This window comes from Strix uralensis, chromosome 20, assembly GCF_047716275.1.
Source record: "Strix uralensis isolate ZFMK-TIS-50842 chromosome 20, bStrUra1, whole genome shotgun sequence".
In the NCBI taxonomy this organism is placed as follows: Eukaryota; Metazoa; Chordata; class Aves; order Strigiformes; family Strigidae; genus Strix; species Strix uralensis.
The window spans coordinates 10,786,966-10,858,051 of record NC_133991.1 but is presented as its reverse complement, the minus strand read 5'-3'; the positions used below and the strand labels follow the sequence as shown (position 1 = coordinate 10,858,051).

At 48.4% G+C, this 71,086-nt stretch overlaps 1 protein-coding gene across 1 annotated transcript; it reads left to right on the top strand.

The window, feature by feature from the left end:
• The first annotated feature begins 12,875 nt into the window (after positions 1 to 12,875).
• TBX4 (T-box transcription factor 4) lies at positions 12,876 to 53,484 on the top strand. The gene is made up of 9 exons (XM_074890109.1): positions 12,876 to 12,887; positions 18,024 to 18,182; positions 19,130 to 19,224; positions 31,318 to 31,437; positions 33,239 to 33,386; positions 46,456 to 46,608; positions 50,375 to 50,463; positions 51,001 to 51,242; positions 52,627 to 53,484. Exons 1-9 carry the CDS (start codon positions 12,876 to 12,878, stop codon positions 53,247 to 53,249), a joined length of 1,641 nt encoding a protein of 546 aa, XP_074746210.1. The 3' UTR covers positions 53,250 to 53,484.
• The last annotated feature ends 17,602 nt before the right edge of the window (positions 53,485 to 71,086 follow it).

Sequence of the window (71,086 nt, the reverse complement as noted above, 5' to 3'; positions counted from 1 at the left end):
AGCCCCCAGCCAGTGCTGGGACTTGGATGGGCTCAAAGTGGCTTTGTCACTGTTTTCAGTGCAAGTGCATAGAAACCCTTTTTTCTGTGGGCAGGGAGAGCCTGTGATGAGCTCATGAGTTTCTTTGGGGCTTTGTGGATACTAGGATTGCAGGATCTATCTAAAATGTGTGTTAAAAATCAGCTTGTCTTCCAAATAAACCCTCAGAAATTCCAGTATCTCCAAGATGTGCTTGGAAGCGATTTATTCTTTTGCTTTTTGTGTTTCCCTGATGCTTTTCAGCATTATTTTTAATGACACTGTGTTACCAGAGATCACTTTTGGTGGATAACACGGTATTTATGGAGAAACCAACAGCTAAATCTGGTTATCATTGACGTTGCTTATAAAATATACATAGCAATCAAGATACAGACCATGGCAGTAAATTGAAAATATATTGAAAACATAAAGCATTTTTTCAATTTATTAGTAATATAAAAAATATTTGGGCATTTTTTCCCCCCTTGTTAAAAAGAAAGATATAGAAGCTGTTGTAAGGAGAGCTGTAGCAGCATTGGTCCAAGTGCCAGCGTGGTGTGGAGGGCAAGCCATGTGCTGGGGTTTGTGGGCTTTCCGATGGCAAACAGCCTGCTCCGGACACGCTACGGCAGCACCTGGGCCGTGGTCCTGGCTACCAAAGGGCTCGTGGAGGGAGCCCAGCCTGGAGCAGACCCTGACTCAGGGTTAACGCCGACCATCCTGGTCCTAAGGGGTCCTGGGAGCAGGTTTAGGAGCTGCTGGAGAGGTGGTAGCTTTGCAGTGGTGGCATTAAAATACAGGTCAGGTCATCCCTCCTGCCCCCATGGCACAGCACAATTTGGGCCCGTTGTTGAAGGGTTAACCCCGGCAACTGCTGGGTAAGTGTAAAAATATTAATAAGGCTGCCGCGGGTCTCCCTAAAATGGGAATTTACGGTGGTAGTCAGAGCTAATGTTTTGGATCAATGCAACATCCCTTCTCAGAATGAAAAAATAAATTAAACAAACTGTCATAAGGAGGGTATGTAACCAAATCAATCATATTTATTGCATTTAATCAAAACTTGATTCAGTTAAATTTATTCCATACGATAGCCGTGCGCTTCGCGTGATGCACACCTAGCCGAGGTTGCTGGAGTGGCTCGGCGAGCTCTGCACCGCTCACCGGAGGGAGGGCTCAACCCCTGTGTCATTACACATTAATAAGATTAGGGGTATTAATTTGCGTACGATGCTTTGAGCCACGCATGGCGGGGTGTGTATATGTACCCAGGAAAATGACCACAGGGGCTTTATTGTGGGTAAATACTATGTATTTAGTAATCAATATAATTCCTGCTCCCTCTGTGCTGCCCTATTTGCTGGCTGCATCTAGAGAGCGAGATGCGCTGCTGCCGAGCAGCCGCCCAGCACGCAGCAGCACCGTCCGGCATGGCCTTGCGGGTAGCTGTGATGGGACAAAACCTGCCGAAAACCCCAGGCAGGGCCGGAGTGGGGCTGAGGGATGCTGCACGAGCACGCTGGTTTACACTGTGCCAATATCAGGCAATAGAAATGGCAGCCCGCGCTGCTGCTCTTCCCGTGCTGGTAGAGATCCCTGCTCCACGCCATCCCTGCCCCTGCCCTGGCATGGCCTGGGCTGCTTTCAGCTCCACTGCTAATCGAATCCACCCGCCCTGGGCAGAGATGTCCATGCCTTCAGGTAAGCTCTTACCACCATCCTGCAGGAGCAGGTCACAGGGACCGAGGGGATCTCACACCTCTGCCTGCCTGCACCTACCGGGTGCTGCATTTCCATCCTGGAAGGAGGATTTGATCACACAAACCTTCCTTCTCCTCCTGGAAGTTAAATATTAGAATTCTTCCTAGCTGCATATATAATTCACTACATTAATCTTCCTTTAAAACATGTTCCTTCCACAAAGCCCCTCTGTATTGATCCAACAAAGACAATTATATATTATGGGGGGAGGGGGAAACAGCTGAAATATTTGAGATTGGCCCCTCAGTGGGATTTATTACGTGTCTGAACTATAGTGTCTGCCTATTTTTTATTCTAAGCCTCTATGACAGGGGTCATGTCTTCCTCCATATACTGTACAGTGCCGTGCACTCCGATGGGGCTATATTAAATACTCAGGATGATTAATCACACTGTATAAATAACACAGTTCTGTTGTGTTTGTGCACGCGTGTGGATGTCAGCGGTACCTCTATACCGCACAGCCAGAGCGCCGTCCTCAGTAACAGGTACTGCTGCCCCACGCACCAGGCAGTTGTAGGGTCCCGAGCATCGTGGTCTGACTCTGAAGTGCTCCTTGGTGTGTGCAGAGGGTTGGTCTGGAGACCCTCAAGGTCCTTTCCAACCCAGATTTCTTCTGGTTCTCTGTTTTTTTTCCCAGCCCAGTTGGTTGCAGTGACCTTTCTGAGTGGGATGCAGTCCTAGGGCATCTCCTGAAGGTGATGCAGGGCATGAGCCTGAGGGCTTTTCTGGTACCCTGCCTCTGCGTGGGAGCCCATCGGCCTCTGCCTCGGAGCATGGAGGCCGCAGGGTGGATGCCCTTTAGGAGAGGGATCATGTGCTGTCTCTGTCCGTACCCCAAAATAAGGAGACCAAGCAGAAAGTGTCTGCAAGCCTGACTGTGTAGGGAATGAGAAAATAATGAATTACCAGGATCGACTGTTTGTAAATGTGTGTGAGATTAATGAGCAAAGGCTTCTCCATAACACAGAAGGCATGAAATCAATCCCGCGCTCCGAGAATAATGAGGGAATCAATAGGATTACGAGGTTAAGGCTGGAGTAAACCTGAATGACAGCTGCAAAATAAATTTTATTTGGAGGACGTGGCTGGGGTTAAATGAAACGTAATAAATAATGTAAAGCATTTAAGGGGTGGGGAAATGGTCCAGAGATGTAAGGAAGAACAGAAGGCCCCACAGTCGCTAAATCTGTCCAGTTTATATCCATGGTGTGTTTTCACAGGCATACGATGAGTGTGACATACACCATGCCTGTGGCTGGGCTAGTGCCACTGAGAGGTTGTCCCCTATCCCCTCGCTGTCCGGGATGGGGACAGGAGTGGGGTGGTGGCAGCGGTGCTGCTGGGACCTTGGGCTGCAGCGGTGACACCAAAGCAGGCCAGGGATGTGCATGTGTGAGCCGTGTAACATGACCCGGGATGCATTCGGGGTCCATCGCATATGAGCTGCAGGTTTGTGCATCCCTTTTCCCCTCCGTTTCTCTTCTGGTGTCTGATTTAAAAAAGCTGATGCTGCCACCATCCCATTTCCCACCGGCCACAGACCTCCTGAAAACCTGCTGCAGGGCACGGAGACCTCCCTCTGCAGAGCCCACAGCTGGGCTTGGGGCTCACACGTACCCCCATGCACCCATCCTCTGCGTGCCGTGGTCACTCACGGGGACACGGACCCTTCCAGCAGCAAGAGCCTGAAGCCATCTTTGCACCCACAGTGGGCACGTCCTGTCCTGCTCTGGGCTCCTCTGGGCATGGGGCAATGGGGCTGTGGCTGGCGGGGTTTGGTGTCCTGCTGACCTTGGCTTTGGGAATAAAAGATGTGCAGGTGGGAGCAGGGCTGGGTTTTCAGGTGCTCGGCACGTTCTCCTGTGCGCCTTTGGGGGGATGGTTGTTGAAGAGCTCGGTGTCGAGTCTGCTGCTCTCTGAGAACTCAGTGACTTTCAATGCTTTGGTGAAAATTGAGCTGCTCTGAAAAACCGGCCACAGGGGTGGGTGCCAAACCAGTCTGAGCGCTGAGGTTGTAACAGTTGCACTGATTTTTCTGGCACGATTAATTCCTGGTCCTGCTCTTCCCTGCTAGGATTTCTTAGGGAAGGAGATCTGGAGTTCCCAGGACATAGTCAGTGCTTTAGAAGCAGAGCCCAGCCCAGAGAAATGTTAGCTGCTTCTGCCCCCGAGGAAACATGTATCCTGCTCCAGGAGGAGCAGCTCCAAGTGGGGATGGGACAGCAGAGATTTTGCTCTTGAATCTTCATGTAAAAAGAAGATTCCATCTCCTGCTTCCTTCTGGGGCTGGTTCCCAGGGATCCCCACGGGGCACCGCTTCCCCCGGATGCTTTTCCATCAGGTTACCCTGCGCTGCCAGGACTTGTCCTCCCGGAGTGATCTGTGCACGGCTCAGCCCTGCTAATAACGGCTGCGTGTGTTTTTTCCAGTCATTAAGTGTATGACTAATAGAGCTGTCCTGGCTGCATAATGCACACTGACAACAAGGAGCCTCAGGGGAGGGGAACAGAAATAGAGGGATATGAAGAAAATGGCTTAAATTTATCCCCGGCCAGTAGATGGGTTTTCCCAGTAGGTGTTATGTCCCCGCTGTGTTGGGGAACCAGAGAGTCGCCTTCTGCTGCCATTCCCGTTGCAGCAGCTCTGTATGTCCGTCTGTCTGTCCCAGGCCATTCGACGCAGCACGGTGGCACTCTGTGCCATGCTCTGCCCCTGTGTGGGGGATGCCATGGGCTCGTCCCTCGTGGGCGATGCCCCTCTGCATCCCGACCCCACCATGGGTTCAGCTCTGGCGTCACCAGCACAGGCCGTTAATGGCAATGCTGGCTGGCTGTAGTTTATCCCACTGCTGCATGCTGAGTGTGTGCAGGGAGGGGTTTGCAAACCTCTGCATGCACAGGCAGGCCCCCACTGCCTGCTCACTGCCTGCCTGCTGCCCGTGCAGCACTTTGCCCCCGCGCACACATGCCCGGTCCAGGGCAGCACCTCCCTGCCGGGGTCCTGCAGACCCACCTGCCTCCCACATGAAACCTCTCTGCAACAGGATGCAGAAAAATGCCTTTAAGTTTCCTTTTAATAGCTCCTGTAAATCTTATTTTATGCTAAAGCTAAAGACACATTTATTATTGTCATAAAGGAGGAAGAACTGGTGAGTCCCCAGCTGGCCCCAGACCAGGTGACTCGGGAAGAGCAGAGGCAGCAGGTCGAGGGCCACGGTTATCCCTCGCCATTTGGCCCATTTGGGGACATATCAATGACACCAGGTGAAAAACTCTGGCTGCTCGCGGGGTGCAGACCCCAGTGCTTGGGATGGGCTCAAGGAGCTGAGGGGCCCCGGGTGCAGCACGCGGAGCTGTGGGTCAGGGCTTGGGGACCAGGCTGGGGATATGCATCTCTAAGCACCCAGGTGCTGGTTTTGTTCCAGCGCCTTCTGTGCTATAAGAAGCCATGCAGGATGTATATTTATTTTTTTATGTTTTTATTTAATATTTTTAAACCATTGTACAGGCAATCTCTATCCCAAATCCCAGCCCAGAGGTCAGTGGAGAATTGGCCCTGCACCTGCAACCTGAAACCAGCTCTGCCTGGCTGGCGAGCCTCACGCTGCGCCGCTAATTAAGGGTTCGGGGGGTTGTTTTTCTTTTCTTTTTTTATTTTGAGACGCTGTTTTGAAGAGCATGTCCAAGAATGGGAATTTCATACGGTAAACAGAAAAGCTGTTCTGAAGTTATTTATTGGTTCTGTTTTCCAGCACGTGGACCAGTATTGATTTATTTTGCAGTGTCTCTAGAGGCTTCTTCAAGGTTAAAATGTAGACATCGCATGTTAGGCTGGACTAAATACTGGCAGGAAAACACATTTGGCTCTTTTAATTGGAAAAACATACTCCTTTTATCACCCTGAGGCCAAGACTCTACCACAGCAGCACGGGGAGGGCAGGGGAATGTATACAAGCGCGAGATGCTCTGGTTTACACTTGCTCGGGGGATTTGGTGGGAGCGCAGAGGCCCCCAAACTGCAGCCGGCTCTGGGGTCCTGCTGGGCCCCAAGAGAAATTCCCAGGGGAACAGAGGGGGCCAGGAGCCATCCGAGGTGGGAACACTGGCTATGAGCATCCTGCTGAACAAACCTGTGCTGGGTTTAGGAGCCGCCGTGGCCAAGTTTGATCTCAGCTCCATTTTTGCTGCTGTGAGATCATCCCAATTGCCTTTGGGGGGGACGAGGCTCCTGCAGCCTGGCAGGGATGGCTTGGTGCTGGTCCCCAGCAGCCGATGGCAGGGGCTTGTCCCAAGCAGAGATGTTGTGCATCAAGAGCAGGAGAGACCCACACGTGCCCACCTCAGACACTGCTACCCCCTGTTTTCAATCCATACATTTGCAACCATTATTCAGCTGGAGAGGGTGATGGGAAGAGAATTCTTCATCCCTAAGAAGAACTTGACAGCCCCTTATGTCCTCAAAAGGCTTTCCCCATGCTGCTCCTGTACTGCTTGCGCCCCTTTCTTTGGCAGGTTAAGGGACTTGCCCTGGGCCATCGAAGGAGGTGATGTCAGAGACGGGATGGCTGCTGCCGCCGCGGGTCCCCCTTCTCCATCGCTCCCGAGCCAGCGGTGAGCGCATGCAGCCGGGGCGGAGGTGGGGAGCTCTGCTGGGAAGGTACAAGCTGAGGTTTAGAAATCATGATGTGTGAATTGAAATGGGAAGCAACGGATCTCGGGAATCACCGCAACTGCTACAAGGTGTTCCTGAAGCTGTCAGCAAGCCATCTGCCTGCTCGCCCTAGGTAAACACCGCACCGTGGCCAGCCCTCCTTGGAAAGCCGTGAAGTGGAGGGGTCCCATGAGGTGAACCCCACCAGGGTGGCAGCATGGTCCCGGGTGGGAACGGGAGGAAAAGGGCTCCGGCGCGTGCATGCGGAGGGAGCCGTGCTGCCTCGCTCGTGTTGGGGCTCTGGAGCCAAGCCCTGGCTGCGGCACTCACTCCTCGTAACTCATCCCAGGGACATCCGCGGTGGGGAGGCAGTGGGCGACTGTACGAGGGCCGCCGGCCCCGACGCACAATTTATGGCTCCGGAGGAAAAATAGCAGCCGGTTTGGGAGCAGAGCAGCGTGCAGGAGGAGCACGCCTGGAGTCAGGCTGCTGCCCGGGTTCTCTCACTCAGAACTTGTTATTCAAGCGCTGATTCTGCCCGTTGCTCTCCTGTGTGCTGCAGCCACCCCTGCTATGGTGGATGCAGCGGGGAAGGTGAGGAGCACGCATGCAGCAGGGCACAGCTCAGGACACGGGGTGAAAAGTTTGCCATGCTCCTTCCCCACTGCATATCACAGCTCCCAGAACAGCTTGGGTAGTGGGGATGTCACCCTGCCCCATGGGGACATCTGGGTCCCCGATGCCTTTTGCCATCAGGCACCTACATGCACCAGTGCTTGCAGTGAGCCGGCTGGGAGGCCACGTGGAGCAGCAAAATGGCCACGGGCTGGCCCCATCTGCAGCCCCAACACAGCTGAGGCAGGCGGAGAGCCCTGAAATGGCTGATTAAAAAAATCTGGGTGGCCTGGAATGACACGAGTGGCTGGTGAGTCAGTACAGCCCCAGAAAGGTGCCCAGTGGGTCGGGACTGCAGCATCGCTGCCAGCTCCGAGGGCGGGAGTGTGACGAAGGGCCCATGGCTGAGGCAGACCTGGCACAGGAGGGTCTGGGGGGCTGCTCATGCTTCCCCGCGGGCTTGGGGTGCAGCCCTGGCCGGTTGCCCCAGCCCCACGCCTGCTGCATGCCCAGGACTGTTAGTCGTGCCGTGCCTCAGTTTCCCCTCTGCACAGGGGACAGTGGAACCCCTGTCCTCAGGTGCCCAGGGCGATGCGCTGAGCTTTGCTAAGTTCTAAGGCTGAGTGAGCTGGAGAAAAGAAAACTGGGAAAGAATGAGTATTTTCGCAAAACCAGGCAAATGGGTGGCAAGGTCCGTCTGCACCTGGCACAGCCGTGCAGGGAGGAGCGTGCAGGGTCCTGATTCTGGGGCTGAGCCCCCTCGCCGAGGACGCCGGGGTCTGCGTTAGCCAGAGGTCCCTGCAGTGCCAGCCAGCACTCTCAGTCCTCCCATCCACTCACAATTCAAAATAAATACAGGGAGTGAACGTGACCTTGAGTGTATAGTCTAAAGCTTTTAAAACTCTCCTCTAATTCTTTTAACTTCCCGCACATCTATCCTCTGCACCAGCCTCCTCATTTCTCTTTCTCTACAGTAAACTTACACCGTTTCTAAAGTGCCCAGAGAAGACGCCGTAGATGAAATGTTGCTTTAGCTTAATTTCCTATTCCTAACATATGCTTTAATTAATGTCATTTGCTTTGATTTGCTGCCAGCATGCCAGTGCGGCACTTCCTTCGTTTCCCAACCTTTACCATAACCTTGTGGGAATGAGTATCAGGTGTTCCCAGCTGATTTCATCTGTTTCAGGGCATTTATCTTGAGCTCCGTGGCTTTTCTGTGCTGCGTCAGTGGCACCAGCACAGAGGCAAAACCACAGCGTCCTCCTTCGCTGGAAGTGCTGAGTATGTGTGATACGCAGAGAAGGATGCTTGTACATAGAGCACTGACCAACATTTCTTATCCATGTTTTTCACACTTTCTAGGGATGGTGGTTCAATCCAGAGCAGTGAGGAACACGGCAGAGCAGGGGAGAGGAAGGATGGGATCCCCGGCTCCTCTCAGGGTCAGAGAGGCGTCCCTGCTGCCAGCCTGGGCGCAAACTCGTGGTGATGGAGCGGTGGTTGGGGTGCAGGGCAGAGCCCCCTTTGCCCCCTCCCAGAGCTGGCTCCCAGGGGAATGGCAGGGGCCAAAGCAGCAGTTGTGCTGAAGCTTGGTGGTACAAACTTCCTTCATCCCGCTGCACTGAGCAACAGGGTTCCGTGAGTGAGAGCAGCATCTCCTGCTGTCCCCACTGCTCCTGCTTCTCCCCAGATTTCATCCCGTTGGTTTATGACAGGTGCAAGTTGACCAAGAGGACCGAGAAGCCCCTTTTCCATCTCTCTCACTGTTCTCACTGCATGGTGAGACGCTTGCGCCTGCATCATTCAACACGGCTGCGGCCGTGCAATGCCCTTCCTCTAGCTGGAGCTGCCCCAGCCTTGCTGTGCCACCAGGTCAATTCCCTGAGCTGCTGAGTGAGAAGGAAAACTGCTGATTTGGGGGATCTTTTTATTTCCGTTCTCCCAATGGAGCCAGCTTGGTCTCCCATCCCTGGCAGAAAATTGCCGTTAAGCTCCCCACAACTTTCTGTAACTGGTACGCTTGAGAGCAGCTCCCTGCACAGCAGAGCCCGGAGGAATATTTAGCAATTGTCTATTCTGGCCCCAAATCACTGGCACTTGCATACAGCAGGCCTGAAATGGCCCCTTTCCCAGACAGCTCCTTAAGCAAGGTTTTCCTGTCTCTCTATTTAATGAATCTCAGCCATCCTTTCTCTCCTCGCTGGAGCCAGGGGCAGATGCAAGAGAGGGAGCGCGCTCCGCTCCAGCACTTCATCTCTCCCCTCTCTCCAGTTTCCCTCCTTCTACCTGCAGCATTTGGGGTTCCACAGCGAGTCGTGTCCCATGAGGAGGAAATTCCCAGCTTCTGGACCCCATTCCAGTTGGCCATTTGCTCCTATTGAGAAACTTCCCCCAGGAACAGGAACGTGATGCGTTTCTGCAGCTCTTCCCCCCGCCCCCCTTACCATGGGGACAAAGCCCCCCCTGAAGACTGTGCCCTGCTTTCAGAGCAACCCCACTGGCTGGGCGAGGAGGAGAATGTGCAAAATGGAGAACAGCATTTGTCCCAGGCCTGGCCCTGCCCTGCTGCAGCCCGAGGAATGTGTTTCATTGCAGCGTCCCAGGAGCGGGACGGAGGCGTGGGAGGGATGTGACTGAGCAGGGAGCGAGTTGCCACATCCCAGAAGCTGGCTGGCGATGCGGGGTGGCTTCCTGGTGAGCAGGGTGACTGGGAACCAGACCCGGCCCAAGGGTTTGCCTCTTCATGGGAGACACCCTGGGGGGAAATCCCATCCCAGCGTGTTCTGATGGCAGAGGGATGTGGTGGTGGATTTTGACAGGCTTTGCCAACCTGCTTCCTAGGAAGGACCTTTTATTCCCCCTTCCCTCCCTCTCTCCCTCTCTCCCTCCTACCACCAGCTCCCCAGCAGCTCTGCAGCCTCCCAGGGCTGGGGCTGGCCACACAGCTGCTCCCCCCTCATCTGCAGGGCAGAAACCCGAGGCCATGGCGCTGCCCTGGGAAGCAAAACCCCTCCCTGAGACGGCCCCTTCCCGCCGCAGCCTCCTGCTCCCCAGACCCCCGAACAGCTCTCTTCCTCCCCGCTCTCATCTGCCTCTCACCTCGCCTTCCTCCATCCCGTCTGGCCGCCTCCTCGCCGGCAGCTCCACATCCGGACGCATGTTTGTGCTTCTCCGCTACGGCCCGTGAGCCCCTACGCTCGGAGGCTGGCTGCCTGCGTTGCTCACTGCTCCCCTCCGCCCTTCTAAATCACAGCTGCCTTCCCGTGCCCCGAAAGCCTCACGCCCCTTAAATCTGCCCTGGGTGATTTAGCAAGGACCCAGGACAGGACTGACCCCCAGGAGCATGATACACAGCTATCGTAGGCATCTGGCAAGTGTTTAAATCCCCAGGGTCACCGTTTGCTCCTGGCTTTGTGTTTCTCATGAGCCTGAAAGAGGGGGTGTCCCCCCACCCATAGCTACAGAGCCCTGCTTGACCCGCTGTTGTGCTGCGGGTTCTGGCCCCAGCCCGGGGGGAAGGAGGAGGAGGAGGTTTCCCTCTGGGCAGCATCACGGTGGGAAAGGCCAGGAAGAGCCACGGGCTTTGGTGGGGAGCGAGGGCTTGTGTGCACCGGCCTAGGAGGTGGTGGCTTTGCTGATGGCCAAGATGATGCTTTTTGCCTAAATAGCAACTGGGACACCAGGGTAAACAGCGTGGGCTGCAGCTGCCCTCCCAAAGCACGGCAGTGCTCACCAGGCACTACTGGCACACACTCGTGCATTGCTGTGCTGCCTTCCTTGGGCTGTTGGGCAGTGGGGTCTGTCCCAGAGGCGAGGGTCTGCGTTGGGCTGTAATGTTTAAATGTGGCTGTTTGACCTGACTGGCCCCGGTTGCCGTGGCCGAGCAGCATGGTGGGGCTCGGACGGGGCCTGCACCCAGCTCCAGGGCAGAGACAGTGCTGGCAGCTGGTTGCCTTCATCCCTCCTGCTGGGAATTTCTCACCCAGACCAGCATTTTCCTCTGTTCACCCTGGAGAACAGCAATTTCCCATAGCAATAACCTCCTCCTCATCCTCAGCACAAATTAAATAATCACTCTGGGCAGGACTCACCCCCAGCTCCTCATCCCCTGCATGGTGCCGGGTGGATGATGCCAAGTACGCCGTGCAGAGCCACGACGCGCTGCTCTGAGAGTGCGCTGGGCTGGTTTTGCAATACCTTAAGGCAGTTTCTCGCTCCGATGCAAGGCTTCCGAGACAAGCCTCTCCTCTTTTCTTCCTGCCTGGTGAGAAGCGACTTGCAGTGTTGTCACTTGGTGGATTTACGTGCGTCTTGGTTTCGCTCGTAGCCCATGTGCTCCAGAGCAGCTTACCCAGGAGGTTCGATGCGTCCTCCTCCCGCTCCGCCAAGGTCCCCGCAGGACGCTGAGCTGCCCAGGGGCTGCTCTCCCCTCTCCCCCGCGCTGCGCACGCGTCGGGCTGCCACCCCGACCCCACGCCACTGCCCAGGTCCCTTCTCTTCCGGGCTCTCCTCCGGGCCTCGGCCAAGCTTACCCGGCGGTGCTGGTGACCACGGCACGTCTAACCGGGGCCCTCGTGCGACCAGAGGCGCTGACCCACTGACCTGCCGTAAACGGCGGCGGCTGGCAGGGCCTGCTCCCACCCCGGCCGGCAGCACCATTTTGGGTTGGGGCGGGAAGCGGAGCGGAGCTGCGGCCACTGTGGTGCTTGCAGCCAGGCTGCATAAAAATCACAATGCTCTGAGTGCTGGGCATTGTTCTGCTTTTCTTTTTTAAACCATTATTTCCATTTTGGCGTGGCCCCGTTTGCCTGCTCCCATGCTCCAGCACGCTGTAGCTTTAGGGCTCTTTTGATCAAAAAACAAAACAGTAATTGCAAAGCACATGGGTCAATTTTATTTTATTTTTTATATATTGAAGTGAAATCAGACCTTTGGCTAGGAAAGACCATTGGGGACTATCTCAGTCTGACGTTCACCAGGGCAGTGATGTCTGGGCTATTTGTTCTTACACAAAGTGTTGCCGAGCTCATGGTAAAGTCTCTTCTGTACAAAATGTGCAGCGGGCTTGAAATGTTATTTTTCTAGATGCTACTTTAAAAAATAGTAAGACAGCATATTCAAAAATAAAAATCCAGAGCATTTAGACAAAATTAGTGTTCATTTTAAAAATTAAAACAATTCCACAATTGTTTGTTGTTCCTTGTAAAATACTCAAGCTTTTAAAAAATGTCTAGATACATGAATATTCGTTCATTGTGTAATTATTACTGGTTAATAGTGAGCATTGCCTGTTTGCATCCTGCATAGCTCTGCTTGAAATTACAAGAGGTAAGTACGCTTGGTACGCTGGGACAAAATTATCAAATAGCCCCCAAATATTTAAAAACAAATCGGAATACGTTGTTCGTTTGATTTATGCAGTTTCAGTAGAGCTCGGTGCAAGACTAAGTAACACATTCGTTCGCAACATTTTAAAACATTCGTTAAAATATTTACTTAATGGTCTAAAACAAAGCCTTAGAGCCTACAAACGTGCCCAGGTCAGGCAAATACACGCGGATAATTCGAGTGAACGATTAGAAGCAGAGAATGACTTGCATTTAAAACCGTGCATATTTTCAATACCCCCTTAGTGCATCTATTTTAGGCGGATGCTTAAGATTAAAGGGCCGCATGTCAGCCCGTATCTTACCCATGCTTCCTGTCATCGTTTCTTTGCAATTTCATTTTGTGTTTTCCTTTCAGCCTAGAAGTGTTTGGTACCAGTCTCTTGGCAAAAGAGCCTGAGGAATGGAAGGGTAAAGAAATATGACCCAGCTGCTATGCACAATGAGGTTTGTAAGTCCTTGTATGGTATAAATAAGCATATTACACAGTTATTAGAAATTTGGCACTGTCCCTGTTTAGAAGCCCGAGTCTGATGCTGTGTAATTCCTCCCGAGTACATGCATAATTCAGTATTAGCACTCCAATCTTCCAGCCTTACTACTGGCCAAATTCGGCAACTTTTTCTCAGTCCTCATCCATTCAAACCCTCCTCGGCAGTGTAAACCGGTGAGTTCCCGCTCAAGCCAATAAATCTATGCCAACCCACGCGGCCGAGGCTCGGTCCTGACTTCACGGGAGCCGGGGCCAGGGTGGGAGCGGGGCCGGGGCCGGACCCCGCGGGGTTCCCCCCCCGCCGCCCTCCGCCTCGCACCGGGGCTCCGAGCCGCGGCCGCCGTCGGGGCTGCCGGGTACCGTCGGGTGCGGGCTCGGGGCTCGCTTCTCCCCTCGTCTCTGTCGCGGTTGGCAGGTTTTCTTTGGGGCAATAGAAGGAGGTTTTCTTGGGGGGGGAGAAGAGGAGCGAGCCAAAGAGAGCGGCGCCGGCCGCCGCGGCTGGAAAAGCGGTGGAGCATCCCCGCAGATCTAAGCCCGCTCGCTTTTCCCCGGCCCGCAGACTTGAGTGTAAATATTGGAGAAAAGCGACAGTAAACTTTTATTAATCGCCGGTGTTTAGGGCCAAGGCATGAGCGAGCTCGGTGACAGTGATGAGTGGTTTGGAGCGCCGGTCCCTGAAAGCAGGGCTTATCCTCCCCCTGCCTGCTCCTTTGACTCGGCGGTGATGAGCCGTGAATAGGAGCCACCCTGCCGTCGGGGATCCGGCCGTTTATCTGCCGGGTGATGACAGTCGGGTTGGTTTCGGGCCTCGCCGTGAATTGCCGGAGCCTCCGGGAAGCGCACGGCGCTGCCGCATCCGAGGGGCTCCGTCCGGCGGGGAGGCTTCGCCCCTCGACGCCGAACCCGTCCCGTCCCGTCCGTCCCCCCCACGCCAGGCCGGGGGATGATGAAACCGGCCGCGGCCTCCCCCAGCCCCGACCGAGCCCCACCGGCACCGAACCCGCCGCCTCGGTGCAGGCGGCGGCTGGAGGAGCCCCGGGGGGGCCCGGGGGGCCGGAGCCCGCTGCGGGCAGGTGCTGCCCGGGCTTACGGCACGGCGGAGCCAGCGCGGAGAGCCTCAACCGGGGCCCACGGCAAGGAAAGGGCCCTCCACCACCGCTCCGGCATCACGGACGGGGATGGCTGGCGGGAAGAGGGGGAGGCTTTGGCTTTGCTTTAATTAAATCCTCCCCACCTGAGCGATCGTCCTCTCCGCCTTTTTTTTTTTTTTTTTTTTCCTCAAGGTGGGGAAAATTACATTTAACGTAGGGAAGCGCAGGCAGCGTCCATAATTCCCACTGTCCGCGGCTGCGGGAGGAAGGGACGGAAACTCACCCAAACAAAGCCGAGCGACCAGCCCCAGCCGCAGAGTAAATACAAAAATTCACCCTGCCGTGGAGCCTGGTCCTCGGCAGCCGCCCCGGGCCCCGCAGCCTGCGGGGAGACCCCAGCCCTCGGGTGGGAACCAGCGGCGGGACAGAGCGGTGTAAGCGGGGGGCGGCTGCGGTGCCCGCGCATCCTCCGCGGGCTCTCCCCTCCCGCGGCCGTGGGGTTGGGGTACGGGGCCGGGGCTCAGAGGCAGCTACGACCCGCGGAAACCAACGCAGCCGAGCGGCGGCCGGTCAGCGGCGAGGGAGCGGCGCTCCGGGAAACCCCCCCCACGCCCCGGCCGAGCCGGGCCTCCCCGCTCCCACCGCGGCCCCACCGGGACGGCTCCTCACCCCCAGGCCCCCCTCAGCCCCTGCCCCGTCTGCGCGGGGGCAGGACGGGCGCGGGTCCCCCCTCGCCCCGGCCCGCGGGTGCACGTCGGGGCCCGTCGCTGGCTCGGTCTCACCTGCCGCTGGCCCCAGCCCCGGCCCGCCGGTTCCTGCGGGAATTTCCCGCCGTTCCCTCGCTCGCATCCCCCGGCCCGCCCGGGCTTTTTTTTTTTTTCGTTTTTGCTTTTTTTTTTTTTTTTTTTGGTAGGAGTGGGGAAAAGGTTCATTAAGAGGTTGACCCCAGTTTACTTTTTATTCTGCTCCTGTTCCCAATTTCGGCACCACGTGACGGTGGGAGTGAGTTTGGGTTTAAATTCACTTTCAAGAAAACCCCGATAAAAATCCTGCCCCGTGAAGCCCCGCCGGCTCATGGCGGTGTCCCTGTGAGCCCGGGGCTGCGGGAGGCCAGCGGCACCTCGGCGCCCACCGGGGACCGGCCGGCTCGGGTAAGCGGCTCCTGCCCGCCGCCCTTCCCGCGGGTGCGGAGCGGGGCGCAGCCCGGCGGAGAGGGTGCGCAGGGTCGCGATGTAGAGCGGGTCTGTCGCGATACGGGGTAGCGCGGGAGCCTGGGCTCCTTTCGGCCGCGGGTGGGGTGTGTGAGGGGCCGCTCAGCACACCCCGACGGCAGGGCTGCGGGCAGGGAGGGGGCGTGTGTCTTGGTAATCGCCACAGCAGAGCTGAAGTGGCCCGTTCAGTCGCGACAGCAACTCGGGGACTCTGCCGACGGGGTTTTCCTCCTGGTTTGGGGGTTTGGCTTGGTGGTGCCCGTGGTCAGAGGGTGCGGGGGCTCCTGCCCGGAGGGGTGCGGAGCCGGGAGTTCCTCTCCCCGCTCCCCGCCGCGCTCACCTCGGGGCGGCCCCGGCGGCCCGGCCTCGCCGCCGCTTTGTCTGCAGCCGCCCAGCTCCTGCCCGTGCTGGGGCAAGGCTCGGGCCTCTCTGTCGCGACCGGGGGAGGACGATGAACCCAGCCCCCCCCTCCCCGGGCTCTCGCTGAGACCCGCACCCGCAGCCAGGCCCCAGGCCGGCAGGACACGGGCAGTTTGGCTGCCGGTGCAGCAGGGCCGGGGAAGCCGCCGGAGACTGCGGCTCCCTCCCAAAGCGTGACCCCCCCGCCCGGGCCCGGTCCTTCCCCATCGCCTCTCCCGGGCCGCCCCGGGTCTCACCGCGGGGTCCCCCCGCCCCACTCGTCCCGCCGAGCCCAGAGCCCTTCCAGTGCGGCCTCTGCCCGCCGCGGCCCTCCTGCCCCCGCTGCAGCCCCCGGCCCCGCCGGGACCATCGGGGCTGGGAGGGAGCGGTGAGGCTGGGGGTGTCGTCCCCCCCACCGGGCTCTTCCCCCCCCACCCCCCGCCCCTTCCCCGAGCAGCCAGCGGCTCAGCTGGCCGCCAGGCCCGGCGCAGCGCCGAGGCAGGCCGGGCAGGCCGGGGAAGGCCGCGGCCGGGCCCGGTGCGCGGGGGCCGGGCTGCCGCTGCCCCCGGCCGGTGCCCCCCGGTGCGGGCCGTCGGGTGGGCGCGGGGCCGGGGCCGGGGCGAGCGGGCCGGGCCGGGCGGAGCGGGCCAGAGCCGGTCTGTGGGGATGTGATTGACAGCGGCAACGTCAGCAACAGGAGGGGAAGGGAAAAGGGAGGGGGGAGACAAAGAGGGAGGGAGTCGAAAGGCCCCAAACTGGATCTTTATGGAACATTTTCCGCCAAGATCAAGGGAAAGTGAATCCGCGCAGCGGGGGATGCCCCGCACGCCGCTGCCATCGGGGGCCGCGGAGCCGCGCCCGGCCTGAGCGCCCCGCGCAGCCGCCGCGCTGCCCCGCGGATGCCCTTCATGCCGCAGCCGCCCCCAGGCGAAGCCCGGAGCCCCCCGCTGCGCCTCCTGCCCCCCGGCCGGCCGTGTGAGTTCCCGGGGTGCGGAGGGAAGGAAGGGAGGGAGCGGGGGGTCCGCGGGTGCGGGGCTCCCCGCAGCCTGCCGAGACCCCGGGGCCTGCGCCGGGGCGGCCACCGCCAGCCTGCCCCGCTGCCCGCCCCCCCGCCCCCGGCCTGCGACCCTGCTCCGTTACCGGGAGCACCGGGGGCCCGGCTCGCGGGCAGGAGCCGGGCCCTCGGGGGTCGCCGCCGCCGCCTCCCACCTGTGCTCCTCCGGGTCACCGGCCCCGCCGTGCGGGAACATCCGCGCTTCGGCCGGGCTGGGGCCGCCCCGTCCCCCCGAGCCGGGCGGAGGAGGACCGGCGGTGCGCTCGGGGCACCGGGCGAGCCGCTGCGGCCGGGGACTGCCGGGCGCTCCCTGCCCCGGCGTGGCCGCGGCGGGTACGGGCACGGGAATTTGTGCGTGTGCCCGCTCGCACGGAGCCGGGCTGGCTGCCCCCCTCCATGGCCGCCGCTCTCTCGGAAGCTTTGCTGTGGCTGGAGCTGTGTTGGGGGGGTCACAGCCCCGCTCTCCCCCCTCCACCTCCGCCGCCCCGGACGGCGGCTCAGCCTTGGCGGCGCGGCGCAGAACACCGGGGCCGGGGGAGAGGAGCGCTCCGTCGAGGGCCGCCGGTCCGGGGACCGTCAGCGTTTCTCCGTGGGGAGCTCCGGTTTCAGTCCCCGAGACCGGGATCCCCGCAGCCTCCTCGGGGCCGCTGCCCGTCCGTCTGTCCGTCCGTCCGTCGAGCGGGGCGGGCGGCCGCGTCCCTCTGCGCTGTAAAAGTCGGGTTTGATGCGCGGCAGCCCCGGCGGAGCTGTCAGGCCTTATCTTTATTGGCGTTTCCCAGTCTCCGTCCAAGTTTAAGAGGGGCCCTTTTATCTCGGAGCCCGGCACTCCGCCTGTTTACACCGCCCGGCTCCGCCGCTGCGCTTCGCCGCGGAGCCTCCGTAACCCCGACGGGACGGGGCAGAGCGACCGGCCGGGCCCGGCTCCCCTCCCTGACGGGTACCGGCCCCTCACGTCGGCAAAAAGCGGGAGGAGGGGAGAGAGGAGAAAGGGTCGGGGCTGGGGGGCTGCGGCCACGTCTGAGATGAGCTGCCCGGGCCTCAGTCGGGAGCGCAGCCACGCGTGGGCGGCTCCCCCGCGGGGGCAGGCGGGCCCGGCCCGGCTCTCCCGGGCACAGCGGCTTTCCCCCGGGGCCGGGGGTGTCACGTCCCACTCTCGCCGAGTGCCGTCGCCTGAGGAAGGAACCGCGGGCCGGGCCGGGAGGGCCTGACCCCGCAGGTGGCGGTGCCCCGGGCTGGAGTGGCGAAAAGGGTTGGGGGGGGGGGGGGGGGGGGGAGCAGGGACTGGACGTGGCCCCCGGTGCTGCGAGCTAACGGTGCGCTTCTCTCCCCCCCAAGGAAATGCTCCAGGAGAAAAGCTTGTCTGAAACCGAGGAAGGGTTTCCAACAGCCCCCGCGCCCGGCCATGCGGACTCCTCCGCCGGCTCCCCCGTCCTCGGCGTAGCCGGGGGGAGCAGCACGCCGCTCAGCAGCCCGCAGCTCCCCGACCCCGAGCAGGTACGCACCGCCCGGCTCCGCGGCCTGCCCGACGGCTTCGCCCGGCGCTCTCCCCGCCAGCCCGGCTCCGCGCGAGCCAGGACTCCCGCGACCGCGCAGCTGTCCCAGGGGGGAAGGATTGCGAGGAAAACGCATTTTTCTTTACTTTTTCGCGGGGGGGGCGGGGTATGTGTGTTGCAATTTTTTCCCCGGGCAAAGCAGGCCGCCCCGCGTGCGGCAGGTCGGTGGGGGCGAGCCCGAGATCCGCGGAACCGCGGCCACCGGGCCCGTCGGGTGGCGGAGCCGCGGCCGCTCCTCCCGACCAGGATCCGGCCCGGTGGTGGATTTCGTTGTTTGTTTGTTTTCTGTTTTTGGGGGGTTTTTCTGTTTTGTTTTGTTTTTTTTTTTTTTTTTTTTCTTTCTTTCTCCCGCTAAATAAAACGCCGGGTCCGCCCGCGGCCTCTCGGCAACATCGCGCCCGGCCGGCGCCTTCGCGTTGCCCGCGGCATCCCGCGGAAAGGAGCGGGTCCGCGCAGAAACCGCGGCTCTGGACGCGCACATTGCTCAGCAGATCCGGGTGTCCCCGCGGATGCTCCTGGCCACAGTTTTTGGGAGTCCCAGGGGCGACAGCGGGGCCTGTCTGCCCCATCGGGCCACGGAAATCCCTACCAAAAAAAAAAAAGAAAAAAAGATTCCCTTTGGCCGCAGTGTCCCGCCTGCATGTGAAAGTCTGCAATTAAAACCGGCCTCAGTTTGTTTCTCTTATTTTTGGCAAAGGGCAGTGGAATTTTTGGGACTCCATCTTCCTCCCGCACAGGCAGGACCGGGGCTGGTGCGGCTTCGCCCGGCGCCTCGGCTGCGGCGCTGGTCCTGGGTGTGCAGCCACCGAGCCCCACCGCCCTTCCCAGCTCTCCTCCGAGGTTTTCTCAGGCATTTCTTGCTCTTCTCATTATCTTTATTTTTTCCAGACAATAGAAAATATCAAAGTCTATCTCCATGAGAAGGAGCTATGGAAGAAATTTCATGAAGCTGGCACCGAAATGATAATAACCAAAGCAGGCAGGTTAGTGAAAATTCCCCGCCAATATATATTGCTTCTGATCCATATGAAATGCCCCTGTTTGCTGAGACTGGGTTTTGAAGAGCTACTGCAATCAGTGGCATTTTAAAAAACTATTATTGTGATTGCAGATTTCAGTAAGATCATTTTATTCGGTGTAAACTGTGCATGTGTTTGTGGCAACGAGATTGTGGATGCGAGAAGGAGTTGTGGAGTAATTTGCTACATTTAGTCCCAATTCTCTTTGGTAATTCTTCATTTTATTATTTGTCGGTTTTGGTTTGTTTAGTTGTTTGTTTGTTTGTTTGTTGTTTTTTTTTTTTTAAAGATCTTAATATGATCGTGGCTCTACTTTTATTTTTTTTTTTCCACAAGGCAAACCCCACTTCCCTTTTCTGCACAGTGCACTAAGACCTGTGCTGGGATACTTTGCACCAGAGTTTTAGCAATATGAAGGCATAGGCTATGCTTTTAATCTCAGAACTGAAAGAGAGACAGGTACCGCTTTTATCCTGTTAGGTGTGGAAAAAAAATTCTGCCTTGCCTTGGAAACAAACAATGATTTTTACTAAATCAGAGCCCCCTCAGCCTGCACATCCAGGCCAGGGCAGGAGGCTCGCAGAGGCTTCGCTTTCCCGGAGAGCCCATCCCTGCTCCCACTCAGGGCTCCCTTCCCACTTGGGCTGCTCAGGTGGGAGATGGCAGAATTACTGTCAGAAAATTGAACATCAGAATTAAACCTCACACCATCACCAGCCCGGGAATCAGATAGTTCCCAGCAAAACTAGCCAGCTCCTCCCGTGGGCACTGAAATATCTGTCCTTGGCTTCTGCGGCAGCGGGCTCGCATTGCTGCTGCTGGAAAAGAAAAATTGCCAGGCTTAGGTGTTAAAAACCATTTTCATTCTAACACAGCTGTGTTGTTCTGCCCTGCCCTGCGATTGCTGATTTTATACCATGCTAGAGAGCTGTGGAGAAGGGCAGTAAAATAATGGAGACAAAGCAGAAAAAAACCAATCCCACAAACAATATGCAGCCTTTTTTCCCTGTGGTTCCTGATCCTTTGTGCAGGGCAGCTGGGGGGCTCAGGGGTATGTGTGTGTCTTTTCTCCTCTGTTTGCTGCTCACACTGTGAGACCCAGAGCCCAACCCTTGGCTTTGGATTTGGGGGGTGATGGGCGGTTTCCCTCTCCTTTCCCCCATCCCGGCAGTGCTGCTCTGCGCAGCAGCTGGCCAGTGCAGGGGAGCTGTACTCTAATAACCAAGATATTCCCATTAGTCCCTCTGGAGAGGGGGTGTATGTGCCGGGGATCTTCAATTTGTTTGCTATTTGGCCTATTTATGAAGTGATTGTGCAGGCAATTCTGTCCTTATCACACTACATTTTGGTGTATAAAATCTTAGGGCTTGTTCCGTAGCGTCTACTGATGTGAAGAGCCAGATTCGTTTTGATAGGTCTGCTACCTAAGTCAGCTAAGACTAGGGGATCAAGACCTCAAATATTTCACCCTTAATTTATAGTATCTGAATGTGTCTGTGCGGGACGTGTAATATCTTTACCAAATTCTAGACCCTAAGCATCCCAAATGTGCATGTTATCTCTTTGTAAGTCTTAACGTGGATTGTTTAAACAAATCCATATGTATGGGGCTCAGCCCCACATTCTTTGTCCGGTGGAGCTGGCAGTGCACATGTAGTCACCTTTCATGAACATGTGGATGGGGGGATTGACCCCAAGATGTACAAAACTTTGTTCTGTGAGTTAGCTAAGCCGAATTCTCCATTTGTGAAAATGAGTGCAGCACCATCAAGCTAAGAGCATTTTAATTTTTGCATTAATAGTTTTTAGTAAAAAAATAGCTGAAATGCTGATGAATAACATGAAACAAAATAGTCACTTAATTTCTTTTCTCTGTGTCCAGCTGCAAATGGTTTTAAAATAAAGGGCAAAGTTTTGATCAGTGTTAGGAGTGATCCAAGGACTGCCCGGCTCGCTGGCCCCGGGCGATGCTGCCGGGCTGGGGCTGAGCAGAGCCTAATCCTGCCCTGGCCTGGGCCGGGCTCTCCAGCAGCACCAAAAGCAAAAAATGCACAAAATAATTAGTATGAGGACGGCAGGAAAAAAAAAAAAATTAAATCAAGCAACTTAAATCCCGTGATCGCTGAAGTCTCTTCGTTCGTAAGGAGTGCCAGGCTGAGCCACTCGTGTCTGAGAGCAGGGCAGCTCAAAAGCAGGAATATGCCCTTAATTGTAATGCAAATGATGAAATGAAAATTATTACTTCATGCAGATTTTATTTTACCCAAGCTATTTAAATAAAGAGTAGCAATAATAAACCTCCTCTTGACCCAATTAAAAAAATGATGGTTAATGGAGATTTGTATGCACTTGCATTTAGCATGAGGGGGGAGGGGGGGGGAGAAGAGGGAAAACGGCTAATTGCAGGCACTAATTAGGACTCTAATCCCCCTCCCAGCAGGCACAGAGATGTCCCTGAATGCAGTTACTTGAAATCACTTAAATGTCGGTCTGTCTGACCTCAAGGGGCACAAACGAAAAGAAATTGAAGCCTGATTTTTAAATTTCAAACAACAAAAAAAAAAGTGACTTTAATGACAAGTTCACTCAATGGAGAGGAAATGTAAAGCTCAGCGGAAGCGTTAATTCCATGGCAATGGTGTAAAATAGCCTTTTTGTATAAACAAGGCAAATATTGATAACTTAGTGGGGGGGCAGAGGGGGAGTCATTTGTTTCATTCTTTGTAGAGCTCCACAGAACGAGCCAACTATAAATTATCGAGAATTTAGGGCTGAGAATTACTTTGGGGGGATTATTACTCCCTCTTAGGACTGATCTGTAGGAGACATTAGGAGAACACAGCAAGCTCAGCATTGAAATAGAAATCATGTTGTTGCCAAGAAAACTTGATTTATAAAGTGGAAACATCTTTAAAATGCACTCGCTATCTTTTTAATGTTCAACTGCTTCATTGTGGGAGGGAAAAAAAAAAGAGATTATTTTATATTAAAAGGATCATCACAAGATAAAAAGTTTATGTTAGCAGAGTTCCCTGAACTTTGCATAAAACCGCTCGCCTCCTTCAGACATAAAATCCTGCCCATCGCAGCGCCCAGAGGATGGGACGCTGGGCTCCATAAATCAGGTTCCTCCTATTTGAGGTTTGTTCTAATTATGAATTTCTGCTCCAGAGGATTTTCTGTGGATGGTTTTTAAAGGCTGAATTATATATAGTGCAAAAATTGCCCCATCTTTGCCGTTGCCTGGAGCTGTAGGTACCCAAGGGCTGCTGCCTAAACTGGAGGGAAACGAAAAGAAAACGGGCCACGCGTGATTTCTTTAAGCGCTGGCCATCGCGAGTGGCATTTTGCAGAGCAGCTTTTTCGGAAAAAAGGCTGCTGCCGTTTGCAGATGAAACCCCGTTGTTCGGGTGGCTGCGAGCCCGGCTGGCTCCTCCGAGCAGCCTCTCACCGCTGAGCCCCGGCGCGGCGGCTGCCGCCGCTCCCCGCTCCTGCTCCCGCTCCCAGCTCGGCGGGGTCGCCTTCCCGGGAGGGGTGAATGAGCCCAGCACCCGCATCGAGCTGTGCATGCCTGTGTTTATAAAGAAGCCTATAATTGTTAGCAAATCCTCCTGTTTATTTAAAAAAAAAAAAAATATAAAAAAAGGCATTTCCCAGGCGGTGAGGTCCTATTAAATCAAATTAATAAAATCAGTGTAGATGGTAAGAAGGGGGACAGGGTGTGTTGGAGGATGGAGATGCAGAGGTGCAGCTGAGAGCCCCCCTGTGCCCTGCATCGCTCTGGATGTGCCCGTCGGGCTTTGCAGAGCCGCAGCCTGTCCTAGCAAGGCGCGCACCTTTCCTGCTGGAGTTTAGGCAGTCCGTGGTGATGAAGTTGTATGAGGGGTGGGTAAAGCAGAAAGAAAACGAGACTTCATTATAAATCCGATTTCATCTTCTTGCTCTTATGTGCTATTATTTAACTGAACAATTGTAATTTTTTTTTTTTTTTTTTAATCTTGAGGCAAACCCCACTTTGTCTCATAATTCTTTGTGAAATCTCATCTTCCAGACCTTATTTCTGCAGGGAGTTAATCTTTGCTTACACAGTCTTCCTGGCTCAGGATTTCTTTCTTTCTGTTAGCTTTTATTTAGCTCTAGTTGTTCCCTATTTTTTTCCAAGGTGCCAGTCTTTGCAGCATTGCAGTTTCTATCCAGATATTGCCAGGGATAAACAATTTGATGAAGCTAATCAGTAAAAAATACCAGTTCACAGCATGTCTAGTCACATTTTTGTGAACAGTTACTGAAGAGAAAATAATGTGTCATTCCTCTGTGGTAGCATATCCATCCCAGAGATGTGAACAGGAGCTCGAGATACTGAACTTGAGTTTTGGCTGGAGCGCAGGATGTGCACAGGTACAAAGACAGCTTCAGTCTTTATGGTAGCAGGTTTTAAGAAGCGTATGTAGGAAAATACTGCACAGAAAAAAAAAAATCAATAAAGCAGCTTGCATGTGTGGAAAAGACGCAAACCTCCTTTAGATGTTCAAGTTTCATTTTAAAAGTGGCTTATTTCAGTTCAAAAAAATCTGTTCCTAATCAACTTTAGTAAACCAAAATAAAACTAGTTTTTAGGACATCAAGGTCTGAAGAAGTATAAATGCTTTGGCTAAGCTGGTGCAGCTTTCCTCTGTGAATAATCCTTTAAAAGTTAAATTTTCCATGGCTCTGTAGGGCATATGGATGCCCAGTTCTCATTACAATTAAAGGGAAATATTTGTCCAGAATCTTTTGAGGCAGTTACAAGAATCTCTGCTAAAGGTTTTTGATCCAAAAGCAAACCTTAATATCCAAGATCAGTGATGGAATGTGAGCCGTCAATTTAAAACTTGGAAATAAAGTAGATATTTAAGGAATGTTTGATCTGCTTAGTCCTAAATTCAAGGTCCTGGAATTACCCTGTTCGGGCAAACTCCTGCTTTTAGAGAAAGGAGCAGGAACAAACTCCAATGGCTCTTGGCTGTGCTGCTAAAGATGTCGACAGCTTTGGCAAGGAAGACAGAGCTCATGCACGCCGAGTAGGGCAGGGATGGGATTTTAGTTTTTAACACGCTTCTCTCTTCAAACAGCAATCCCTGCTTTTAGTTTGTTAGACATGGGATGCTCATGATTAAGGGTGTTCCCAAAGCTTTCCCGGCTAGTCCTTAGACTGGAGCTGGCCAGGGTTGCAGGGAAGGGTTTGGTCAAGCCCAGACTAGCTGGGGAACATCCCCACCATCGCTGGGGCTCTGCCTTTGCCTCGAAGGCTCCTGGGCACAGGGGCTGTGGATCATCTCCTGCTCTGCAGCGATGAGCCAGCGCATGGCCTGGCACTGACGGCCAAGGCTGCCCACGGCTCCTCCAAAAGCCCCCGCGGAGCCCCCGCAGCTGGGGGGGCTGCATCACCGAGGGAGCTGGGCTGGCAAGGGAGCAAACCTGCCCTGAAATGCTGCAGCACCGGGTTGTTGGCCACGTTCTTGCACAGCTCCTCTCTGATGTACCTTTGGGCTGTGCTGCTGGTGCTGCCGGGGGCTGCTGGCACCCACCTCGCCCATCCTCCGGCACCGTGGGACCTTTTCTGCTCAACTTCAGTTGCCACAAAATGAAAGCACTGGAGAAGCATCTCATGGCAAGAAGCCTGCCCGTGTTTCAAGTTACCATGGGGCAAAGAGGAAATGTTTCTAGACCATGAAAGCAGCCATCCAGCTAACCAAGTTCTCAAGTATGTGAGAAACAATGTTTTATTTAAAAATTAGATGCGCTAGCCAGAAGAAAAAAACATAACCTCGCCATTCCAAAATATAAAAATCCCTTAACTGTCTGACCTTCTCATCACTAGGTCATGGTCCTGCCACCAGATAAATCTCTCCTATCTGTCCATAGACTGAGAGTTCAATGTTGCTTGTGTTAGTGACAGTGAATTTGGGGATGAAAAATGAACTACTGATGAGAACTCCTGTTGAACCTGTATTGTTTGTTATTCTGAGGCAAGGATCTGGCATGGGCTAATCCAGCACTTCAAAGTTAACTGCTCTTACTTTGTATACAGAGCGTCATAGCGGAGTGGCGTGGGTGATAAGAGAAATAAGGGACTGAGGGCTAGGATACACTGGGAAAATGGGACCCTGTTGAAAAACTCTTTGATCTCTTTAAAGTATTTTCTGAAAGCAAGAATCTATCAAAAAGGAAATGCCATTTTAAAAGGCTAAAAGAAACAGCTGACATCCCCAAATTTGTTTTAATCTGCCCCGGAGAATATTATTTTTAAAGATGCGTTAAGTCAGTGGAAGAAATACTTGTCAAAAGAAGGGAAATTGGAAAAAAAGCAGAAAGGTCATCAGAATGGAAATGTGGTTCTTGAAGCCTCTGCACACCATTCCTTTCCCTCCTAACAATGAAGACATGAAGAAGCATCCTTAAGCAGCCATGGCCAATTCTCAAGAAGAATTTGGGGCCACATTAGTCAGGGATGTAGGCATGTCATCTGCCTTAGTGCTTGAAACCATCACTGGAGGCATCTCGGCATGCCCAGCAGCTTCTGAGGAGGTGGTCTTTCAGCCATGATATGGCTTGTTAGCCAAGATGTTGAGTGATTTCTTGTTTTTCTGATTCTTTCACAACCTGATATGCCATAAGCATCACCTTTCCAGACAGCTTCTGAAAATCCAGTCTTCGCTTTACTTGACCACCCCAAACTCAAGGATTGTAAAATCGCTGTTTGTCTTTGGAAAGCTTTGTCTTACTGAAACTCTTTTTGAAAACAGGACTTCAGCTGCTGAGCTGCTGAAGGACTGGGGGACATTTTTACCCTTGAAGGGACAGAAGGAAGCACTCAGTAGTATCGGAAGCATCACCAACACCACAGGGACAGGCAGTGAGCACCAGTGCACACATTTCTATGGGCTTCAGAGAGCACTGACAGCCTTTGGTGAGGACATGACTTGGGTTGCTCCAACAGGCCTCAGGTGTCTTGTTTCCATGCGGTTTTCTCTATGGAAATACCGGTTGAGCTCCCCATGGCTTCCCTGCTTACCGCGTGCTGGTCAAAGAAACCACTTCCCCTGTATGAGTAGGAGCATCAGAAATGATGTTCGCGTCTAAGCATGGAAAGTCAGATCAAATCCTTGTGAGCAGGAGGATGGTGAGGCCCAAGGGGTTTGCAGAGGCCACCTTGTCACCCAGCAGTACCAAGACATGAGCCAGCGTCCCTGGGACACACATGTCCTGGCGTGCAGCGTGGCACGGGCAGTCAGTGCTCAGATGAGTGCTTTGAGCTCTTTGATCAGCTCTGATGCTCTCGGCTTTTCTGGCTGCACTGGATTGCTGTCCCCTGTGCAAAAGTAAGACTTTATAGGACCTGGGAACCTTGCAGTCGCCCAGCTTTCCAGGAGCAACCAGGCCAGCTCACACGGGGATTAAAACACAAGATGCCCACGAAGTGGCCAAGCCTGGAGAGCCCGAAAGGCTGGGAACTGCTGCTCCGAACGAAAGCAAAGCTTTCCTCTTATCGCTTTCTTCCAAATCCAACCAACCAATTACACATTAATTAAACTTTGTTTGAACATAATAGAAGCTTTGGCTCCATGTCAGTAACTGCTTCATGGTTAAGGGGATTGGATAGTAATAGAATAAATAAATAAACAAGAGATGCTTATTCTAACAGTTCATTTTAAAACAATTTGTGAATATCATGTAGAGATAAAATGTGCCTAGCATAAACTTAGCTAAGCAGTGACTGCTTCATTATCAGAACAAATAATTCACTCGCACATCATCTTTGAAGCTTGGGAGGGCTACAGAATTGTGCTGCTTGTTTATTTTCCTGGCTTTTACTGGTTTTGCTACATTTCATCTGCACGGAGCTGTGGGGAAGGGTTTAGCCAGGGCTGTGACAGTGCGGTGCCAAGCCCTGGTGACACCGGCCCCGTTCCCTCTGCTCGTCCCCAGAGCCAGGCTCAGCCCCTCTGCCCTCCCCTGGGCATCACCCTGCACTTCGGCTCCCAGCAACCAGGTGCCAGACCGTGATATTTTAATGCTGTACCAGATGTCCCGCTCGCACAGGAGTGAGGCACCATAGCCCTTCTCCTGTGATCGCTTTCTCTGAGGGCAGATTTCTCGTCTGAATGTAAAAACTGATTTAAGTTTTCCCCTCTGAAGGGCAGTGAGAGCTGCGGCTATCGCACGGCAGCGCTATGCCCCTGCCAGTGTGGGGAGAGAGGTAGAAAAGTGCTTGTCAGAGACACTAAACCCAGCGGAGAGCTTTGAGGGGTGTAGGAGACCATCAGGGTGGTGCTGAGGAGCCTGGATGGTCCCTTCTTCACTGCCTTGAGCTGGAGGGAGGGAGGGAGGGAGAAGTGGGTTTTGAATGTGTCCAAAATTGGAGTCTGACTCGGTGTTTTGCAGAAGAGGCTGTCGGGGTGATGCTTGGCTGCTTGTGCTCCTGCCGGCTGTTGCCCAGGCGTGCCGTGGGCTCGTGGCCAGTCCCTGGGCGGGCAGGGGAGCCACAGGGCTGGTGGTGGCTCTGTGGCTCCCGCTCACTGAGCGGCCGCACTGGCTGCCTGGTGTTGGCTGGGAGCAGCCATCATACCTACTGTGTGCTGGTGGGTTAGACACACACCTTGTCTGGCTTTCAAAAAAAAAAAAAAAAAGAGCATAAAGGGGAAGAAACTGGTCTCTTCCTGGACTCCCCCACCTCAGGGATGGCAGCAGCCTTTGCACGTTCAGGGCATTTGCTGCAGCCCTGGACATCGTGTCCGACCAGGCTTTGGGTCTGAACAAAAGATGATGAAGCCAGGAATTGCTGCTTTTAATCTCCTGATTACTGGTGGCTTAAACTTCACCTAATAATTGGTTTATCCTGTGCTGCACACCTGCCCAGCGCTTCACCTCGGTGAGCTTCCCCGCTTGGTGCAGAAGGCGTTGCTGAGAATCAGATGCCGTCTGCTCGGACACACTCCCCGGGAAGCCCCAAATTCCCAATTTTTGTAACCAGTTTCCACACAGCGAAGCTCTCACCCAGTTTGGAGTCTTGCGTGGCAGCGGGAAGGAGGGTGGGTAAACTGTGGATCTGCTCGGGTCTTGCTTCAGACCTCCCACCAAAGCCAGGCTGAGCTTTCCCAGAGCTTGGCAAGACATTGGCAAGTTTTTATTGCAGCACTGGGTTATTCTTCTGCCATTGCTGGTCCCCGAGCAACAGATGATGAAGCAAGCTATTGTCAGGGAAAGCTGGCCGAAGAGAAGCATCCTCTGCGGAGACGCCCATCCGCCCGAGAGCTCCTGCCTGCAGAGATTTGGCAGAGGGGCTGGTTATGCAAAGCTACTACTGAGCGTAGAACCCATGGCTGTGAGTAGCTCCATTGACCTGTAGTAAATTTGGGGAAGCAGGCAGGTTTTTGGCCCTTTCCCAGGGCTGACGGGGAGCTGTATAGACCCACTGTAGGCACGGTCTCGCTCCCGGGCAGGGTTGGTGCAGCCCAGTGCCTCCGCTGTGGTTTTCTTTCCCCTCTTTCAAATGGGACATTTAATAAGGGCCAGGACATGATATTAGGTGCTCTCTCTTGCTTTTTTTTTTTTTTTAATTGAAACTCTATGACTGCATTTTCTTGGACCCAGCTCTTCAGCTTGTCATGCCTTCCCACCAGAAATGCACAACCCATGTTTGTATCGTATTGCAAAGAGATATTTACTAAATGAGCCTCTGCCAAGGGGTTGAGAAATATGTTTTCATTAAGAAAATTAAACTGACAAGTCCCTGGACAGCACATTAGTTGCATATTTTTTTTTTAAGGCCAAAATGCAGCAGCTAATAATAATGATGAAATGTCCGTGCACAGCCAAATTGCTAAAATCTACCCCATGTTTTCCTGGAAAAGAATGCGGAGAGTTGGCAAACTTGGTTGTAGCTGGGTCTGTCGACTGCCGAGTACAATGCTACCACTGCAAGATAGCGAGCGGTTTGCAAGTTAAGCAACACCTTCAATCAGATGTGAGTCCCCATTTGTTATCCTTAAAGAATTTCAGCTGTATATATTATAGTAGTACTTTGGCTCTTTGTATTTATTTTAGAGGGCTATACTAAAGAACATTATAAACGCAGGCATGTCCATGCTATATGAACTCCATATGCTGAAGCTTAATTTTAAATGCCATTAAAAAAGCACTTAACATTTACAATATATCAGTCCAGCTACTTTAGCAGCTTGGATGTTCTACAGTAAATGAAATGATTGAGAAAAAAAGAAATTCAGAAGCTAGATGTTATAAAAATCCCCCATGCAGGATGTTTGCCTGGTACGATGCAGTAACTGTCGAATCATGTCCATCTCTGGTTTTTAATCAATTTCTCCTCTTTTTTTTGTTTCATTTTTAAATGTCATTTTAAGGCCTAATTTAAAAAAAAAAATCTTGGCATTTAGATTGGATTCCTTATGCAATTTTTTTCAATGTGTGAATTGGGCTGTGTATTCACAAATTGAAATGTCCTACTGTATTTATCCAGGTGCTTACCTGTAGGAGGACAAGGTTAAGAGGAGTGCAGAGTTTATGAATGAAAATCAAATACGGACATTGGTAAACCACCCCTTTTTAGTCCCGGCTAATTACATGGTAAACATCTGGAATTTATGCAGGGCGGTTAAAAGAGTCAATTGAAATGATTTCGAACAGGGCCCATTTTGTTGCCTTCTCCCCAAGCAGCGACAAAATGGTGCTGCAGGCCTGGGCCAGCTCGGCCGGTCACGGGGGCAACGCGCAGGGGAAGAAGGGAAATAGGCGGGAGGCAAAGTGGCCTTGACGTCCGATGGAGAAACGACATCAGGATTTGGGCCCTTGTTAATTAGTGTAATTAGAATGACTCCAGCAATTCTCATCCTCCTTCTCCTTACGCTGGTGGAAAGGAGAATTTTCTGTTCTGGCTAGTTGCTTGAAGGCTGTGGTGAGCCAGTTTGCTCAACTGACTTGTTTTTTTACTGGATGAGGAGGAGGTTGGGAAGATGGAGCCAAGAAAATAGTTACTCTGAGGATGTGAAGTGCCTGATCCTGCAATTCCTGGCTGCTGATGCAGTCTCGAGGGCTTGGGAAGCCTATGGCAGTGCCTGTACCCATCAGGGCCATCTCCTTTGGATCACAAGACATGATGATGTATACTGGTTTCACGGCCATAGCTTTACAAAAAAATATTCTTTAATATAGCAAAGATTCTTCAGATATGTAAGATCTATGTAAACATTCTTTAATGATGCACTGGTTTATGTGATGTTCACTGTTTGGTGTTGGTTGCTATGTGTCCACTAAAGTCAATGGTAGATCAGTGGGACGGATGCATTTTTGGCACAGAGCTCTGCCATGCTCCTGGCTCCAACAAGGTTTAACAGGCTGCTGTGAATTTGGGAAATTTGGGAAGGCCAGAAGAGCGGTGGCTGTCTGCACCACTGCAGGGTTTAACCCTTAGTCTCCCCCCAGGCTTTACCAATCCTCGGTTTTCAGTCTGTTGAAGGGAACACAGGTTCAGCTACTGCGTAGGAGTAGTGGTGGGACTTGGTGTCGTGGACACTGGGAACGTGTGAATGAGAAAGCTGCATGTGCTTAGTTTCTTTTGACATGTAGTCAGATCTCATGACTTTTCATGCCCTTTTGTGACAACAAGAAATCTGCATTTTTGAGGCTGCCGTAAGCCATGTGGAGCCTCCCAGGGTAATGAGGGCTCCTTGCCTGACCCTCCCATAAGGAGGGATGTGTTGACCCCCCCATATCTCTCTCTACACCCACCTTTTCCTGGCACTGGCCCATAACCCCACTCTGTATACCCTCATCCATATTTGGCCCCATTTTGCATTAGCCCTGTGCAGCCCATGCTCTGGAAAGAGTGAGTTTAATTCAGGTGATGTATAAGCAGCAATAATGTTTTGTAGCTCATTTGTGTTAGTGTGAATTCATCACGCGGTGGATCTGCCTTTTGGGGTGCTGCTCCCAGTTTGCATCAGTTCCAGCGCTGCTCCAGGTCGCTCACTAATGTGTTAACCCTTTGCTTTTCCTAAGGAGGATGTTTCCTAGTTACAAGGTTAAAGTGACTGGAATGAACCCCAAGACCAAGTACATCCTGTTGATTGACATTGTCCCGGCTGATGACCACCGGTATAAATTCTGTGACAACAAATGGTAAGAGAACACTTCTGTTTGCCTTCTTTTCCATAAGAAAATTGCAATTGGATTGACTGTTCACTGTGCAGACTCAGAAACCAGCACAAATACCTTCCCACAGGAGAGATGCCAACATCCCAGAGCTCTCTTTGGTGGAGCAGCGATAGATACAAGAGCCAATGGCTGGAAGTGAAAACCAGATAAATATAAAATAAAATACTCTTAACAGGCTGTGCAATTAACTCCTGGAACAAACTGCTAATGGAGGTGGTGGATTGTTCGTTTCCAAAGCCCTCAAGACTGGATGTCTTTTCAGAAGAGATGCTTTAGGTCAAGCATAAGTTATCTGGCCATGTGCAGGTGTAAGAGGGTAAAGCCACAGCCTGCATTATGCCAGAGGCTGGACTAGGTGATCTAATGGTCCATTTTGGCCTTAAAAATTAGGTATCATGAGTCAAGAAAAGTTTTAAATTCCTTTTTTTCTATAGTAATATTTTGCTTTTAGTCTATAAAGCAAAATGTGAGGTGGTTTACTTAAAGCCACGCTGATCTGGCAAACGAAGGGAGCAGCAATTCCCCCTATCGCAGTCCAAAGCCAGATCTAGTTTAGAGGTTTTCTTTCCTTCAATTCATTCTTCCTCTGGAGTTTCTTTCTCTTCTGTTATTATTCCCTTCCCCATGCCTTTGACAGTAAAGTTACTTAACCGAGAGGCAGCTATGATTTTTGCTTTCTGCCAAAGGAATTTTTACCCCAAATACACCCAGCAGCCTCCCTCACTGCGACTATTCTGTGCTTTTCCCAAACCCTTCCACCAACTGCTGCCTGGTGAAAAGATGAGCAATGGAAAACTTCATAGTCATCTTAATGGGAACGAGCCTGGTGACATCCCATAAAACTGTAATAATTTACTTGCACATTAAGGCTGCTCTAGTTTTAAAAAATCCCTTTTCCGCTTGCTTTTGTCTTGGAGTGCCGCTGGGTAAGAGGAGTGGACTGAGGGGCTCCGTGGTGTGGTGGCCACTTTGTGTTTTAACTATTAAGCCCTAGATGATGGATAGTTGTTAACTCTGTTTAATTTAGCTTTTGCCAGCCCTAGAGCTGTTTCCCCTTTTCATTTTATTGCTGCTGGAAAGTCTCTGTTGTTTTTGGTAATATTGCTTTTATTGGTGTTTTATAAGAGGAGAACAATGCACAGTAATGGAGGAGTTGCCATTAAGTGATGTCTTATGGCTGGGTCTTGTGTCCGTGAGAGTTGTTGGTGGTGTTGGTGTGGGGGCCAGGGGAGCTGGCAGAAGGGTACGAGGGGCAGCACTGTGTGCCAGCACACAGCTCCAGAGCGGGGAGCAGCCCCTTCCCACCGGAGCTGCTGCCTGCCCAGGGGCTGTGGGAGCCCTGCGTGGCGGTGGAGGATGTGCACTCACGCTGGTACCTGCTCCTGCTCCTGGGTACCTTCTCCTGGGGAAGTGTGTGAGACCATCTCCCCTTGCAGAATGACCTTTGAAGGCTTCATCCTCTCCAAAACCCCAGGTGCGATTTCCTCCTTGACCAATGCCAACGCAATTGCCATGTAGTGACACTGCCCCGAGGAAATGCTGCAGGGAGCAGAGACGGCGTTACTCTGCCAGCCTGTGATGCTGAAATGAGGAGCCCTGAAACCCCCAAAGCAGCAGGAGCTTCTTCAAGCCCCCGTGCCCCAGCGTGTCCCCCCCAGGGCTGACGGGAGGGTTGCTGGGTTGAGTCCAAGGACAAAATGCTCTCCTACGTCCAGGCTGGTGACCGCTGCCGAGGTGATGCAATCTGTAACCGCTGTGTTTGCAGGATGGTGGCTGGAAAGGCAGAGCCGGCCATGCCGGGGCGGCTGTACGTGCACCCTGACTCACCGGCCACGGGAGCGCACTGGATGCGGCAGCTGGTGTCCTTTCAGAAGCTAAAACTCACCAACAACCACCTGGATCCCTTTGGACATGTAAGAGAGACGTTCTGCAAGGGTTTTGGTCAGAGGTGGGCCCGCGATGCTGAATTTGTGTCTGGACTGGGATGCTGGTTGGGATGTCACAGTGAATTTATTAACAAGGATGCTGGTTGGGATGTCTTAGTAAATTTAATAGTGAGGAGCAACATTTATTTTGTGCTGCCAGTGCAGCTGGGTGGGGGAGTGTTTAATGCTGAGGGAGGGGGGGCCGCCGTTGCTGCCTGCATGCTTCCCCTGCTCTTGGAAATGCAGCCTCTGACTTGCTCAGTCATTGCCTGCCGGATGCCACCGACCTTTTCTTTTCTGCCCAGGAACTTTCCAGGCAGCGCTGTGGGATTTTCAGCCCGGCTGTTGCTGCGCGTGGTACATACAGCTTGCAGAAACAGGTTGCATAAACTTATTATTTTCCAAGCTGGCTTTGGCAGCCGTATAAAAGATGAAGTATTTTATTTGGAAAATCTTAATTCATCTGTATTGCGAATGCAAAAGTGGGAAGTACACAGTTATCTACCACAGTGCATTTAATAACTTAGCACAAGGGCCCTTCCAGCCTGCCAGGCGAACGAGTGCTTAGATAATGCATATAAAAATACGGACCTGTCTGGTTTGCACTGTCTGAGTTGAAAGTCACGTAAAAATAAACAAACCTTGCTGGCTGGAGGAAGGGAAGATAGAGTTTAAAATCCTTTTAAGTTTAGTGCCATCAGTCCACCTAGTACCACAGGTAAGACAGTCTACTTTGTATCATCAAATGTGGTTTTTAACCTGCCACTCTTTTAAACAGCAGCAGTTTGGGGGGTGAGGGGGGCTGTGAAAAGGTCCTGAAGAAAGGTGCAGAGGAAGAAGGGGTGTAGCTGTTTTGCTCAAAATGACCATGCATCAAGCCTCTAAAGAGCAGGTTTTCACGTGGAGCCAATTGTCCTGATGCCATCTAGAAGCTGTGCAGAAAGTGCAGTTCTGACACAGCTAAATCAGGCGGAGCTTTATGGGCTTGACTCCAGAGGCAGGGTGATCCTACTAGCTTAAAACGCTGTGAAAAAAAAATCAGGATTTTTGCTGCTTTCGGAATTTTCTGCAAATTTCAAACTTCAAAAAGCAAGCACGCCGATCCCGCGTGTCGCCGCCACGGTGCCGTGGCAGAGCCGGGCTCTGGCAGCGTGACACGGGGATAACCCAGCCCCGCACGAAGCCGGCATCAGCGCCGGGAACTGACCCTCTTCCCCAACCTACTGACCCCAGTGAAACATGTGTGAACTTCAAAGGCTAATCAGGACCATTTAATGCTGACGTTATTAATCACAGGCGATCTTTCCCCTTCACTCTTTTTTAAGGGGCAAAGCACCACAGAAATGAAATTAAAACAACTGTGTTAAGGGTTGCACAGTAAAAGTTACATAAAGCCCACAAATGTCGACGTTTCGGTGTCGGCAGCCGTACTGACCTGCTTGCTTTGCACGGGGCATTTCTTTACTCCCATGTTTTTCTCTTGGTTAACTGTGTAGCTTAATATATGGCTGTTTACGCTGTAAAATGTAAACCATAAAACATACAGGATGTTCGATGTGGCTGTAAAACAAACAGGATGTGCAGTGTTGGTTTTGCAACTTTAAACGTTTGCTTTTCCTGACTTTGTCATTTTTTAACTGCGATTTTAACACCACGTTTTAACAGGGAAGATTCTCCTGCCGCCCGCTTTTAATAAACAGCCTGTTTGTCCTCCCACAAAGCTTCCCTAGTGACACAGAGAGGACCCTGGTTTGGTTTTGGCGTGATAGCTGCAGCACGATGCAGTGACCATGCTCCAAACAAGCCCCCTCGTGTCATGTGTGTCCTGCCTCGTGCACAGCCCAGCACGCTCCGTCTTGCACTGGTAGGAAAAAGCCTGGACTAACCTGTTTGAAGTGCCCAAGGTCTCTGTGCGACTCAGGCACTGACAACCTGCCTGGCTAAATGGGATTTAGCCCCATCTCAGACCGTTCCTCATTAGGCTTCTAAACTAATCATCTGCTTTAGAGAAGTGGTACTCCACTTTTTGCTGTGTGCACAGAGGAGAGCTGGCATCTGTACCAGGCGAGTGTGAATCTTCGATCAGTTCATGCTGAGAACTGTTCTGCTCTTGCAGGGGTGGCTGATGTCCCTGGGCCAGGCAGTGCCTGCGAGGCGTCTGCCCGGCACAGCGCAGTCCTCCCAGCCCTGCCTGCGAAGGCATTGCATTATGAATAATAACAGCTTCTCATTTCTAGGAATTTGTTCCCAGCCATTGCAAACGCTCTCTTAAAGCTCCCTAAGAAAAACAAGTCACAAAACCCACAGCGTTTGTTTGCCTTCTCATGGTCCAGCGAAGCCTGCCTGCCATTTCCTTTTGTCTTTGATTTTCTCCAAACCTCAAAACCACGCGGAGCGATGATTTCTGCAGGCTGCCGCTGGTGCTTTTTTTGGTGTGCGGGCAGCTGCCCAGCCAGAGCCGTGTCAGCTCACCCTCCCTGGCACCCTCGGCCGCTGCGGGCACCCGCAGGTGTCACGGCACTGGGCTCCCTACCTGGATCCCACCATCCCAGGTTCCAGCTCCTCCTGGCATCCCAAAATCCCAGAGAGCCACCTGCAGCTCTTTGCTGCGTCTGAGCAATCCCTCCAGCCTCTGCCGTGCTCTGATACGCGGGGTGGGACAGAAACCACTTGCTGCTTGGGGGCAGGAGGGGCGAGGAGGTGGGGGAGAGGTGCGTGGTGAAATATCTTTGCGCTAAATATTTTTTTTCTGGATTAACCATTTTTTTTGGTAGACCCTTATTTGGGTGAAAAAAAGAGAGGAGCTCTTCCAGCTCCCGTGCCACAGTGGGTGTGGGGAGCTGATTCTGGGGGTCAGACTGGGGCATGGGGGGGGTTACGGGGGTCTCACAAGAAAGATGTGATGGATTTTGTGGGTTTGCTGAAGCACAACAGGCTGCTGGGCTCCATCCTCATCTGCAGCCACCCTGTGTGGCATGGGAGGGGACCCAGATTTGAAGGGCAAATACAGCATGGCATGGGGTGCAGCTCCTCTGAGCCTGGTACCTGGGATCTCACCTGAAAGATAAACAGGCAGAAATTTTGCATTATTTCAGTGAATTCGTTGATAAATGAATCCATGCCTTGACTCTGTGTGCTGTAATGCTTAACGTCAGGGACAAGCAGCCCCATGGAGTCCGTAAAGAGAACTGTAGGTACATTTGAGGCTTAAAATAAGTAAGTTAAACAGCTTAATTAATAAGCCATGGAGCTGAAGCCCTTGCTGCAATCCACAGAATTAGATTGAAGATTATTTACTGTGTTGGTGGGAGGGGATGCCTTACAGGTGGCGCTGGAAATCCTCACTTTGTGACACCCAGCCCATAAAACCCAGTCACCAACCGTTCCTCTTCAGTCTCAAAAACCTCGCTCCTGCTTCTTCCACTGGCCAGTTATCTATTGCGGTAAATTATTAGTTACAGTCAGAGGCATGGGAGGCTTTTTTCAATGCAGACACATAAAAAAGTGAAGATTTTAAGTAAGAAGAAATTAAGTGCAGAGCCCTGTAATCTTCCTGCAAACCCCTCTGGCTGAGCAGGTTTTGTGGCAGGTAAGCCTGTGCCCAGCTCATGCACCATGGCCTGAAAATGTGGGCTGTATATTTTCCTCTTGAGGGATTTTTTGACCATGAAAGGCTTCTTTCACACCAGGCTTAACAACTGAGAAATGCTCATGTTGAGAATGGATTAAGAAATCAGCAGCCGCTGTAATGTTTAGCTACAGCGAGGTCTATCTGATCCTAAAGAAAGCATTGTAAGCCACCTATGCTTAGAGTAAAATCTTAATTTATGTATTTTCAAATCTTTACATGCAGAGATAATCAGGCTGATAGAGTCTCTGATTTATGCAGGGCTGGTGAGTGATGGGGTTAGTGATTCTGGCCGAGCCGATGCTTCGCTCTCTAATGCCACGTGAATGAGAGGCAGTTGCATATGGTCTGTCTGTGGAGGCAAAGATACTCTGTTAAGTGCCAGCAAGCTGTGCAAGGGTGGCACATCCCTTACCCATTCCCAGGGTATTCTGCCTAGGAAGCACCTAGCAGTGTTTTCCAGGTGAAAAACACCTTCATCATTAACCAGGTTATATCATTGCGAGTGCTAACAGATCGGTTGGCTAATAGCAGCCCTAGATGATGCACAAAAATAACCTCTCCGTTGGAAAGGATAACAGAATACTTGTATTTCTTTCAGAAGGTTAGCTCAGGGCATATGGGGAAACACCGAGCGAGTCCTGACGAGCATCTCTGTAGTGATAAATGCTCATGAATGGAATTCCACTTTCTTCAGAGGTTTAAAGTATGTAAACAGCAGGGTGGAGGGCGCCTGTGAGATGGTCCTTATGGCCGGTGAGCTGCGGGGTGGTGTGGGCAGCTCCTGCTCCCGGGCCCAGCAGGTGAAGGATGCTCAGGGAGGGTGTGAAGCTGCCAAAGGGGCACGGGGGGGTTTGATGAGGGGCTTCGGCTTGGACCCGTGGTGAGGTTGTTCTCCTGTGCAACTCGTTTCAGCTAATCAGGCTTTTTTGTTGTTTCACTGTTTGGGCTTTTCTTTATCTCCTGACTCAAGCTGCTGAGACTGGCAGCTCTTTGAAGCAAAATCATGTCTTTTCTGTCCCACTTGCAGTGCTGAGCAGCACCGCATGAGTGCCTGGGGCACAGATAGCTGTAATAACCCCCCGGCACACTCAGGCCCTCAGCCCTGGCTCCCTGAGACCCTGCAAGTGCTGCCCTGGGCCCGAACAGCGGGCAGAGCCGGCGAGGGTGCCAGGAAGGGTCTCTGCTCCCCCGAGATTGCCGCCTGCAGTGCCCCCAGCACCGGGCAGCACGCCGTGCCTGACAGCGAACAACCTCCCAGCCCAGCCAGCTCTCCAGCTCATGAGACATAATAATGTACATAAAGGTACTTAATGCACCTTGAGGGGTGGTGAGGGTGAGCAGCAAGGGCTAGAAACCACACAGCAAGGGTTGAGCAGTGTCCTGAAACACAAGGGCTGCTGCAGAGAAGCAGAGACTGTTAATTAGGGCAGACTATAATTTGGTTTGAGACTCTGTACATGATGGAGAGGGAGGACATGAGGATGCCTTTCAGGCATCGGTGAGAGGACTAGTCATGAAGACTCCCAGCTCTAGGTATGGTGTCAGGAGGCCTGCGGGTCGGTGGCTCCTGGGCTGTCCCAGACGTGCTGGCAGCGCAGGAGCCCAGCTTTGCTTGGATCTTCCTCCTGAGGACCTTTTGAGTGGGGTTTTCAGTATCCAGAGGAGTTAACGATGAGCTGGATGGTGGCTCCGAGGGAAACCCGTCTCACCAGATGCAGTGTATCTGGAAGAAAATTGGATCTTACTCTCAGGCCCCCTCTCCCCCTGATTTTAGGCAGGCTGTGAACACACAGAGCCACGTAAGGCCAGCGCTCGTGGGCGTGGAGTAACGCTGGAAAACAGCAGAGGAGCAAGCATATCACATCAGGCTTTTCTGCTTTTGTTGTTGCTGTTGTTGTTAATGACTCCACTGAAATTAAACCTCTGCCAGAGGAATCAGCCTTTCTCATGGGCTTCTGCAGCCAGGCCAGCTTGGAAAGGGCGATAGTATCACATCAGTATTTCTGGCAGGCTTCAGCTGGGACCAGATCAATTGGAAATGATTTTTCTTTTTTTTTACAGAATATATAAAGCTATTCCTATGGAAAAAAAAAAAAAGACAAGTAATAAATAAAGATTAGAAGTGGAGATTGTGACAAACAAAAGTAGATACTTAATTTAATCCCTACCCCCCCAACACAGTGTTGCTGATATTGCTGAGCTTGGTTATGTTCCACACCCTGTACCTACCTTGCTCCTTGGCTGCTGACGGTGCCTTTTAATTGCCATAATGGACTTTATCTACTTTTAAAGTGTGAGGTTATTTTAGTTTCTGAGATGTAATCGACTGAGGTCGGTTAAAGCTACAGGATGTTATAGACGGTCTGTCACTTGTCATAGCATTTTAAGTGATATTCCTGTTTTTCTTGACCCAAATCTGCTATTTACTGGCTTTACTCTTTAATGCTGAATGGCTTTACTCTTTAATGTCAATGAGTTTGTTATTTCTCTCCAGGTTTATTATTTGCACACTTGGTTTTATTTGATTATCACTGAAAGACTTAATTTTTCCCCTAGTCTTGGAGTTTCCCTCTCATTTTTCAATTAATTCAATTTTAGCATTTTTCTGCCTTTGCTTGTCAGGCACACTCAGGCACTTTAATTAGGTTAATGTCCTAGTAACCTTATGAAACCCTACATTTTATTTAGAATTTTTTTTTATTTGTTTGCTTTATGACTTGTGGCCAAGCAGTTTCCTCGCTGGGGGCTGGTGTGAGGTTTCTGTGCCTCCCCACGGCCCTGCTGCGGCGCTGGGGATCGCCTGCCCCTGAGGGATGGGGCCGTGGCAGCTCCGGGGCAAAGTCCTGCTGGGTGGGAAGAGATGTGGCCTCACTGCACCCTGCTTGTCCTCACGCTGTAGTATCTCTGTAGCAACAGAGCAGTTTCACATCCTTATTGTCAGCTAAAGATTTCTTACATTTACATATATAAGATTTCTTTTATATATATGATTTCTTTTATATCTATGTGATTTCTTATACATATATATAAGGAATATATATAAAAATATATTTTTCCTATATTTATATTTTAAAATAAGAAATATCTAAGAATTTCATATATATACATCTCTCCCATTACTAAACTAGCTTTTTTCTCAGTCTATTTAAAACTTCAACCCTTTTGTCCAGCCCTAAATTTGAAGTCAATTTTTTTGAGCATCACTAAGTCTTCTGCTGAAAGAGTATTCATGAAAAGGTTATTTTCTTTTCTTTTTTTTTTTTTTTTCCCCATCCATTTTAGGAAATGTCTTACAGCCAATCTGAGAAATAGTGATGCCCAAATAAATTATGAAATCTGATGTGAAGTTTTACATTGTCTGCTTTGTTCCTGCAAAAAAGAAGGGGCGGAGCTCTGTGCCACTGGGGTTGGCATGTGTTTTGCAGGGTTGAATAGATCACAAGTGTGCAAATTAAATAGCTGGGTAAGAAACGACCAAACGACCAGTGGAGTTCTTGGTTGAAAAGAAGATTTACATCTCTTGTGTTAAATCTTTTTGTTGTTACATTACTGGTTTATATGAGGCAGTGGATTTTAGCAAAGTTTAACTAGAATCAGATCCTGAAATCATCTTCCAGTCTTGGGCGGGGAGCTGGCTTGGAGAAGGGCAAGTGAAGAGGTCACAGCTTGCCAAAGACCTTTTGTGTCCACGGGTGACACGAGGCCCTGTGGCAGTGTGGGGTGGTGCAGGGATGTTTTGGCTCTCACACCCCTGGATGTCCCAGGATCACACGTGCGGGGTCCGCCCTGTCCTGTCCTCTCAGAAACAAATGCTCACAAGGTAGCGTGGAGGTGGACTTCTCCTCCACACCAAAGCTCTATCACAAGGCCAGGAAACACTATGACAAATTTCAGCTGACATTAGATGAAAAAGGACTGAGAAAAAAAAAATAAAAATCCCAGCTTTGGCCCTCTCGTAAGGAACAATTTGTCTGAGCTCATGTTGAATCTTTTCCCAGGATTTTCCAGCCTTTCTTTTTTTCCCCATTGTGCGGATTGCCAGGACAAACGTGTGGGTTTGGGAGGCTCCTCCTCCGGCAGCCCGGCGGGGAGCAGCCCGGCCGGCTTCAGGGCTGAGCCCCTTCCACCCTGGCTCTGGGCAGGGCAAGGTGAGTTGTTTCCTGGAGGTGATCGAAAATAGATAAGATGAGCTTTAGGTAGTTTTAGAGCTAGTGTTTTAGCTGCTTTAGATCTTTGCTGAATATAGAGGTTCTCTGAACAGATTTGGTTGAACTCGATGATCTTAAGGGTCTTCTCCAACCTACATGATTCTGGGATTTTAAGTGCTTGCTTTGGGGTGGTGCTCCCGAGGTGGATGCAGCGAGAGCAGCGGCACCGCGCTCCCATCATCTGTCCCGTGGAGCCATCCCATTCACCCCGGGCAGTGCAGCTGGGGGCAACTCCAGTACTGACATGTGGCATATCTGAACTGTTTACTCATAAAAAAAAGTTAGGTTTGGGATGGCTTATGCCATCAAATGCTCTAAATATTAATCAAGGTGAACTGGAAGAGCCTCATTGACTAACACACTCTTTTTTCCACGCGGGAGACTGAATTGTCAGGTTTTTGTTCTGGTCCTTTGCGCCTCAGTTCAGTGTCCTGATGTGGGACAAGGGCCAGCCTCAGCTCAAAGGCTTTTTCACTTTGAAAGAATAGAAGGAAGGAAGAAAGAAGCAGAAAATATATTAAAATGAGAGATTTTATATTAGTTATGTGATCCCCTGGGAGCAACCATAAAATTATATGGCTTTTTCGTAGCCATTTACTATTCAATATAAAGAGGGTAGTTGCCATAACAACCACTGCATCATATGACATTTGATACCTTGGTGAAACAGGGAGCGCTCTTAAATCAACTCCCCAAATTTCATATGAAAGTAAATACATTTTACTGGTGATTTCAAGGCAAGTTTGCATTGCGACAAGCAATGCAGTACCATTACCCCGCTAAGCTTCTGGCCTCTGGGCCCAATCCTGCAAACTGGCAGATGTCTTCAAGCCCTGAAGCCGACATTACTCAGCAGTGTGTGAGATTAGATGCTAAAGGAGTATGTTTTCCTAAGTAAAATTAAATGGAAGGAGCAAATGACACCATTTTTTTTGACATTTGTTGCTGACTGGGGAATGCCAAAAAAATAAAGAAGTTGAGCTGTATTACAGCTTAAGTTCCAGCTGCCAACTCTGTGATCAGCACAAAGGAGGGAGATGGGGGGGGGGGTAAAAAAAAAAATGTTTGTGTAAGCTCACATTTGACTTTGGAGTTCATCTCTCTCGCAATCTGGTCCGCATGTGCGACGTTGAGGGGGTAGAAGTGACATCACCCTCAAGATCCGCTTTGGCTCCTCTCTGGCCAGCACTAACGGAGCTACGCAGCGGCACGGGGGGTGTGCGGGCAGGGGGAGGCATCTCTGCAGGCTTCAGGCTGTGCATCGTGGTGACCACCTTGGGAGGCGAGACACGTTAAGTGTTTCTCGGATACTGGAGGAGCTGTTTGGGTCTCGCCCGGTGCAGCCCGAGGAAGGTCCCCGCCGTTGGGTCCCCGCAGCAGGGCAGGTGGTTCATTACGGCCGCTTGGTGCCATCCACACCGATGCTCTTAAAGAAGGTTGGCGTTATCATTGTGGGTATTTTTTTAGCAGCCATTTTGCTTCTTGAAAATGGGTATTTTCCAGGCAGGGAGAGTGCTTGGGTGGCGGTGGTGGGAGGTGGCATCCCCCAGGGGCCTGTGTCGGGATGTGGAGCCAACATCCACTTCCTAAATTGGGGGTTGTCCATCTAATTTGAGGATTCTGGTTGGGATATCTGATTTACCTTTTGTTGTTATTTTTTTCTTTTTTTTAATACAGAAAAAAACTGTATTTACTAGACTCCTAAACGTGTTGCTATTTCATGTAAGCTGAGCTGTTTCTTTCATAGGCAAATAGACAAGATCACCAAGTTGCAGAGAGAGGCTTTTGGTTACAATGCCAGTGTGCCTCAGTGCTGCTCAAGAAACAGATTTACAGTTTCCGTTACGAATTTTGTATCCTTGTCCTTTATCACATTCAAATTCCCCTCTAACTAATACACCAGTAACTATATTCAGTGGCAAGACAAGGCAAACACCATTTCTTTTTTAGTAGCTAACCACCTACATTTTATACCAAAACCAATTTTAAAATGTGTGTGACAGCGTCTGACACTGATTTAATCTCCCTGTGCCCTCGCAATGAAAAAGATAAGTGCAAGAAAATATAAAGTTACTGAGTTAGCATCATCTTTGGGGCTGAGCGCTCCTACATCACCTTCTGTCCTGCTCAGTGCTGCTGCTGAAGCCCTGCCTGCCCAGCACCAACCAGCAGCAGCCGTGCTCTGTCCCATCAATTAAAATACTTCTCATTTTTGACACAGTTCTTTAAGTTAATCTTTCCACTGATGTTCGTCATCGGAGTGGAATTTACATTTGTTTTGTGTATTTTTAGCCAGTGACTAGTTTTCCACAGCAGCCTTGAAAACTATTTAGCCTGAATTGTTGGCATTTCACTTTGCACAGGCACAGTGTTTGCAGCTATGAGTTGGGAAGCTTTTTTGAATGACTTGTCGGGTTTTTGAATGCACAAGGGTTACAGCAAGCGCAGGTAAGGAGGATGTGTGTGCAGACACAGCCTCTGTACACCAGTTCTTGTTTTCAAGCCTTGAAACGTTGGTTGTGAGTATGCAGAGAGTGGTTGTTGCCCCCTGAAAAAGATGTGAGAAATCACCCATGCAGCAGGAACAGGGAGGCCATCCAACACAGCACCGCAACTTCCCATTTTCATCCCCAATCGGACGTGCTGGCTGCTCTGCCAAATAGCTGAAGGGATTTTTCTTCGTCATATGAGAACAGTGTGTTTTTATGGGGCTTTGCTTTGCTGGACACTGACTCGATGAAGTTAACCTCAGCGCTCTGCGGTTCTCACATCTATTAATCACGTTTCGTGCTCAGTGATGGCTGTTCGCCTTTGATCTGGCACATCTCAAGGGGGTCTCAGAGAAATTCGGTACTTTCCGATGGGTACTTACACTGACACAAATATTCACTTTAGTGCAAGGGACAGAAATGCCAACCTTGTAAATGAAGTGGCTAAATTAAACCATTTAGGCTTCCACCAACCCGCCCCGCCCCCCCCCCCCCCCCCCCCCCCCAACCATCCTGCAGATATCAAGCAGTTCACCATGAACCTCCAGCCAGGTTTGTAGCCACAGCTGTAACCTTGAGCATCTTGTCAGAAATCTTTTCCTGCATGTGTCTATTAGGCTCCAAAAAATAATGTCTTGTTCATTGTAGAAATTGTTTGGACACCTTGGGTTTAAAGAGGTGATAAAAAAAAAAAAAAAAGGATTTTTAAAAGGGGGACATTATAGTCCAGTGGATACTACTTTGGAGGGTGAATACAGACTATTCAACCAGAGCGTATCGAAACTTAGGCTCCTAATTTTCCCTTTTGAAATCTCAGTTTAAGATTGTTTTCTTTGACCTGCTCTTGATTTGCTCTGACTCTGGGGACAAGTCACCCGTCCTTGCTAGACCTGGGCAGGCAGGGACAGGCAGTGAGAAGAGCTTAGCACACCCCAGCTTCTGCTACGGACAACCATTATTTATCAGCTTGGCTCAACTCTTAATTGAAAATTAAAATGCCCTTTCTTATGAAAGTCTTGGCCCTCTGGCGTTATTCATCTTGGCTTTGTTTTACGAGTGGCTGATACATGAAAGCAGAGAAAAGGCTTCAAACCCAAACCTGAGCCGACCCTCTCAGATCTACACCCTGCACATCAACAGCCGCAAAGTGGTTAAGAGACCTGATGCAAAGCTGATAAAATGCCAAAAATTCCTCATTCTCTCTCCTGGGGAGCAGGGAGGGTTGTCTGGAAAATGTCAACAATAAAAATTGCATTTAAGTGGTATATAATGCAGCCAGCTACTGTGGGCAGAGTTACGTGCAGCCAGATGAAGGGGTTTAAAGAGCACAAGCTCCATACGCTACCTCCTGTCCCAGCTGGAGCGCGCGGAGCAGCGCTGCTGCGGTGAGCTCTCCTCAGCATGGATGGGCATGAAATAGAAAGGGTTCCTGAACACAAAAGCTGATCACAGAGCAAATGTCTTCTGTTTCTTGATAATTCTCATTTAAAAATGGCTAAGTCCACGGTTAGTGTAAACTGATGCTGCTCTGCTGCATTGAGAACATCCATCCATCCATCCATCCATCCATCCATCCATCCATCCATCCATCCACCAACGTATCTACCACCAGTTGAAGACACCACCCATTGCAGTCTTCCCTACTTGGCCCTTTGCCTGTGTCTCCATCGGGGATACACGTGTCCTTGGGAGCTGCTTTGGGCACCCCAGTAAGGGGAGGGGTGTCAGCCTGGCTGGAGATTCCCTCGCCTCTAGGACCAGCCAGGCTCAGGGAGGACGGACTCAATTAGCCAATTTAGGAGAGGGAAGAAGAGATTGAAAGGGGTTATGCCAAGAAAACAAGAAGAAAGCACTATTTCTTCTTTGCCCAATAAAAGGAATAAAGGCTTTTCTTAAAACCCTCCCAGCTCTCAAAAGAAATTCCATTTTCTTCTGTCGCATCTGGGCACATCCCTTCTTTGTGGCAGATCAGTGCTGCGGGGCCAGGCTGGGATGGCAGCACGGCCGCTCCCCACTTGGCTGCCCCACTCGGCCCCTGATGCCCGGGCTGGGCAAAATCCACTGGACCTCAGCACTTTCTCGCCTCCCCTAGCACCTGCTGTAAAAAAAAATGCTTGGTTGGCTCCTGCCTCTCACTTGCAGAGACTCGCAAAGAGGGCAGAAGCTGTGGAGTGGCTGCGAGAGGTGCCCGGACCCAGCCACCCGCGCGGAGCCGCTCCACAAACAGGAGGCAAAAAAGAAATCTCTTTTGTAGTTTTCTTTTACCGGCAGATAAAAGAAAAATAGCTTGCTTTTTAAATTTTTTTTCCTGTGGTTTGTGTGATATTTTTTTTTGGTTCTGCTAAACTGTGTATTTTTCAGCTCAGTAAAGTATTTATTAGGAATCTTTATGGACCAGTCTGCTGGTGAATTATACATATTGTACAGCTTCGGCATGAGCTGGGAAAAAAAAATTTACGACTTTTTTTCCACCCAGACTGACTCTGTCCAATAGCAATAAGAAAATGAGGGTTTACCAGGAAAGCTTTAAGTTCAGTTCTGCTTGCCAGAGCAGCAGATACCTTTTCTGTCTTGGTTCATGTGCATTTATATAATATAATTTTCCCAGCTAATTTGAAAGCAAAGCTAAAGCTGAGCACTAGTGGGCTTTTGTGTCCTGCTAGTAAAGTGTGTGTCTTGCCTTTTTTTAAAAAATTGGATTTCTCACTTTAGCATCAATTGTTTTTCAGATCATTCTTAATTCAATGCATAAATACCAACCACGACTGCATATTGTGAAGGCGGATGAGAACAACGCTTTCGGGTCGAAGAACACAGCCTTCTGCACCCATGTTTTTCCAGAGACGTCCTTTATATCGGTGACCTCCTACCAGAATCACAAGGTAGGGAGCTTTTCTGGCTAAAGGTGCTTAATTTCTGTTTGTGGGCTTTTGCAACTCACAGCCCTCTGCTGCCAACAGCTGTGAAATGATCTTCTGAAACGCAGCAGCACAGCAAAGCTGCTGCAGTCTTGTGCTTTGATGAGCAGGATCTGTTTGCTCGGAGGGAGGGGGAGAGCCTATTATGCTGCTATTGTGCAGCAGAAAATGCCTGCTTTAAAAGACAAGTTTCCATCCCAGCCCTGCAAGCATTAAGCACGAGCGACGAGCCAGAGGATGCAGCTAAGGAGCAGCGTGAACATTGTTGGGTAACAATATCTTGGCAAACCCTGCAAGTCCAGACACTAATGAATCGGCATGCTCATAAACGCTAAGATGTCATTCAAAACAGCAAGCAAATCTAATAATGACTAGTAAAGCTTGCTCATAAATCTACAGTGAAAAGTAATTATAGTATGTGTATTTAGTGAGACATACGAGGAATGTAACCATAAAAACGCAGCTAAGAGCCTGCTCTGTGGTTAGCACATGAAGGCAGGAGGGGGTTTGGGGGTTTGGGTTTGTTTTGGGGGGGATATAAAGTACAAAGGGTTTGGTTCTGTGCTTTGGGTGTGTGTCACAGATACCCCTGTATTGTAGGGTTTGGCTTCTCTTCTTTTTTGAGTATGTTGGTAGTGGTGGTAGAGTTCCAAGGGTTGTACCAACCCACGTTACTAGCAGGATGGACAGCAACGTGACAGCTAATTGTCACCTCCCTGTGAGAGTCACCAGGGCAGGGAGAGGAGAGGATCCCAGGCTCCATTTTCAACCCTGCTACCGCTTTGCCTGCCTTCGCACCAGCTCTGCTCCCCTGCAGTTTTCCTAACAGTGAAGAGTTGGATGCGGGTTAGTTGGAGTTTTTAAAGTACATCAGGATTCATAAATAAAGATGCAGAGTGGAGTAGCACCGCCAGAGCCCTCCTGTCACCCTGAATGTAAAATTTGCCCTGTGTTACTGTATCAGCTCTTTTTCTACACGTTCATAGGAAAATACTACAGGAACAGGAACATATGTGAAATTCCTCCTCCCCAATAATCTGACCAGACCTTTTCCTCCCAAGCGGGATGCCTGTATGCCCTTTGATGCTTGAAGCATAGAGTCCTTGCAAGATTTTGCAATTAGTGAGCCAGTTAAAAGACTCCAAGCAGAAACATGGATGTGTGTGTTATGGTAAGGCAGGGGAGGAATAAAAAAAGGAAGTCCCTATTTGGACACTGAAGTGAATCCTGTTAGAAAAGTTGTAGCCGTTGGTGTAAAATGACCAGTTGCCCAATCATGGTTAACCAAAAAGGCTCAAAAGAGCTTATTTAATACCTACTTTAAATGTCTCACATGTCAATAGTGTCTTTCATCCCTAAGGTTCCCAAAGTGCTTCATAAACTTAACACTTCCGCTGTCATTGCCATACAACCACTGCTGGGGGGAGGCTGGTAGTTGGGTGGCAGCACAGAGCGGACCTGACAGATTTAGGGAAAATGCCTCAGATGAGCCCTAATTCTTTTGCAAAGATCCTGCGAGGAGTCACCCTGGTGCTGCCCAGCTCTGGCTCTGTGGTCTGCAGGCTGGGGGGGGAGTGGATGCTGCCCGGCCAGGGGGAGCACAGCGGTCTGCAGCGGGAGGCAGAAGGTCCCACCACGACCTCACTGTGGTCTCGAGCAAATTGCAACCTCAGAGAAATAGTCAAATGGTTTTACTTACTCTCTTAGGCATTAACAATTAAAAACCTGGTCTGGGCATCCTTTAGAAAAAACAAACCACCTAATTATTTTTAGCTCAGAAATATCCTGCTAGCGAGAAGTGTCCTTGCGAAAAATTGTCTTTCTAAACAACAGTGAGAGTTGTGGATACAGAGCTGACTGTGGGCTCCCAGAGGTGGGAAGCTGAGGATAGAGGCTACCCCTAACTGCAGCTTGTGAGGAAGGTGTAGGTGTTTGCCCAAAACTCCCTCCTGGGTTGGATGAAGCCAGGGGAAGGTGACAAGGAGGGAGCGAAGCCCTGATTCTGCTCATGTCAGAGGAAGACTGTGGTCACTAAATAACAAAATTAAATTAAGATGTACAAACCTGAGAGCAGGCTGTGGGTTAGGAAGGGCCCTACCGTTCTCGTGGTCCATCAGCTGATTGGGAACTCCCCTGGAGCCACTGTGGGCTGTGAGAGCAGAGCGGAAAAGCTCAAGCCCTCGAGGCTGGTTAAATTCACATGTCACCACCTTCCTTCTCCATCACAGATAGTGGCCAGCTGTTTTCTCAGGAGTTTTTTGGTAAGGGATATTTTTCAACCTTGCTAAAAGTGTAGTTGCTAGTTATAGCAACACTCTTGCAAAATCATCTGAACACAGAACTTGCTTGTTATCCTCACCACTAAAATCAGATGCGGACTACTGCACCCCCAGCTATCGGGGGGAGCAGAGCTGTGCTGCCTCTGACAGAGAGAGGACCTGAGGGCAGTGGGTCTGCAGGGAGATACGTGTCCTCACCTCCCACCAGCGTTCTGCCACGCCGTCACCTTGTTCCCTCCTGGAAAAGGTCTTTTCTGTGATAATGGGGTGCCCAAGGAGATGATCCTACCCACTGGTGTCCCTTAGTGGGGAAGGACATTGATAAGATGTTTCTGACCAGTTCTGTCCGTGAGATGTGTCAGGCCCGTCTATAACCTTACTGCCAGGGAGCCTTGGGCGTACGTTTGTGCACAGACACACGTACATCTCCTTGGGGGTGGACAAGGGATATTTTAAGGAGTTCCTGTGTCCCTACTCCTGTGTCCCTACAAATGTTCTGGTGCTCTTCTGGCATTGTGTGGCTCCTGAGAGCTGCTCAGATGATCTTGTTCACTACCTGTTTGCCTTTACAAAATCCTTTGTTATGAGGTGGTTTATTTTCATTTTTCACTGGGCAGTCAAGTGCCTCTTCCCGGCATTCCTGACCATTGTATGGCTTTGGTTTGTACCTTCCTTATAAAGGGAAGGGATCGGGTGGCAGGATTGGCAAGGGAAAACTATATTTATTGGAGCTGTAAGACAGACGAACTACTGAGTATTTTTAAAGGAAATTTCACACATAATTTTTTTAAGAGCGTTTTCATGAAATGGCAGAGCTTTCAACAGTTCCCTTGCAAAAGCTGAGCTCCATCAAAATTAAGTCTAGTCTAAGTCAATTCTAAGGCATTTTGACCCTTTTAATACAATGCAGCTCCGGGTGGGAAAGGCAACTCTTGCAAAAGGCGGCAGCTTTCCCTTGCCCAAAGACAAATCACTATTTGAGCTATGAGTCTTTTCACAGAGGAAAAATGACTGAATGAAGAAGGTAAAGATATATAAAATTGTTATGGAAATGGGAGAGAGCCACGCCATAAGGAGTAGGGGTGTCTAACATAGGAAATCTTTTAAATCAGACAAACATATTCTCACTAACAAGAGCCAACACAGGATCCAGACTTAAGGAAATTTGTATTTCTGTCCTCATTCATAATCAGCAATTTTGTCAGCTTTAAAAGCTGCTTCTGCAAGATTTAGCACCAAACTTCACCGCTCAGTTTCTCTCTCAGTGCTGAATGCAGAAACGCCGTCCCTGCCACCACGTCTTTAGACGGCTGAAACTCTCGTGGACTCTGCGTGTCGCGGGGTGTCGCGTCGGACAGGGCTCCTAGAGACCTACGGCCTCAGACCTGCTGCAGCACCTGTTGTTCTGATCTGTTTTCAAACGCTTTATGCTCGGTTTCATTCTTTTAAAGATAACCCAGCTGAAAATTGAAAACAACCCCTTTGCCAAGGGATTCAGGGGGAGCGACGACAGCGACCTGCGCGTGGCACGGCTGCAAAGGTACGGCCGAGTGGCGCGAGGAGGGACGGCGGCAAGGAGGTGCTCGGCGGGGCGGCCTCCTGCCCGGCTCACGGGGCTCGGGGAGCTGCTGCGGTGTGCACGTGTGTGCTTGGGGGTGCATGGAGGCAGTGTCCGACACGCAGCCAGCCAGTGCACCCTTCAGACCCGTGCCCTGTGCAGAAACAAGCCTTACAGCTGGGCTTTCATCCTCATTCTGCTGCTGATGTGCTGCACCTCCTTGGACAAGAAGAACTTAAAGGTGCCTATGCTGTGGGGGCATCACATTTTCTTGTGCTTGAAGGCATTAGGGTTTTAATGCCATTTATACCCCTGAAAAGCTCTTCCTGGGACTCAGTGACACACTCCGTTGTTGTCATACTTGCCCACACCCAGCTGCGTGTGATGAGTTCATTGTATTTGGCAAAGGGTGTCGAAGTCATTGGATGGAGATGCTCTAAAGGAGCCAAACTAGTATTTCACCCTTCTATTAATGCTGATTGCTGTCTAACTGGTAATAATTTTTCTCACCTCTTTTAGCAAAGAATATCCAGTCATTTCCAAAAGCATCATGAGGCAGAGGCTGGTGTCCAGTCATGGCCAGCTTTCAACAAAGCCAGATGTTAACCCACTTCATGGGAATCACCAGACCCTTCAACATTATCAGTATGAGAATGGTGCTCACATGCAATTTGCAGCTTCAGATACTCAAGATCTGCCACTCAACACCTTCACAGCACAGAGAGATTCAGGGCTCTTCTATCACTGCCTAAAAAGAAGAGGTAACTCGAGTTTACAGCTAGAAAAATACTACAGCGAATAAACCTAAGAGCATGAGCACTGAAAGCTTACCAGTAATTCCAGTTCATTTTGGATTGGTCTCTTAGGCCTTGATCTTCAAAGATACTGATGTGATCAAAGTGTTTTGGAGGGTTGGTCAGGGCCCAAGAGCTGGGTTTTTGGGCAGTTGTTACTAGGTTTGTCCCATAGAAGGCAAACTCAGACTCGGAGTCAGAGCTGGAAAAAAAAAAATCAGAATGTGTAATTCAGATGGCACAAAGCTACACTGGAAAATTATCCATTGTCAGAATCAGCTGAACTGAATTGTTTGGAGGAGCCCTTATCTATCCTGAGACGTTCTGACACTGCCATTAGCATTAATGAAGTTAACACATTCAGCACTTCTCAGGATAAAGCCATTAGCAGTTCTCTCGATGTCTGCAGAGTAGTGAGACTGTGGTAGCCGGGTGTAAGCATCCCTTCCTTCTTATCCACTAGTTCTCAAATTTAAGTGAGCTGTAATTAGATTCTCTTCCTTTTAGTTCAGTATTGGATGAGATCATGACATGTTTTAAGTTAAACGGAAAAATTCTGCACAGAAAAAAATCCTTCTATTTGCATGTCTCATTGGCCACTAATTTATTTAAGCTGTGAGAATCCTCTGATCATGGGCAAATGAAGAGTCGTAACAGCACCAGTAATGAGGACTGCAAGGCAAATGTGTCATTTTAGCAGATGTTTAATCTGCAGATGAATTCACTAATTCATCCAGAGAATATTCCTAACAACTAACACAAAGCTGTTGGTAAACATGGCCATGGTCATCGTAATCTGTAGGAGAGGGGCTACAGCTTAGAGTTGAGGGGAAGGACTGATGACTGGGAAAGGGCTCCTTTATCTGGAAATATTTCTGCAGCTTTTGACATGAATATCTGGGAAATGTATAGCCATTTTTGTAACGACAGGAAGGCAGGCTGCGATAAGACCCTTTAAGAGACTTCTTGAATTTGTCAGGAGTAACACTGCAAGAGTGTCAGGGACCTCTGTTATCTGGATGAACGAGAAGTAATCTCTGATGTGAGAATAGTAGCCCAAGTCACTCACTTAACCTGATAAATGTCACCAGAATGCTTTGAGGCTGAGGGGATTAGCCTGACATTTGCAACACAATGTCTTTTTGATGTTGTACATTGTCTTTGCAAACTAAAATGGTTTAACTGGATTAATCTGAAAAAGAGCACCAGTTGTTTAGCAAAATAATCACAGATTGCATGCTCGGCTTCTAAGGGGACTCCATAAAACCACCCCAGGCTCTTAGCAGATGGCTGCCAAACGCTGTTGCTCTGGGAGCTGCTCCTGAACATACTTTTTTTTTTTTGTCTGCAGAAAGTGCTCGGCACCTGGACCTGCCTTGCAAACGCTCCTACCTGGAAGCCTCCTCTTCTGTAGGAGACGATCACTATTTCCGTTCCCCGCCTCCGTACGATCAGCAGATGCTAAGCCCTTCCTATTGCAGCGAGGTGACTCCGAGGGAAGCGTGCATGTACTCTAGTTCTGGGGCTGAAATTGCTGGTGTCTCAGCGGTTGACGACTTGCCGCCTCCACCTCCCCCCTTGAGCTGCAATATGTGGACTTCTGTCGCACCTTACACCAGCTACAGTGTTCAGACAATGGAAACTGTCCCTTACCAGCCTTTCCCTGCTCATTTTACCGCCACCACCATGATGCCGCGGCTCCCGTCCATCACGGGCCAAGGCTCGCAGCCACCAGGTAACAGCCACTTCAGTGTCTACAACCAGCTGTCCCAGTCTCAGGTTCGGGAGCGCGTTCCTTCTTCGTCTTTCCCAAGGGAAAGGGTGCACCCGTCTGTGTGCGAGAGAAAACCCCCCTCTCCGCACCTAAACGCAGCGAACGAATTCCTGTACTCACAAAGCTTTTCCTTGTCGAGGGAGTCGTCGCTGCAGTATCATTCAGGGATGGGGACTGTGGAGAACTGGACTGACGGATGACTCTGACGGCCAAACGATGCCACAGCCAACGTTACTGCTCCAGGACAGTGTTCAATCAGTGTTGATACCTGTGGGTAACTTGCACTTCGGTGAGACAAATGTGCATTTCCAGAGGGATTTGTGTGGGTGAAGAGCTTGTATCTTCAGACGCACAGAGAATCACATCTCCTGTCTCAGTGGGCTGGATTCATCAGTCTCTTACTGACTCCCAAATAAATTAATTCTCGCGTCTTCATTACTGATCCAGTAGAAATCATCTTCATGACTAACAAGTGAAGTAGCTAGTCATTTTCTTTTGCTTGTAATATTAAACATCCATGAGCAAATTTTGGCTATTTGGGAAAAAACATGAGCTTCACTTTTTATGGTACTTGGTTTGTGAAGTCACAGCATCCCAAAACTCAAAAGAAAAAGCGATCTGTTCGGTTGTGTAGTTCAAGGACTGCTGTAGCAGCACATCTTTAGCTCTTTTATCTGTAGAAATAACTTCTTCCTCTGGAAGTGACGGAGCCATAGGAGCGCAGGGGCCGGCGGGGAGGCTCGGCGGTGGGGTCAGGGAGCTGCGGTGCCGCTCTGGTACCTCCCCGGCGCAGTGCAGGGTTCGTGCCATGGCACCGAGAGGAGAAGGCACCGATGCACAAATGTCTCTTCTTCCCCCCACAACGTTAGTGGCTGTGGGAAACTAAGAAGTGAAGCGTTATGCCTGAGGCCAAACAGCAAATTAATTGCAGCGTTAGGAACAGACCCAGTGTCTTCAGACTCCCATCCGTGGATTGAATCACACTTGCTTATTGCAATATATTTATGAAGTTTTAAGCTTAAAAGTTGCTAATACTTTCCAGAAATTATTTCTGTATTTGCTGGTCCTTGATTTCTTTCGTATTCAGCTGAAACGCGCCTTTTGTGCTATGTTTTTCTCTTTTGCAGCTAACTCAGAAAGAATTCTTTTCAGCATAAAGGAGGCATATTTTCTTAATTGTGGGGTGGGGTGGGAAGAGTTCCCATTACCTGTCAGGCTTTACAGTGTACAAATATTTGTAGAACAGGTAAAAAACTGTAACCAGTGTATACGTTACTACTATTGTTTACCGTGGAAGTATCTCGAAGCGACTCCTTCAGCGCTGGCTTTGCCTACCGGTGTCCCTACGAGGTGAGGAGGGATCACTCAGCGACAGCCATGGCGTGAAATGGCCTCGTGTGGGAAGGCAAGCTGTGCTCTTTCTGGAACGAAACTCCCATTGCCTTCACCCAAAAAGCTCCTGAGCTGGGATGTATCCTCCTCTGGTCTGCAGCGTGTCCATCCTGCTGAGCATCCAGGCGATGCCGTCCCACGGGATGGCAACACTGAGGCGATGCTGGGAGTTTGGTCCCACTAAAGAGCGCAATATTTAAGCTTTAGTCAGGCACAGTGGGGTTTTTTCCCCCGCCCCTGCTTCCCAAATGGGCGAAGGCAAAAAAGCTGAAATACAGATTTGGAAGTTGGGAGGTACTTCTGCGTTTTGGTGAATCCATTCCAGTGAGGAGAGGCTGATGGATGAGGGCGGCATCTTGCAGTGAGACAACCCTGAGGCCACTAAAGTGGAGGTCACGTTTCAACCAGGACAATCTCATACACCCATTCAGCAGACTGTGTGTGTGACCGGTGTGGATTTTGTAATCAGATTTTGGAAATCACTACAATTTTTGCATGCTGAATAGCTATTTATATACATATATATTATATATATATATATATATAAAAATATATATATATCACAAATGCAGGCCACGTGTCCAATTCAGCTTTGCTTTTTATGAATGAAATACTTAATAAAAATGAATGTTGCAAGGTTTTTTTGGAAAGACATCTATTTAAGATTTTTTTATTACACACCTTTGATGTAAAAACTAAGAATTGGTTAGATAAAAAACATATATACTACAGATAAATCTTTATTAGAAACCACATTAGATACAGGTGGTATGGAATTTTTAAATGTTTGTTACATAGCATGGACATTTTATTTTACATATCAGAACATAAAGTCATTTTACTACTATAAGCTGTCTCTGGGTGCATTTCAATAATTAGTATAAAAATGTTCCGTGGTGAATTACTGGATGCCTCGTCTCCCTTCTGTCTCCTACGGTGCGAATATACCAACCTCACACTTCCCCAGGGTGCACACTTGACCCTTTTTTTACCATCTCATAGCTACACCATCAAGCTTTAACTGCTCACTGCAAGACTAAAGGGATTTTGGTTTGTTTGTGGTATCTTGTGTTTCTTTTTTTTAATGGACACATGAATTGATCTGAATACATCGAGCACCACTAGGCTAACTTAAAAGCAGCCACTGGCCTGATAACAAGAGCCCCAAAATGATGTTCCTGTACTTAGTGCAGATCAGTTACAATGGCAATAGTGAAGAATTAAAGGTGGGGGGAGAGGTCTGAGGTTGTCACTAACCATTATTTGAAATGCTCAGTTCATTTCTCATAGTGACACTGAATCAACACCAAACAAGACAAATGCTGCCACTATAACCTAAAAATTAATGGGGTCAGCAGCCCAGAGTCCAAATGACAGGTTAAACTGGATCTTTTGCCTGTTTTACAAATATGATTAACAGAATAACAATGTCATTTTTAATGAATAATCATTGCTGCTTTTTTTAACCATTTCTCATATACCTTCTGCTCATCAATGCAATATTTATTGATTTAAGGCAGTTTAAAAAGTAACTCCTATAAGAATTGTTCTAGCAGGGGCTGTAGAGGAGACTTGAACATGCAATTAATTCAAGTTTTAACTTGTGGGCACACAGCAGGCACTGCTCTCAGCCTTTGTAAAGGGCAGAGCCGAGGCTCAGTCCCAGGCCAGCCACTGGGGCTGAGCAACTGCCCTGTGAAACCCTGTGGCAAATAAAAAGCTTTTAGTTCTAAAAATAGTACATGACATTTGCGAGTACAGGGCCTGATTGTAAAAGGCTGAGTTAGCACATAAATGTGCAAAATTTGGATATATGCTAATCTGGTCATCTGGACTCCTTTTATAGTCAGTGGAGAGAGATCAGACGTTTAGATTAAGACAGGATGAATCATTCTCTAGTGATGATCTTTTTCCACTCAGAGAGGATCTAGCTCAGCCACTTAAACTAGATCTCTGATTTCTAAATGGCTAAAGTTAAGTTAGTGGCATCCCCCTTCTACGTGACATTGATAAAAGCATTTAGATAGCATTAAATAGCGGTCAGCTTACAAACCACAGTCGACCTGAGCACAAATCCATAGCTAGCACATTCCCGAAGCATGTTCTGGTTGTATTAATTCATGGAATGGAAACGTGGTGTTCTTTTTTGGTTTGGGTTTTTTTTTTTTTTTTTTTTTATATTGCAAAATTTCTAACCTGTTTATGTATCTGATCCCAAGAGCCTGCTCGTGGGCAAGGCGGGCAGCACTGCTCTGTCCAGATGAGGCACCCAGGTTCCACTTCATTGCTGCTGCATTTCACATGTGGGTGAGTTTGGCAGTTGGTGAGCGTGTGACTCCCCGTCAAGCACCCGGCTGTGCAGCGTCGTTCCAGTGCTGCCTGCCCAGCCGTGGGCATTCAGAAACAGAGAGCACAGCAACATCCAAGTGCCCTTGAGGATTTGGTCTATTTGTTTTTCGAATCAGAAACACTAAACTGTGGACATCATTTAAAAAAAATCCCAACAACCTGCACAGCATTAAAATAGATCAAGTATGCTTACTGTGTCCGGGTTTGATTTACTGCAGTTTAAACAGCTTTTACTTCTCAAGAATGTGGAGAACTTCACGTGTGTGGAGGCTTTTTCAGCTCTAGCTCTGGTTAGATGGCTTGTGGCATTGTAGCAAGGAATGGCAATCCAAATGCAGAAAAACTAGGTCCATTTCAAATCAGATTAAGGCAAAAATTAGCAAGCGAGGAAAACTTGGAAACACATGAGGTCTGTTTTCCATTGATGTATTCTAATTTGCACTAAAAGGCTAGGGGATTTTTTTTATTCTGTTTTTCTTTAAGGTAGATGTCCAAATTTAATATTGGCGCAAGCAAGCTTAGTTCCACCGAGTCCAACAGCACTTATGCCAGCACTGAGTTTGGACTTCACTCTAAATAGAACAAATATTTGTATCAGCTTGCTGAGTATGTGAGTAATATGAATATTTGCCAAAATTTAAACAAGCTAAACTCAAATCATGCCAAAAGCCCCACCATTCAATTTGGTATCATTGGCAGCTCACAGGCTCAAGAGAGGCCTAAGTCTGGAAGAGCTGGGGTGTTTTTGGCAAACGCTATTTTTTTTTTTTTCTCTCTCTCCACATTTTGGAAAATTTGTGCCTCTCTGTATTAATTTATGATGTCATTAAATAATTCTTTTTGCAGCTTGTATAGAAAGAATGTTTCTTTTGAAGATGAGAATTCCCCTGAGGATGGTTATAGTGAAAAATTCCAGCAGAAGGAAAAAAAATCCTCTCTCCTTGGCCACTCATGTTTCTGCAGTAGTGTTTGAACAGCAAAAAAATTTACAATATTTTAATTTAAGGACCTGCTCCAAGGAGGTGCCATGCACTTGACTGTGACAAGAGGCAGCCTAAATTCAATGTGATTTGAGGGGTTTTATTGCTGTGATAGTAGACTGGAAGAGAAACCATGAGTCTGACTTGCTGGTGGAGAGACTAAGGTTTTGAACTGATTTCCTTTCCACAAAGTACAGGATCAATATTAAAAATGAAAGAGAAGAAAATATTGGGAACGGTACAACAAAAGCAAAAAGCCTTGTCCAACATGAACTGTATTTTAATGTGAAAACACTGTCATGAGAGAAACTGCCCCTTGGGCTCTGCCTATAAAACAGTCACTGTAGGCATTGGCGTTTAGAGGGCAGCTTCATGCTAGGATTCACAGCCACTCCTTGCACCAGCGCTGTGCAGTATAGGCCATCCTGTGTTGTATTTGAAACGAAGTGAAGTTTAAAATTAAGCTTGGCACGGGCTGCTCAACCCCATTGAGAACCTGCTCGGGTAACGGCAAGGGAGGTTAATACCCTCGGAGCTTTGTGCCATGGTGCTGGGTGGTTACAGCCACCGCGCAGGCCCACATACCTGCCTTCTGTCAGAAAAACCATTATTCCCATCACAACCAGCAAATGTACCTGTGTGATTACTTTTGAGACTGACTTCTCAAATGTCACAGTGGATTTACGCAGCGTGTGCAGCAAGACACCTCCAGGCTGACAATTGCACTCCTGAGCCTGAGTCCACCTTTGGAAGCGGGTCCTGAGAGAAAGAAATAAAAAAGTATATGAATGGGTGCAAAGTGCTGATAACACTAGTTCAACTAAAATCAGGGTAATTTTGATTTCTGTTACTCTGAAACTTGTTTAACTAAGAAAAGCAAAACCCAGTAGAATGAAAACAGGAGGAGTAGCTACAGTGGGTCAAAAGGCTTTTATTCCACAGAAAAATACTGATGGGCAAGAGGTTTGAATGAGTATTCTGCAAATGCCAACATCTTTCATCTGGGTTCTTTTGTTGCCATTTTTCTTAATTTTCAGCAAATACTAGTTTCTGGCTTTCAGCCGTACATTGTTACAGTATTGATGAATATTTTCACTGGGGTTGTATTTACAAATGGGAAGAAGTTGTTTTTTTAAAAAAAGAGAATTATGTGGAGTGTTGGCACCATCTACTTGGACACCAATGATTTTACTAATTCTGAAAGACAAAATTTGACAAATGCAGCTTCTAGTTGGGAGGTTCACACTGATATCAGGAAACTGGGCCAAATTTGTGCACTAAGCCTTAGACACTGCCAGCAGGAATGGATGCATCCTTTAACAAATATTTACTAGAGAACAACATGTGCAGAGAACAATATGTGCAAAACCACTATTTCTCCTTAACAGCCTCTATCTTACGCAAGGCAGACAGCACTGTGTGCTGCAGTTCAGAGTTCAGCAGACATGAAAAAGAATATTTTTGTGTTTTCATGCCAAAATCATAAGGCGCAGTCCTATTTCTGTTGAAGTCAATAGGAAAACTTTTATAGACTTCAGTATAGCAAGACCAGCCCTCTAATCTTCTTTTCAACAAGCCCTTCGGTTTAGCTTGCAGCCTTGGCTGCGCAGTGTAGTTTAGCTCTGAGACACAGCATATTTAAGTTTGATGGATGACACAGCCACACTCTGTGAATTATCATGCCCAGTGCATCTGAGCAGCTACTGAGAGAATAATAAAATTTTGAATCTAATACATTTCATTGTATTTAATATCAGTTGTGAATCTAATAACACAAATGGATAGCTCAAAACATAAGAAGAATAAGACTCAAACCACTGATTATCCCCACTAAATCCAAGCACTCATTTTAGCCTGAAACTTTGGAGCAGATTGCCCTGGACATGAGGAATCAATCACGAGACATCCTGGAAAGGTGATGAACTTACTTTGTGCATCAGAAGTAATATGAAACAGTCAGCATGCAATGGATACCTAGACTGAAAGCAAAGGTGACGGCTACTGAGCAGCTACGTGCAGGACAAAAACGGAAGTGGGGATAGGTAATCAGTAAAAAATAAAAGTAGCCACAGGGTCTCACCTGATTAGACATCTTTGGGTAAGGATTTGGTCTAAGACTTACTTGTGAGAACACCGAAGGTGACCAAGAGGAGAGAAATACCAAGGATTTTAGCCATATAAAGATTCTGTTTTAAATGAATCTGCATTCTTCCTTCTCATCCTTCTTAAGATACAACCAGTTCAAAGCTTAGATAGTTTTCCCCCCTCCCTTACCCTTTCTGTCCCACCATTTATCATTATGAAGGCAAGTTGACAGGTTAGAGGCAGGAAAAACTTCCACTGGGATTTCTGTCCAGTATCACAGAGAAGGACTAGATTTACACTCAGTGTTAGAACTGAGCACATGCCTGTTACATAGACGTTTGGACGACCTGCAGTTTTTCTACATTTCTTCATCAGTAACATGTAAGGAGAAAGGGATTTTAACTCTTTGTATAAACACTGCCCAAGCACTTCAAGACTGGAAGGTGTCAATCCAAGTACGCTGGAGGGATCTGCTGAAAAAGCAAGAGGGCAAATCTCATACTTCAACATATACAGGATATTTAGAGTGAAGCAAGTGAGGGCTGAAATACTGATGTCTTGATGGATCTACTGACCACCCTCTCCATAGTGATACAGAAACTTGGGAGTAGCAGAGAGATTAAATCAAGAACCAAGAAAGAGAAATACCCTGAAGCTCTGCGAACCCAGGGGAAGTGAGGACCGAGCCTGCACGCCCCATGCTAGGGCATGTCCCACTGAAGCACTGTAGCGTGTTCACAGCGGGACTGACTGTGCTGCCGCTGGCTCAGCGCGTTGTTTAATGTCTACTGCAGGTATAGCTCACTCTCCTCCTCCTAACAAATGCTAAGCTGAGTTAAAGATGCAAAGGAGCCACTACTAAGTCCTCATTTAGACCAGCTACTAATGAAAATCAGCATGTGTGAAGTTAAAAAAAATGTAGTTACTTGTATTCCTCTCAGCTGTGGTTTCAAAGGAGAAAGCAGCTTCAATTGCAGGCTGAGAACTCCAGTGAAATTCGGGATTTACAAATGCTAATACCCTCAGCAATGATTCAGCCTACAGCCATTAGTGAACTACTGGCTTCTGTCATGCATAACAGGAAAATAATAATCACTCACCTCTGGGAAGTAGTTAATCAGATTGTTTGAAAATCAGTTTTCATCCTATTAACAGCAAAAGAAGGGGAAGCAGGAAGTCAATAGCCAGGAACTAAATACGTGAACTGGAGAACTAAAAAGAGGAGAGAAAGGGAGAATAAATAAATAAATAAACATAAACCCCCTCTTCTTGCCAAAGAGCAAAAGCAACTGGCAACATGCAAACGAGTTGCCAGAGGATCCGCCTGTTGCCGGTGAATGCATGCACTTGTGCTTACACGTGGTGAGTAACGTGACCGACCCGAGCGCGGTTACGTGCAGTGCGTAAGGTGATGGTCACAGTTCCATGTAGGTGGGACTGGGACCCTAATTTACCGTGGTCACATATTGCAAAGTCTGGCAGTACTGGATGAGGGTAGGAATCGTGTACGCTGCAATATCACTCAGTGTCGAGTCAAGAACTTCAGTGTTACGGAGAGAGGTTTAGGTTGTTCTCCAGGTTCACTTGTTCTAATCACTTCTCATAGTATGTAAAGAACTATGGATAACACAGCCATGCTTTTCACAGTATGAAAAATAGGTCTCTGAAAATATGCAAAAAAGGAGAAAAGTAACTTTTATCCTATTTAAGACAGACTAAACATCCCCTTCCTCCTGGGATCTCTTATTACTTCTTCAGTTAAGTTTCAATTTTACAGGTATACGGGCCAGTCCTGATCATCACATTGATGCTAATAAAAAAATTCCTATTAATTTAAAAATGACAGAGTATTCTCCTACCACATATACTATATGACCCTTTCCTGACAGGCTAATACAGTAATAATTCCTTACTTAGCTCCAACACTATGCTCAGATGTTTCCTTGGAAATATTTTGTTCCTTTCTGTTGTTTCTTAATGCAGTTTGAGATTCTTTGTGTGGCAATGGTTCCTTGAATTGGTTTTCCACAGCCTGGCTTCTCTTGTGTCCTTCCCAGTTTTCCTTTCCATAGATACTACAGTGCACCCTTTCAATGAATCATGTTTTCTTCTAATAAAATATCTGAGTTCAATGCCAAAGCCCAGATTTCTATAAAAGAGATTCAGAATGAGCAGTAAGTACAGCAAAAAAGATTTTTTGTTCTGTGTTTTTTCCCCTCTCTCATTTTTGGGGGGTCAGAGATTCCTGAGAAGACCAGTAGCATTAGAGGAACCGAGCAACTCACTGCATCTCTAATATTTTATATCTTTATTCTTACTTGAGAGCTACCTTTTCTGCTGGAGTCCATTAGCTAAGTAGGCTACATATTGCTGTCTTCCTTATGCTCCTTGGCAGGGCCATCGAGAGCTTGTCCAGTTCTTGGGTCAACAAAATATCTGTCCTCTTATTACCCTGACCTTTCCCACCCTCAGTTCCTAAAGCATACTGACAGGTAGCCCAGCGGCAGCTGCAAAGGGTCAGAGCAGAGGGGAAGGAGCAGGGGGCCCCCAGGGTAAAAGACTCTTCCTGGGCCCTCCAGGCCCAAGAGAAATCGCTCTGGTTACTCCTCTCACCCTCCCACCTCCCCTCTTGGCAAGAAGGTGACCCAGTGCCCAGTCAAGCGTTTGACCAAATACTCAGGACAGTTACGACCCAGAGCGAAGCTGAGCCAGGCTTCCTGGCAGCACATATGGAGAGCTTGGAATTAGGGACATAGTTACTGGCTACGGAGGGCCGTTACCCAAGTCCTTTCAGTAGAAGGATAAAAGTCAGTAGACAGTACAGTAAGACTTTGGCTTATAAAAGTCACTATAACTTATCAACAGTGATACAAAGAAGAGCTGCTGCGTATGGCCCACCATGCCAGCAAGCCAAACAAAACTCATTTGCTCTGGTGCACAGATGACTTGGCTGCCTGCACAATGAGCTTTGGCTATCTTACTGCCTAAACAGGCAAGATCTTCAGGGCATCAGCAATGTCTTTCATGTGTTGGTACAATGCCTCACACAGGGGAACAACTGGGAATTATCAATATAAAGTGTTAATAATGGCTGTCCACACTTTCATTTCATTGGGAACATTCCATTTTGCAATATTACTGAAAATCACTAAAATATAAATGAAATAAAAACTGTTCTTTTACTTACTGCTAATAACAGCCAGTCATACTGTCCCTGATAGCCACATATAATAACATTCATGAAATATTTTAAAATGGTTTGCTCTATGGTAAAATACCACACTATAAAAGAGACTTCTAGAGATGTTACCTAAATTACTCTTGTTCAAATGCCTTTGTGATATTTAATCATAATAATAAAAGTTAGAGTGCTTTTGCCTTTCCATCAGAAACTGGTCTTATATGTTTTGCTAGTCCCACTCTACACTGGCAACATGGTGTCGTGGTGTATAATTTCATAGACACAAAGACACTTCACTACCATAGCTCTCATTATTAAACAATATATTTTAATTGTCACCACCTTTCTCATATAGATACAGGCCAAATCTATCCTTATTGGTTTCAACTGGGCTACACAAGGGATGAATTTGGCTCAATATATATAAAAATACAGCAAGTCAAGTAATAAAAAGAAATGTTTGGGTTTCTTTTTTTATAGCAGTCAGTGCTTTTCGCCATAAGAACACACATGCCTGGCCAGTAAAATCCCATGATAAAGGACTAAAGTGTTTAAGACTTCATATGCAGAATAGCCCATGGTGTTGAATTACAATCGCAAAAGATGCCATGTTATAAAAGCATTTCTTACCTGGAGAAGGGATCCATGCTCTCCAATGAAGCTTAATTACCCAAGACATGCTGGGTTTTTCCCTCCCGGCAATAACCTCTAACACCAATAACTCTGCTATTTCTTTTGACATCTGAATAGCTGAATATTGCTAATTTTTGTTCTAATTTCCTTATTTGTATTATAGCCTTCCAGTGTTTTACTTCTGATGAAAGTTTTGAACATTAGAAGAGCTTCATTCCTGGGACATTCCTCTTTCTTTCTTCCACTTTTCCCCCTGGAATTTCACTCTCTCAGCCCTGCTCTGGCACTCCTGCTCCCCCATCTCTTTACGCCTTCCCAGCATACTTGGCTCCAGATGTAGATTTATGCATTTCCCTTCTTGTGATTCTTTCCTGCTCCACTAGAAAGGTTTCAGCTTCATCTCAGGGCCAGAAGATCCACATTTCTGCAGCATGAATTTACTTAAGACATTAAAGAAAATACCTTGCCTGACTGCAAGTCCCAAGCACTCCCGAGTCATTGATTTTGCAGCTCTCGTACACACAAACACACAAATCCACACACAGGGCACAGAGCAGTAACTCTGGAATGAGCAGTGGAGCTTACAGGGAGTCCTTCTTGTGCAAAAACCCCTTCCAACTGATATTATTTTGGGGAAACTGAGTCTTCACTATTTATTAAGTTATATTAGATTTATAGGTCAGGTTTGTGCTGAACTTTTATTAGTTCATAAGGAAAAGATTCAATTTTTATATAGAAAGCCCTACTTTTTTCAAGGTGGGGAGGAAACCTCTCCCTTGGAAAATGATGTGATATTGAGCCATGATTTAGAATCATCACCTGTGTTATCCTCCTCATCCTCACGCCTGCATCCTCAGCTTTTGATGAAGTCAATTTCCTGAGTGCATGTGAAAGCCTGTGGCTGCAGCCTGGAACAATCCTACCTCAGTGCTTCCCTTGTGTTGTTGATCCTTTAATTTCCTCCAGCCGACTCCTGCAGGGGACTAGTTCGAAGTTTTATGCTACTCTTTTGGACTAATCATTTACGACTGACTTAAAAAAAAAAAAAAAAATCACTTACATACTGCTACTGCTAGATAGAAGAGTTACTAATTGGGATGTACTTCTAGCCAAATGGCAACAAAGGTTTAACAGCAATGCATAGGAACCTAGAAATTCTGCCCAGGGCTTTATAACCAGACCAGTTATTTAGAATCTTCCTCAGAAATTATGGTTGCAATCATAAAATACCTCTGCAGTGCAAGGTATTTTCAAGGTATTTCAAAATCCCTTGAAAAACCAGGCTAGCAGAAAGTCATATAAAACTGATTAATAGACAAAATCACAATATCAAGAGAAAGGTCTCCTATTCTGATGGTTATAAACGTTACACACAGGACTTTTATCATGGGACCGAGTTCTATGTGTTAAAAACACAAAACTGAAGAGTATCTGAAATTACAGATCTGAAAGAAAGACACATGTTGGATTAGAAGTTTAAAATTATGTGCCTTAGGGGCTAGCTGTTGACTAATGACAAAACAGGAAACAGGATGAAATACAGAAGGGACGTACATTAACTTCTCCAAGTAAAATGGAGATCAAACCAGTAATTCTATAAGAAAAACAATATCCATTTAACACTACTTTTGTAATAAAAATCTATGAAATTTCAATTTGAAGTTGAGAATCTGATGCTCATCTCTTAACCACCCTATTATTTTGTTTGATGTTAATTACATTATCACACCTTCCAAATACATTCTTTCTAAACAGCGTAGCTTTTTTGAACTGTGCTAATGAAGAATATCACGACAGGCTTAAATACAGACGTGAACGGTCAATTATAATAATTATTTTTGCATTTTTATACACTAGGTGACAAAATTATTCTTGACGAATCATTAAAGGATAAATCTATACAAGTTTGATATATTTTACACACCAGCTATCACTACAAACTATTGTTAAATCTTAAAAACAATACAAATACATCACTCAAGTGAAAGCAAAGTCACACTACATTTTCAAGAACAGAAATGGGTTCTCGTTGCTATTTCTGGCTGCATCTGTTAGCCTGGCTCAGATTCACTCACACAGTGTGGGTAAAAGCTGGTAATTCAGCCATTTCACACGCTCATGATAAAAATCCGAGATTCGATTAAAAAATTATTCTGGCATACTAAATCAAATGTATTCCAAAATACTTTAGGAAACAGAAGGGGGGAGATAGAAAGACTGAAGCGATCATTTATATGAATGGTTATGTATGGCAGAACCAGAAAAATCTCAAGCAGCAGCCGATTTATACACTGCTAATTCCTTCCTTAGACGATCAGACTTAGACTGGTCTGATTTCAGCAGGAAAATCTCTGCATAGACATCAACACTGGTCTCAAGCATAAGATCCTAATTATTTGAAAGGCATTTGTTTTCATAGCTTTTTTTTTATGTGTCCAAGTCGATGGCATTTTAATGCCTTATTAAATGGTTGTTTTACAGCAGCCCGTCTGTTCAGTCTCTGTGCCCATGTCTGTACTTTGTGCTGCAGGATTTTACCTTTCATGCTAGCCAAAAAATATTTTCCGAATTCCCTATAAAAGTTTTCGATATTTCCTAAGACAAATAGAGTGGTTTTTTACATACTCTAAAATGACATTGATATGGTAGATATGACATGTATGCCTCTCCATTTATGGTGTGCTTGCAAAAAAGGTGAACGTTTGTGTTCATTAAAGGGATATGCTCACTAGCTTGGGCCCAACTTTATATGGCTTTTTTTAATTACATAAACAAATGCAAATGTTTTCATTTCTGTTTTTCTTTATTTCAGTTTAAATCCCAGCAATACAAAATATGTGAACACTCCCCTACCATGTTTCTAGCCCAGACATGGCCATGCGAGGTCTCTAAATGCACAAGAAATAAAAAAATGAACCAACTCAAAACCAACCTGAAATAAAATTAAATTGATGAGAAGTTTTTATATCAAATTACTTTGAAGTGCATGTAAGGTAAACAAACATTCAAATGTGAAGAGGAAGGCAAATTTAAAAATTATATTTTTTCCAGCATTCTGACAATAGTCCCAGTGAAATATTTTTTTAAATATGGTGAAGCTCTTGCTTTGTTGAAGTCAAATGGCAGAAGCCCCACTGACTTCAGTGGGGCCAGAATTTGTAACCAGGTAGCTCTTTCCCATCGCTCATACACAAAGATTGTACTGCCTCTCCACTTGTGCTAAGGAATAGCTTTATTGGAGTTGGCATCAAATAACAAATTCCTCTACTTATCTGTCTTATTAGTCCTGATGAATACGTGGTATGGATCAGCAAAAATCTTTTAAGATAAAGTATAATCTAAATTGCCCGTTTTCAGTTCTTGAGGGTTCTGTAGCAGTAAGCAATAACGAACAGACGATGGAAGCAGCCAGACCTACAAAAGAAATAGTATTTTAAAAGTACTGTACTTAAGGGAAAAAAGGTTTGCCTTTGTACATAAAGAGCTCTATTCATTAAAAGAAGTTTTTACAAATGTGGTTATTTCAAATAGTCAAAAAGTGTGAAATACACTTAAAATGAGTAAAATTTGTGGGTTTTCCTATGGGTTAAATATGTGCCATACTAATAAAGCTCTCCTCACACCTCTTCCTAACTCATAGTCTTTGGCCTCATTCTGCAAGATGTTTTGAATTGAGGGAGCTCAGCACTTTGCTGGAATGGACCATTAGCCATTAAAGTCCCAGCTCTGTAAAGATTAATGGACTTTAGAGGGATCCAGAAGAAATCATCTAAATCTGACATTCAGCACGGCACACATCAGTGTCCTGCACCGAGTCCATGAAGTACATACATGAGTGAGCTTCGTGTGCCTACACAGGTCCCAGTAATTCTACCCTGAGCATCCCACGGGAGGACAGAGCACCCTGGGGAGTAGCTAAGCAGGCACAATAAAGGTAAAATGAGAATGGGGACCAAGTCACACAAATCAGAAACATCACACAACCTCAAACCTTCTTCCTTACAGCCACGAACAGATCAAATTTTAAAGCACAAATTACTCTGGATTCTGCCTAGGTGCTCAGACCTCGCGTTACGCCAGAATCCAAGCACCTCCCAAGCACATACGTACCCGGGTCATTGATTCAGAGGCCCCAATACCAGGCACAAACTACAGCTACCTCAGTCTGCAATTTAATGGTAACGTGCTTGTGTCTGCAGGAGGGCTTCCCACATTCAGAACCAGTTTTCTGATGCTGTCCTTCCAATCCTGTTTTTAAAATGTACCTGACACACCGTATCAAAACCACATCAACAGCTTACATATGAAAAAAAACTATCCCTGCTTCACATTTCATGAAATGTACCCCTGCTGATGTAGGTCAGTATTACTGGATAACCCACAGTAACCCAGCAGTACCACTGATTTACATGTGAGCTCCTTCAACAGAGGCTTTACAAAGTGATGAAAATCTTTACACCACTGATTTTCCAGTGTTTGATCCCTCCTACTGCTTGAAGGAAGCTTCACATAGCTTTAAAATGAAACAAAAGTGTTAAAATCAGATTATTCATAAGTACCCACATTCCTAGCTTTTGTCCTTTTAGTTTTCAGCTGCCTATAATGTCCAGAAGTTGAGATATCTGTATTTAAAGGTGTTTAAACCCATGCACTTATTTCCCTTTGCTTCTGTAACTCTGGTATGACCGTCTGTTGCTGCACATGTCACTGAGACACTAGAAATGTAGTATGACTGTTCCATGATGGTTCAGGTATAGAAAAATAAGACATTAAGGAAAGCATGGCTTTAGATACAAAAACTTTAAAACTGAATCTCTGTTTGCTGTAGCAAAAATGCCTCAAAATTTCATAGCACTTGGTTTAATGTAGCAAGAAAATTATCAGTCTATTACTTAGTTCACATGCATAGAGCCCAGAAATCATCATGTATCTCATAGATGGATAAGTATAAAACCACATATATTTCAGCCCCATGGTATTGTATCAGTTCTTCACTAACGTGCAGATTTTCTTTGCTTCATCTAACAGCAGAGATGGAGAATTTAGTAGTAGCATACTTTCTTAAACACTAACAAATTAATACAATTCAATTTATTGCAGCATACTTATGTGAGAAGAAACTAATGGATGATAGTCACGTGTTTCTTCAATACAATTATGCTTGTTTACAAAAAAAAGTCCATAATTCTGCACACAGCAGGAATCCCATAACAGCAGATGATGTCTTCGCCTGCTGCTCCAACTCCAACTGTCTCCAACTGTCCCGAAGAAACACAGACTTTCAGGAGAGCCATTTTGGCAACTGGGCATTGGGCTACTATCAGGGTTTCCCCAGGCGACCTGTTCCTCGTGTTCTGGGATAGGGCAGCATTGGTAATGAACCTCCAATGTTCTTCTCAAGATAAACCTGTGCTCAAGCCTGTTTCACACCATGGAAGCACAAGATTCCTCCCTTCCGCGATCAGGAGGCGACGCGCCCTTCAGAGTCTCTGCAGCCTGCTAAGGATTTGTCCAAATGATATATCCTTTTCCAAAGAAACAGCAGTGAAAATGTTCTATAGATTTAACCACTGTCAGATGTTCTTTAAGAAGAATATTAATTTCTCTCCAGAGAACATAAACTTTTTGTTGTAATAAGCCACCATCCTCTCAAGTCCTTTGATTTCCTCTGTCAATACTGCCCCCATACCATAAGCGCTAGCATCTGTGTCCAGCCTGAAAGGTGTCTGAAACATGGGGAGGCTAAAATGGGAGCAGTTACAAGAGCTTTTTTTGAAAACCAAAAATGTTAAATCACACTATGCTAGCCACTGAAACGGTTTCCTTCTCACTGAACACATGCAGTGGTTTTACAATATTAACAAAGCCACAAATAAACTGCCTGAAATAGTAGGAGCAGTAATCCTTAAAAAAACCCAGAAACCTTTACCTGACTGCCATTGTCTGGAGAGCTGGTCAGAATTGTTGTGCTTCCATTTTCTTTCTGTCTGTGAAAACCATTCCCTGGCTGGCTGTGTACCGAATTAATTACTTCTGCTTGCACTGATTCACTTGTCTTTGGATTTGAGTTCAGGCTGATGACTTTCAGTGTATTACAGACCATTTGTAAAGACATCAGTTCCCATTCAAATGTTTTACTTCATACCAAGATATCACCTAGACATAATCTGAAACAGGCATGCTGTAGCATACCTTCTCCCCATTCTCTAAAATGCAGCAGGTGCTGAACCAACAGACATCTTTTAAAATTGCAGTAGGTCTTGTCCTGCTCTGAAAGCTGTTCCCTCCCCCTTCTACTGGTACTTGGCTCTACAGAATCTGCTCAGGCCACCATTTGACTTTAATCAGAACTGTGAGTGAGGCCCAAAAAATTGTTGAAAGCTCACTTATCCCATCCCAGTTTATTTCCTTGAAGCCCAGCAGCACTTCTTACCGCTTTGCTTTTGCTAAATAGCGAGGTGCAGTGTGATGGCTTGGTTTCCCTCAGAATCAATCTGTGGTAGACCACTGTGTGCAGGCCGTATATTTATTGGATTCAGAGAACTGATTTTTAACTGGAAAAAACTTTTGGGGAATCTAAACAGTACACTGAAATTGTGACTGTGGCACAGCCTGCTAACGCAAGTACCAACAGCAATGGCAATGGTAACTTCAGTACAGGCTCACAAGCTCGCTGTAGCCTGGAGGTACTTAGTGGATTTTTATGACTTGTACTGAGCTCTGAGCTGTTGTATTTCCAAAGTTACAGTTAGCTGTGCTAGCTGAGTTAAAGCTAGAGCAAGTACACCTACCTACAGCATCATATGCTGCGAGGAAATCACTTGAGAACATGCTGCAGCTCTGCATTTAAATGAATTTAGAATTTAAATTTCTTAGTGCAAAAGAAAAATTAACCTCTCCTTCAGATCTAGCAGTTAAGCAGCTAAGGTTTCTGCAAGGGCTTGACCCTTAAAATATGATTTCCATCACTCTACCTTTACTTGGGTAAAAAGATACTGCAACAAGTAGCTGCTGTACTAGTTCACTGCTGTACTAGGAAAATCTGCTCTCTGCAAATCAGTTATCTACAAATTCTGTGCTTCACCTGGGCCACATAATTAAAGAAAATTTCCAGAGATTTAATTTGTAAGACAATACTTCCAGCATGTATTACTAGTCATAATGAAATCCAAATCCTTCCATAGCTTATCCATCATTTCAGTTACATTTCTTACTCAGAAGAGGACAAATTTTCAAAATCAATTTTCGCACCTTCTGGATGCTTCATGTTTGCCAGCAGTCACTCTCCCTGCTTGAGACCAATTTATTCTTTTTTAGTCCACCTAGTTCAATAACGTCAGTTTGAGAAAGGGTACCTTATTCCATTCATTTCACAGATCCTAATATACCTTCAGAAAGTAAACTGACCAAATCTAGA

Coding starts and splice junctions, on each gene's coding strand:
- TBX4 (XM_074890109.1), top strand. Junction 50,464..51,000: donor CGCGTGGCACGGCTGCAAAG/GTACGGCCGAGT, acceptor CACCTCTTTTAG/CAAAGAATATCCAGTCATTT. Junction 51,243..52,626: donor TCACTGCCTAAAAAGAAGAG/GTAACTCGAGTT, acceptor TTTTGTCTGCAG/AAAGTGCTCGGCACCTGGAC.